The sequence below is a fragment of the Neophocaena asiaeorientalis genome, unplaced genomic scaffold, assembly GCF_003031525.2.
Source record: "Neophocaena asiaeorientalis asiaeorientalis breed wild unplaced genomic scaffold, Neophocaena_asiaeorientalis_V1.1 scaffold240, whole genome shotgun sequence".
Classification (NCBI taxonomy): domain Eukaryota; kingdom Metazoa; phylum Chordata; class Mammalia; order Artiodactyla; family Phocoenidae; genus Neophocaena; species Neophocaena asiaeorientalis.
In genome coordinates, this window is record NW_020185331.1 from 2,796,474 (window position 1) to 2,868,562 (window position 72,089).

General features: G+C 44.1%; 1 protein-coding gene, 1 non-coding gene and 1 pseudogene across 3 annotated transcripts in view; 1 reads left to right on the forward strand and 2 right to left on the reverse strand.

Moving 5' to 3' along the window:
- Positions 1–42,546: 42,546 nt before the first annotated feature.
- Positions 42,547–42,963, reverse strand: LOC112393052 (60S ribosomal protein L21 pseudogene; annotated as a pseudogene).
- Positions 42,964–46,675: 3,712 nt separating this feature from the next.
- Positions 46,676–46,748, forward strand: TRNAR-UCU (transfer RNA arginine (anticodon UCU)). Its single transcript has one exon. It is a non-coding gene; the product is annotated as a tRNA-Arg (tRNA).
- A 15,313-nt stretch (positions 46,749–62,061) lies between these two features.
- SLC25A28 (solute carrier family 25 member 28) overlaps positions 62,062–72,089 on the reverse strand; it is a 10,226-nt gene continuing 198 nt past the window's right edge. The window contains exons 1-4 of one of the 2 annotated variants that reach the window (XM_024735009.1): positions 71,967–71,996; positions 65,283–65,511; positions 64,100–64,156; positions 62,062–62,913 (exon numbers count right to left, since the gene is read on the reverse strand). In XM_024735009.1, the coding sequence (XP_024590777.1) occupies positions 62,396–62,913; positions 64,100–64,156; positions 65,283–65,511; positions 71,967–71,981 (819 nt within the window). In that variant the 5' untranslated portion in view covers positions 71,982–71,996 and the 3' untranslated portion in view covers positions 62,062–62,395. Of the gene's footprint in view, positions 62,914–64,099; positions 64,157–65,282; positions 65,512–71,966; positions 71,997–72,089 lie in introns of those variants that run through there. The other variant, XM_024735010.1, reaches the window with a different exon arrangement.

Genomic DNA, 72,089 nt, shown 5'->3' on the forward strand with positions numbered 1-72,089 from the left:
CACAGGCTCAGTAGTTGTGGCGCAGGGGCTTAGTTGCTCCGCGGCATGTGGGATCTTCCCGGACCAGGGCTCGAACCCGTGTCCCCTGCATTGGCAGGCAGATTCTTAACCACTGTGCCACTGGGGAAGCCCCTACCTACACTTTTAAGGGTTAAGAAATGAGATTTTGGGACTTCCCTGGCAGTCCAGTGGTTAAGACTCTGCTCTTCCATTGCAAGGGACACAGATTTGATCTCTGGTCGGGGAACTAAGATCCCGCATGCCTCACAGCACGGCCAAAAAAAAAGTAAAAGAAAAAGAAAGAAGATTTTGAGGATATAGACACCTTGCTCAAGGACCCTCAGCTCTTAAGTGAAAGAATCTGGAGCTCAAATCAAGGTCTGGCTGATTCTAAAACCTAAGGACTTTACTATAATGGCCTTCTTGTTTTTTTTTTTTTAGTTTAATTTTATTTATTTATTTTTGGCTGCATTGGGTCTTCATTGCTGTTCGCGGGGTCTCTCTATTTGTGGCGAGTGGGTGCATGGGCTCCTCTTTGCAGTGCATGGGTTTCTCTTTGCGGTGGCTTCTCTTGTTGTGGAACACTGGCTCTAGGCGCGTGTGCTTTAGTAGATGTGGCACGCAGGCTCAATTGCTCCGCGGTATGTGGGATCTTCCTGGACCAGGGATCAAACCTGTGCATTGGCAGGTGGATTCTTAACCACTGCGCCACCAGGGAAGTCCCTATAATGGCCTTCTAACTCGTCACCTGGCTTGGGCGTATCACTGATAAGCCCCATCCTCATACCAGCACCAGATTCATTTTCCCCAGATGCCTCTTAATCAAAGGTACATTTTCTTAACCGTACTCTGGCTCCTTGCTGTATGTAGGATCAAAACTACTCTCAAGACCACCAGTGAACCCTCATTACCATGCCTAATCAACCAAATTTCTCATTATTTTTTAGTGATCTGTACAATCTCCTTACTGTTCCTCTCCCCCAACCCCGCTGTCTACCATGCTCTTTCCTGGAGAAATATTTCAGCTCTTCCCAGTCAAGCCCCTCCTAACTTGTAAGTCTGATGCCTCCCAATTATGAAGTCTTTTCCAGCTACCGCAGCTCACAGCCGTCACATATCACATTCTCTTAATGTAGATGAAATGGCCTCACCTGCAAAATTTAGCTCTTGATCCAAGTAATGGTTTTATTTACTGTCTCGTTATTTCCATCTTCCATTTAAAAATAAGCTCCTTGGGCTTCCCTGGTGGCGCAGTGGTTGGGAGTCCGCCTGCCGATGCAGGGGATGCGGGTTCGTGCCCCGGTCTGGGAGGATCCCAATTGAGCTCCACAACAAGAGAGGCCACGACAGTGAGAGGCCCGCGCACCGTGATGAAGAGTGGCCCCCGCTCGCCGCAACTAGAGAAAGCCCTCGTACAGAAACGAAGACCCAACACAGCCAAAAATTAATTAATTAATTAAAAAGTTTAAAAATAAGCTCCTTGAGTTAAGGATCATGTCTTATGCTTCTTTTGTATTATCTAGAGATAGATACAAAAGAAATAATTTAGGAGAAAACGCTTAGAAAAGTATAAAGTGCAGTATAAACAAAGTATATTATTCTTAAAATTACTAGTGTTATAAACATTGGCAAAATGTATTGGGACCAGGTTCAACGAACAGCAGAAACTGAGGAATTCAATAAATAAGTCAGACCCAGAGTTCCTCCCCCTCTCCTCCCATTTAATCCTTAACAATGCCTTCCTGCTCTCTCAGACTGAACATACGAAAGGAGAGGCACCTACATTGCCCACTAGATGATGGACTTTTTCAGGGCAAGGAATACTTGTCTCATCTGTCCAGTTATTTTTTCAGCACCTGAGTACAGTATCCAGAATATGCTGGGTGTTTGATATGTGTTTGACGAAAGAATGAACAACTGGAGATATGACTTGGACCAGATGTTGGTGTTGTCCTACATTTCTGATTCTTTGGGATTCTTTTCCTGCTTCCCCACATGGAATGAGAGAATGTCAGAGCTGGAAGGGATCAGCCCAGCCTCGCATTTTAAAGATGGAAAAACAATCCCAGAGAGGAGACCATCTGTCCCCAGGTCACCCCTCGTGGCCTTCTGACATCCTGTCCAATCCAGCGTTTTCCCCCACTATAATTCACAGTCTCCCTCTTTTCAGTGTTCTGTCACTGAACCTATATCCAGCCCTTCTTCCTCTCTTGCAAGTGCCCTTTCCCACATCCCTTCACCCAGCTCTGTACTCTGCATGCCCCCAACTTGTGTTTAATATTGTACATAGTGCTCTTATGAATGTGTACAAAAAATTCCTCTGAGGTTGCGAGCATACACACTTTTAAAATGTGTGACTGTTTGGGAGGAGCACAACCTTCACCAGGAAGTTACAATTCAATCTCTTCAGGGCCTCTCTCCAGAAGAATTTCAGAATTTCTCTGAGTCCAGAAACATAGTAGGATTTTAATAGTAATAAACCACAGTCCAATTGCTTGAAGTGCCGGTGATGTACTAGATATTCTAGAAGGCGCATGGCAACTCTGCAACTCCGCAGCTCCAAGGCTAGTAGCTCCATTTTACAGATGAGTAAACTGAGGTGCAGAGAGGTAAAACAACTTGCTCAAGGTCACACAGTATCAGAGCAGGAGATTGATCTGATCTATTTGCCTTCTCTAGAAAAGTCTTTGAGACACACTGACCGACTATCAGCTGCTTCACTTGGATGCCCATTTCCTCCTCAACGGCTGCTCTTGGTGAGGTCTCTCATGTAGGAACTGCTGCCACACCTTGGCTCTATCACTGTTCCCATCTGTTTAGCATCTCTGGAGAGCTCAGAGGCAGTGCCCTGCCTGCACCCCCTAGTGGTCACAGGGGGATGTACAAGTCCTTCTGGCGCTGTCTCAGTACCTCTGTCAGCACCCTCTGGTGTTGGCCAGGGACGCAAAGTCATACAGACTCAGGCTTTCAGAGGTGCACTTATCTCCCAGGGTGGAGGGTAGGCTGTTCCTTGAGGAAGGACCTGGATTCTCCAAGTCCCCCCACTCCTGATAGTCCTTTAAGGGAGACACCCCCCCACCCATGCCTGACAGTGACCAAAATCAGTTAAGAGAGGGACTTGACAACAGCCTCAAGTTCCTCTTTAGCAAGTTAGCAAGCGCATCTGACTCAGAGTCCACGTAACTTGCTCTTGGCTCCACAGCCCTTTTTTCATTGACATACCTATGCTTACTATTGTGCCAGGTTCCCAAATTCGCTTATCTTACATGCCCTTGATAGGTCTCAGTCTCTCTAACCAACAGTGTCCTCATCTGAAAACAGGGAACACCTGCCTCACCTACCTATGGGGATGGGATGAGATCAAGCCAGAGCGCAAATGTAACGTGGTTGTGAGGTTTGAGATTGTCCACCTTCCTCTTCCACTGCCATCTTGGGGGCACTGGAGCCTATGTGCAGATCAAGCCTCCAGAGCTGCCCACAGTCTTGCAGCCTCCTTCAAATAAATAAGAGTCTTGCTCTGATTGAGCTCTGGGTCACATAGGCCCACTGGTGCCTTTGGGTAAACTAGGAAGGCACTGCTTTCTCCAAGTGGACGTGGCTTTGCCAGCTGCTTGGCTTAGTGGATGGATATGCGTGTCTCTTGGACAAGGCACGTGTTGAGTGAACAGCCCCCACAGCCAAACACGGAGGCTTTGGTGCCATATGCATCTGTTAATCCCTCTCCTTACTCCCTGAATAACATGACACTGAATGAATGTGCGGGCCACATTTACAGGACACCAAAACAATCACTGTTTGGGGAAAATTCAGCAATAAATAGGTGATTCTGCCTGTCACCTGGGGGAGGAAAAGCCCAGCTTTCTGTCTGGGTTTGCTTGATTTCTTAGGCCCTGGGATAAACATAGCTCTTGTCACTGGCCCTACAGCCTAAAGAATTCCTCCCGTAAATGACCCAAGTTCCTACAGTGGATTTAATCCTTAAGTCACTAAAAGTGCAGATGAAGACTTGGGTTGTGGACAGTGATGAATTACAGACTTACACTTTAGGGCAAGTGAGAACAAATAACCCTGTGATGAAAGACAACACCCCTGGGGAGGAGCAGGGCCCATGAAGGGCATTTACGTTCCATTTTCATCTTTTTCCCTGGATGCTCTTTGCTCTCTCTATCCACTTCTCTTTCCGCTCCTCTCTTGTCCCCTCTCTGTCTTTCCTCCCTCTATCCTCTTCTGCTTCTCTCCCTCTCTGCCTCTTCCTTTTTATTTTTATTTATTTATTTGCGGTACGCGGGCCTCTCACTGTTGTGGCCTCTCCCGTTGCGGAGCACAGGCTCCAGATGCGCAGGCTCAGCGGCCATGGCTCACGGGCCCAGCCGCTCCACGGCATGTAGGATCTTCCCGGACCGGGGCACGAACCCGTGTCCCCTGCATCGGCAGGCGGACTCTCAACCACTGTGCCACCAGGGAAGCCCCGGCCTCTTCCTTTTTAAACCTCTACTTAGCATTCTATCTTCCTCTCTGTCTCCTCCCTTCCTTCTTTCTCCCTCACTTTTCCTTTTCTCTACTGAATTATGGAATTAAAGAATATTTGATAGCTTGATGTATTCTATTATTCGTATTGAAAAATAAGGCAAGTCTCTCATGAAAATAGCAATTATATTAAATTGCTTTTTTATTTGTATATAAACCATAGTACTTTTTCCTGTACCTCAGTGATCTTTGATAGAGAAAAGCCCCCATCCCCCAACACACACACAATTCATGCAGTGCAAGGCAGGGGAGGGAAGCCAGCAAGGAGGCACTCGTGTGATTAGCGTTAAGGGGAAATCCTCAGGACACCGGCAGCAAGGAAGGGTTAGGATTGCAGAATGTTGAAGGTGGACCCTCTACTCCAAGCTCCTTGCTTTGTTTCCAGGCTCCTCATCCATCCATCCCACATTCCTTGAGTTTTCTGGAGAAGGCAAATAGATCGTATCAATGCCCGCAGACAGGAAATGGAAGTCCAGAGAAATTACATGATTTCTGCAAAGTCACGCAGCCGGTTCATGGGAAAACCTTGAGGAGAACCTATTTGTCAAGCACAACAAATATAACACCAGATATATCATGTGAGGACATCATAGGAGCTACAAGAATTGGAACAGCTTGATAAGACCCAGTTACCACTTAAGTGGAATCATGACCTCCAGGGAGAAGCTAGATCATTTAACCAACACTCATTTACCAGGTGGACAAAATGGGATTCGGCCCTAGAGTCTATGGATTACATGTCAAATTCACATTCACACACAATGGGTCACTCTATTGGAGGGGTCAGGGATACGGGCCATGCGCACAGAAGATGATCTTGTTTCCTTTCAGCACTCAGTACACACCCAGCGCCTCCCTTGCTGACATGTTAGACAACAGCTCCAAGCAGCTGCTCCCGTTACTGTCTGCCCCTCTGTGTCCTCTAAGTACCTTCTGCAACCTGCCATGTGACTCCTCTTCCCAGGGAGGCTGTGATCTGCAATTAGCAGGCAGTCTTGACGACTGGCTTTGAGTTTATTAAGTCCTGAATTCCCAAGTACACTTTGTTCTTTTTCTTCCTCCCTCCCTTCCTTCCTTCTTTCCTTCCTTCCTTCTTTTCTTTCCCTTCCCTCCTTCCTTCTTTCTCTTTTTCTTTCTTTCATGGCACCAGTCACTTTATGTTCAGCCAAAAGAAAATATTTATGGAGTACTTTCCTAGCCAAGCACTGTGCTGGGCACTAGGAATACAGATACAATAAACCGGGCTCCCTTCCCTTCCATTGGTTACAGTGTCATGGGAGATGGGGTGGCACATTCATGAAAAACATCTTCCTCCCTCTGAGATGGGAAGGGATAGCCTGTGGGTTGCACAGGGTGCTATTGGCCCAATGGGGGCGGGGTGGGTGGCTGATCAGGACAGCCTTTTCTGGGAGGGGGGTGACATCTGAGCCAAGTTTTGAGGCATGAATAGAAGTTGGCCAGGCCAAGTGAAGAAAACTAGTTCTGTCAAAAGAAAGGTGGAAAGTTGGTGGGAGAGCGGGTTGAGAGAGAGCTCAGGGCAGGTTGTGCTCACTGTGTCACTACAGTTTTTCCACACTGAAACCATCTCTCTGGGGGAGAAACAGGTAGAAAGGCGTAAGTTTTATTTTGACTGTAGGAACAATTTTCTTTGGCTTTAAAACTTATGTTGGAATAATGGGTGAAACTGTGCAGAGGAGAGGGGTATATGGGAACTCTCTTCTATCTGCTCAATTTCTCTGTAAACCTAAAAACATTCTAAAAATAAATTATTAATTAAAAATTTTATGTTGGATTATTTAACTTAATTAATTTTTGGAGGGGGGGGTCAGCTAATGTTATCCTTGTCATCGTTGAGAACATGGAACTCCTTGGAGGTCATGATAAGGAGTCTGGCTTCTCCGCCCATTCCTCTTTCCCCCTAGTGCCTCCCCGTCTCGTCTCGGTAAAGGGCACCGCCATCACCTGTTCAGGCCAGCCTGATTTGATCATCCTTGATCCCTTCATCTCTAGTTCTATAGATTGCACTCTAACCTGTCTCTAGAATTCATCCAGTCTGTTCCATCTCCTTTTCTTTCCCTCTGGAGCAGTCCACCATCATCTTCTCCCAGGCTGTCCTCTTCAGTGACCTCTTAAGTGGACAGCCCACTTATATTAGTCTGCTTAAGCGGTAACAACAAAGTGTCACAGAAATTAATTTTCTTACATTTCTGGAGACTGGAAGTCCAAAATCGTGGTGTCAGCGGGTTGCTTTCTTCTGAAGCCTCTCTCCTTGGCCTGTGGGTAGCTTGTCTTCTCCTTGTGTCTTCACATGGCCTTCCCAATGTGTGTGTGTATTTGTGTCCTAATCTCTTCTTTAAGGACACCAGTCATATTGGATTAGGGCCTGTCCTAATGACCTCGCATGAACTTAATTACCTCTTTAAAGACTTTATCTCGAAATACATTCAAAACCTGAGGTACTGGGACTAGGACTTCCACATGTGAATTCAGCGTATAACACCACTTCCCCTGTGTGGCCCTCTGAGCCATTTTTCATGCACCCACCAAGGTGATCTTCTGAAAACGTAAGTCAGACCAAGTTACTTCCCTGCTTCAAAGCCTTCAGTGGCTTCCCAGTGTATTTAGAATGAAATCCAAACTCTTCCCCGTGGCTTACAAAGAATGGTCTGACCCCTACAAACTGCCTCCCCCAAACTCTCCCTGCCTCTTCCCCGGCTCATCACCATGCAGCTACACAGCCTTCCTTATGTTTTTTTTTTTTGAGGTACGCGGGCCTCTCACTGTTGTGGCCTCTCCCGTTGTGGAGCACAGGCTCCAGACGCGCAGGCTCAGCGGCCATGGCTCACTGGCCCAACCGCTCTGCGGCATGTGGGATCCTCCCAGACCGGGGCACGAACCTGTGTCCCCTGCATTGGCAGGCGGACTCTCAACCACTGCGCCACCAGGGAAGCCCTTCCTTACGTTTTTAAGATACATGAAACTCTTCTATGCTCTGCCCACTCTTCACCTGGCCACCTCCTACTCATCCTTCAGTTCTCAGAGACGCCTTCCCTGAAGGCCTGGTCTCAAGTAGGCGCCCACTGTGATTCTCAATCCTAGCTTCAGGTTCCTTTGCTTTGTATCTTTTATCACAATTTGATATCACATGTTTTTTTGTTTACTTGTTTGTCTTTCTGAGGACAAAGACCTTTTCTGTTTTGTTCCTGCTGGTGTCCTTGCTCTTAGCATAATGCCTGGTACAGGGAGGCTGCTCAGCAAATATTTACTGAATGACTGACAGAATGAACTGGAAGCTTGCACTTTATTCTCCAGGCATGGGAAGCTGCTGAAGGATTTCTAGCAAGGGAGTGATGTGGTCAGATGCACGTTTGAGAGAGATCACTCTGGCTACAGTGGGGAAGGGGTGAGTTAAGGGTCCGATCCTGGAATCAGGGAAACTAGTGGGAAGACTACTGTAATAGCCCAAGTGAGAAATGATGAAATATTGAACTAGGGTCATGGAAATGAGATAGCATTTATAGGATGTGACCGTTTATCGGATGTAAGGAGAGCGGGGACTCCGAGATTCTTGGACCAGGTGAGAAGGTGAATGGGAGTATCTTTCATGGAGACTGGAAGAGAAGAGAAGGAACAGGTTGGTTGAGAGTCTTGGGGGATAACTTGGAATACTTATCTCCCCACTAGAAGGCTCCCCTTAAAGACAGGGAGTGTGTTGAAGTTCCCATTTAAAAAATACATGGCACATAGCAAGCCCCCAGTAATCCCAGTTGGGGACGGTGCATGTGGGCCCTTAGTCACAGGCACACCGTCAGTTATAGAAACCTTCACCTCTGTCCACAGCCTGAACACCCTGGGGATGTTGGTTCTCTGAATTCCCATGTCACTCACCCTCCAGCCCTGCTCAGCCTGTTCCATTCCTGATGACCCCCCACTCTTTGCTTGTTTTCGGCCCTGGCAGAAACAAAGCAAGCCCAAAATATACCATCCAACTGGCAGGTGATGAGTGATTAGCTGCCTGGCTCTAAAAGGCTGGAATGAGGCGGCCTTTCAGTACTAAGTGCAGTAACCCTAGCTCTCAGCTTGTTGTAATTCTAGATGGAGGTGGTCTGGGACTGGGCGTGGGCAGGGCAGCATGAACAGACCCTCGAGGTCCGGCGGGAGGTGGGAAGAGAGCGCATCTCTCTGCAGTCAATTGAAAGTATGAAATTAATGCTCAGATGGAGGGAAATGAGATGCACTGGATTACGTGAGAGGATGAGTGATTCTTCTCGCTAAGGGAAGGCTCGCTGCAGGGGATGGGATGGCAGGTTTGGTGGCCACACTTAATCTCTTTCTTGCTCCTCACCTAAGATAAGATACGACATTTATACAAGGAGATTCTCATTGCTTTTTTTCTTCACTTTATTTCTGCCAAATATCCTACAGCTCCGTGGCTTTGGGCAAGTAACTTAACCTCTCTGAATTTTAGTTTCCTCATCAGTAAAGTGGGAGTTGTAGCCCACACCTCAAACAGCTGTTGTGAGAATCTAAATGAGCTAAAGGATTTAAGGAATCATAGAGGCATTCCATAATTGAGGTGGTTAGTCCCTACCAAAAGCAAGTCTCTATTTCAGAAGCACCAGGGCACTGGTGAATGCAGTCAGTGCTCAGATGCCTGTGGCTTACAGTGTGATACTAGTGTTCATTTAATCTGTGCTCTAGGAAAGGCCCGGTGCCTTAATCAAGAATATACAGCACAGGAGTGATCAGTTGGCATTTAATTAAATGTTCACAGCTACTAGGAAGGTTTCAGTCTTTATCTCCCACTAGCATCAGAGTATTATAATTAGAATAATAAGGGTCTTAGATTCACTGGGGGTGGGGGGATGTGGCTTGTTAATAAACCCCATTAGAAGTGAGTCCTCATCATTAAAATCAGTGGTCTGGAAGATATGTATATTGGCTCAGACAGTTTACAGTCCCTCCCAACGCTTGCATGATCAGAAAAGAGTCTGCTGAGCCCCCCATACCATTCACCTTTCTGGAGGGTACCTGCTGCTAGATTCTAACATGGCCCTGGGTCCAGCCATAACATCAAAGGATTCGATTTGCCTGAAGCCTTAAGGTTAACCCACTCCCGCTTCTCCATTTTGGAGACCCACCTGGAGCAAACCTTTGGCGCAAGGCCTGGTTAGAGCACTTCAAAGGACAGAGCCGTGATCAGTTTTCAGAACAGGTCCTTTTGTGTCTACTCGCTGATAAAAGTGTGTCTAATAAATGTCCAAATGTGGCAGAATTTGATCTGGAACTTGTGTGAAGTGAAGTGGTTGGGGGAGCAGCTAGCCCTCCACAACCCGTAATGTTTGGGAGCTACCTACAGCTGCCGAAAACAACCTAACAGTTTGTGCGTAATTAAATTCGTGTAGGTCAGTTTGCAGCAGCTGCTGTTAATGTATGTTAGGGCCAAGCACTTTACTTACCTTATTTCATTTAATCCTCAGAACAAATCTGTGAGGTAGGCCCTATTATTATTCCAATGTTTTTAACCAGGGAAAAGGAGGCCCAGAGATCTTAATGCACTGCCCAAGGTCACACAGCTACTAATTAGTGGATCAAGTTTTGAATCCAGAGCCCTTGTGCTTAATCAGTGCACACTACTTCCTGATAGCATTTGAGGGTTTGAGATAGAAAACTGTTTCCCTCAAACAGGGTCAGGCTATAGTCTGGCTTTGCTCACAGCTATGCCTTTCTCATCTGAGCCCACCTGCTGAGAAACGGCCACCTTCAAATTGAGCGGGAGCTGCCCTACTCGGACTGTGTCACAGATTCTGATGCCTCTGTCACAGATTCTGGCAATGGCCCAATGGCCACCTCTTGACCCTCACAGTTTCTTTTCTCCTCTTTTCCTCCCTCATTCTTCATATAGACTCTTAGGACCTCAGAGTTGGAACATCCAGTCCTGGCCAGGATATATAAATATACAAGATCTCAGAGGGGGTTCTCCAGCCTTGCTGGAATGCAGCCCAGACTGGGCACTGATGCTGTATTCGAAAGGCTCTAATCCCTCGGGAGCTTGTCTTCTTATTGACCAGACTGTGCCTCCTTGTCACTTCATCCACTGGTCCTAATCCTGCCCACTGGAGTCACTCAGAAGCCCAATCCCTGTGTCACATGACAGCCCTTCAAGTACCTTAGGATGGATTCATGTGTCACTAAAAGCGCTACCTTAAAGGACCAATGGATATCACATGCCTTGAGATATAATGTGGGATTTCTCCAGTTCCTGCAGGTCTCCCTGCTGGAAGCTTTGGAACCTGAAGGACTCTGGCTTCATAGGAATCTCTCCTGTCCTCTGGGCAGAGGTGCTTCCTGACCAGCTTTCCAGAATCAAAGAGGAAGCTGCTAAAGCCCTGTCTCCTTTTACTATTATTTTTATTAAGTTATAACTTATACAATTATTTACACAGATCTTTTTTAAAAATTTATTGACATACAATTTATCTACCATAAAATTCACTATTTTAAAGTGTACAATTCACTGATTTTTAGTGTATTCCCAAAGTTATGCAACCATTACTACTACCTATTTCCAGAACATTTTCATCACCTCCAAAAGAAACCCCATGCCCATTAGCAGTCCCTCCCATTCCCCTGCCCCCATCCTCGGTAACCACCACTCTGCTTTCCGACTTTTAGGGTTCGCCTACTGTGGACATTTCATCTAAATGGAATCACACAATATGTGCTCTTTTGTGAATTCTTTCACTTCGCATAGTGTTTTCAAGGTTCATCCATGTTGTACCATGTATCAGAATTTCCTTCCTTTTTATGGCCAAATGATATTGCATTGTATGGATATACCACATTTTGTTTACCTGTTCATCAGTTGAGGGACATTTGGGTTGTTTCCACTTTGGGGCTGCTATGAATAACGATGCTGTGAACATTTGTGAACAAGCTTTTGTGTGAACATGTTTTCAGTTCTCTAGGAGTGGGACTGACCTTGCACAGCTCTTAAGTGTATGTCCATTTTAATGCATCTCGTGTGGAGCTCTTTACACACACAAAGGTTTCAGCCCAAGCTTGGTACCTGAGTGAGCAGACAGGAACCTATCTCACTAACAACATGTGGTGGGATCCAAGTCAGCTGGAAAGCCCAGCCAGAGTCCCACTAGCAATTCTTTTTCCTCTCTCCCATGCCCTGAGAGGCTCAATGGTTTCTTCAATTCAAAGATGCTGTCTATTTGATGACAATTCAGAGGGCTGGGGTAGGGGAAGTGGTGGTGGGAAAGTTTCTTTTGACATTGATTGTAAGATACCTCTTGATTTTAGAAAGTTAAATTGCAAGTGTCAGGTTTAATCCTTCAACAACCCCATCTCCATCTTCTCTATGAAGAAAGTAAGGCTTGAGATTGGAACCAAGATGGTGGAGTAGAAGGACGTGCTCTCACTCCCTCTTGTGAGAACACCAGAATCACAACTAGCTGCTGGACAATCATCGACAGGAAGACACTGGAACTCACCAAAAAAGATACCCCACGTCCAAGGACAAAGGAGAAGCCACAGTGAGACAGTAGGAGGGGCTCAAACACAGTAAAATCAAGTCCCATAACTGCTGGGTGGGTGACTCACAGACTGAAGAACACTTATACCACAGAAGTCCACCCACTGGAGTGAAGGTTCTGAGCCCCACAACAGGCTTCCCAACCTGGGGGTCCGGCAACAGGAAGAGGAATTCCTAGAGAATAAGACTTTGAAGGCTACTGGGATTTGACTGCAGGACTTCGACAGAACTGGGGGAAACAGAGACTCCACTCTTGGAGGGCACACACAAAGTGGTGTGTGCATCGGGACCCAGGGGAAGGAGCAGTGACCCCCGGGGAGACTGAACCAGACCTACCCACTAGTGTTGGAGGGTCTCCTGTGAAGGTGGGGGTTGGCTGTGGCCCACCGTGGGGACAAGGACACTGGCAGCAGGAGTTCTGGGAGGTACTCCTTGGCGTGAGCCCTCCCAGAGTCTGCCATTAGCTCCACCAAAGAGCCCAGGTAGGCTCCAGTGTTGGGTTGCCTCAGGCCAAACAACCAACAGGGAGGGAACCCAGCCCCACCCTTCAACAGTCAAGTGGATTAAAGTTTTACTGAGCTCTGCCCACCAGAGCAACAGTCAGCTCTACCCACCACCAGTCCCTCCCTTCAGGAAACTTGCACAAGCCTCTTAGATAGCCTCATCCACCAGAGGGCAGACAGCAGAAGCAAGAACTACAGTCCTGCAGCCTGTGGAACAAAAACCACATTCGCAGAAAGAGAGACAAGATGAAAAAGAAGAAAAGGAACTACAAAAACAAACCCAAAACAATTAAGAAAATGGTCATAGGAGCACACATATTGATAATTACCCTAAAGGTGAATGGATTAAATGCTCCAGACAAAAGACACAGCCTTGCTGAATGTATACAAAAACAAGACCACCAAGTGGGATTTATCCCAGGGATTCAAGGATTCTTCAGTATACGCAAATGAATCAGTGTGTACACCATATTAACAAATTGAAGAAGAAAAAGTATATGATCTTCTCAATACATGCAGAAAAATCTTTTGACAAAATTCAACACGCATTTATGATAAAAACTCTCCAGAAAGTGGGCATAGAGGGAACCTACCTCAACATAATAAAGGCCATATATGACAAACCCACAGCAAATATCATTCTCAATGGTGAAACACTGAAAGCATTTCCTCTAAGATCAGGAACAAGATAAGGATGTCCACTCTCGCCACTATTATTCAACATAATTTTGGAAGTCCTAGCTACAACAATCAGAGAAGAAAAAGAAATAAAAGGAGTACAAATTGGAAAAGAAGAAGTAAAACTGTCACTGTTTGCAGATGACATGATACTCTACATAGAGAATCCTAAAGATGCCACCAGAAAACTACTAGAACTAATCAATGAATTTGGTAAAGTTGCAGGATACAAAATTAATGCACAGAAATCTCTTGCATTCCTATACACTAACAACAAAAGATCAGAAAGAGAAATTAAGGAAACAATCCCATTCACCATTGCAACAGAAAGAATAAAATACCTAGGAATAAACCTACCTAAGGAGACAAAAGGCCGGTATGCAGAAAACTATAAGACACCGATGAAAGAAATTAAAGATGATACAAAGAGATGGAGAGATATACCATGTTCTTGGATTGGAAGAATCAATATTGTGAAAATGACTATACTACCCAAAACAATCTACAGATTCATTGCAATACCTATGAAATTACCAATGGCATTTTTTACAGAACTAGAACAAAAAATCTTAAAATTTTTATGGAGACACAAAAGACCCTGAATAGCCAAAGCAGTCTTGAGGGAAAAAAATGCAGCTGGAGGAATCAGACTCTCTGACTTCTGACTATACTACAAAGCTACAGTAATCAAGACAGTATGGTACTGGCACAAAAACAGAAACATAGATCAATGGAACAAGATAGAAAGCCCAGAGATAAACCCATGCACCTATTGTCAACTAATCTATGACAAAGGGTATCACCTCACACCAGTTAGAATGGGCATCATCAGAAAATCTACAAATAACAAATGCTGGAGAGGGTGTGGAGAAAATGCTGGAGAGTGTAAATTGATACAGCCACTATGGAGAACAGTATGCAGGTTCCTTAAAGAACTAAAAATAGAATTACCATATGACCCTATAATCCCACTATTGGGCATATACCCAGAGAAAACCATAATTCAAAAAGACACATGCACCCCAATGTTCATTGCAGCACTATTTACAATAGCCACGGAAGCAACCTAAATGCCCATCGACAGATGAATGGATAAAGAAGATGTGGTACATATATACAATGGAATATTACTCAGCCATAAAAAGGAACAAAATTAGGTCATTTGTTGAGACATGGATGGATCTAGAGACTGTCATACAGAGTGAAGTAAGTCAGAAAGAGAAAAACAAATATTGTATATTAACGCATATATGTGGAACTTAGAAAAATGGTACAGATGAACCGGTTTACAGGGCAGAAATTGAGACACAGATGTAGAGAACAAACGTATGGACACTAAGGGGGGAAAGCGGTGGGGGGTGGAGTGGTGTGATGAATTGAGAGATTGGGATTGACATGTATGCACTGATGTGTGTAAAATTGATGATAACTAATAAGAACCTGCTGTATAAAAAAAAATCAACAATGAAAAAAAAAGTTAAATTGCTTGGGGAGGGGAAAGAGATTACTGCATTTTTAGACTTGGGGAGATTACAGTCTTACATTTAAAGGTTACCCTCAGAGGCCAACCCAGTATTTTTATAGAGGAGGAAAAGGAGGGATGGCTCCATAGGTTAGACAACAGCATAGGCCAACCCTTACTGCTGAGGCTGCAGCAAGAAGGGTCATAGACACAGAAGTAGCAGGCAAGGCTGGGGCGGTGGTCCATCTCCTGAGCATCTCTGATGTGGCTTCTAGGGGCAGCCCGTGGAGAGAAAGGTTACTCTGTGCTACATCAGACACTAAGCAATAGGGATCTGCTCCTTAATTCTCCACACCATGATGTCACAGGAAAGGCTGAGGAGCTCCAAGTGGCAGAGCCCAGAGAACTCTGGACTCCAAGCCCAACCCTGTTCCTTCCATAATGCCACATATTACTTCACCTCCCTGGGCCTTGGTTTCCCGATCCGTGCAGTCAGGAGAGTGATCCCTTCCCTGTCTGAGTCACTCTGTCATTATCAGGACCAAACAAAATGAGTTAATAAGGAGGTGAGCGCTCTTTAAAATGAAGGACACATGTGGGTCATGATTTATTATGGGCCTGGATTCATTTAAGCTCGCTGATCTACTTAGGCCACAGATATTATTAATAAGTACCTGGTTATAGTTTAACCTCAACTACCTCTTAAAGTAACTACCACTACATTTTTATCACCTACTGTATACTTTGTCTAAGTCACTGTCTAATTTCAGAAGAAGATCCTTACGCTTCCCTCCTAGTACTCATGTCTCCTACCCCCTGCCCAATACTCACATCTTCCTGAAACTTGGGTCTTTACAGTGGTCTCCTTCTCAGGACTGTTTCAACTCATTTATGTTTTGGCTGAGATCTCAAGGTCAGTACCCCATGCAACATGCACCACAGTCTGCTACGGATCAACAGAGTAAACAAATCTGGTTTACTTCTAAAGCTTTTTCCAGCAGTGCGCAGCAGACACTTTCTAAGACAGGGCGAATTCTTTCAGCCTTCAGTAAAGATTTAAGAACTTGAGGTAACTTCTTCAAAGCATTCACTTAATGTTGTCTTTCCACCACCATATACCAAGCTCACAAGTGAGACACATATCACCCCTTTGATATTCTAACGACTTTGTAATTATACAACTGGCAAGAAAGGAAACTTGAAAAGTTAAAGGCACAACCCAAATGTCCCTTGGTGGATGAACGGATAAATAAAATGTGGGATATGCATACAATGGAGTACTATTCAGCCTTAAAAAGGAAGGAAATTCTGACACATGTTGTAACATGCATGAACCTTAGTGACGTTGTGCTAAGTGAAATAAGCCAATCACAAAAAAACAAATTCTGTATGATCTCACTTATATGAGGTACCCAGTGTAGTCAAATTCATAGAGAAAGAAAATAGAACAGAGATTACCAAGGCCTGGGGGGAGGGGAGAATAGGGAGTTATTGTTAAATGGGTACAGAGTTATAGTTTGGGATGATGAAAACGTCCTAGAGATGGATAGTGGTGATGAGTACACAACAGCGTGAATGTACTTAATGCCACTGAATTATATACTGAAAATGGTTACAAAGGTAAATTGTATGATGGGTATTTGGCTGTTTGGCTTCCTTCTAGTGTTTGACTATTACGAATAAAGCCACTAAAAAGAGTTAAAGGCAGCCTTTAGAATGTTGTGCTATAGTAAGGGGCAATGTAGGTCATAAAAGACTATCGTGCTCTTTCCACCATCTTTCCGTGCCACCGTAATGGTGCACGTGGACATCCTGGCCAGGGTTCTCAACATTGCTGAGAAGAGAGGCAAACACCAGGTTCTTACCAGGCAGTGCTCCAAAGCCATCATCTGGTTTCTAACTGATGATACAGCATCCATTAATGACAACAGAGTTGGGTAAATGGTTGTGAACCTCACAAGCAGCTTAAACAGTTGTAAAGTGATCAGCCCCAGATTTGGTGTGCAATTGGGTGATCTAGAATAATAACAGACTACCCGATCCCATCCCATCCGTTGTACTAGTGATCTTGGCTGGCGTCACGGACCAAATGGAAGCAAGATGAAAACACACAGGAGGGAAAATCCTGGGATTCTTTTTCTCGGGATGTAACACATACATACAATAAAATGCCTCAGTGAATAGCAACAACAAATACTATTATTTCTTTCTTAATAAAATAATGATATATACTATTATACATGCACATAGTAAAAAGTCTTAGATAATATTCACCAAAATGCAAATAGTGAATAACTCTGCATGGTGGGATTATGAATAATTTTTTAAAATAAATTTATTTATTTTTGGCTGCATTGGGTCTTTGTTGCTGTGTGGGCTTTCTGTAGTTGTGGCAATCGGGGGCTACCCTTCGTTGCGGTGCGCGGGCTTCTCATTGCAGTGGCTTCTCGTTGCGGAGCACGGGCCCTAGGCGTGTGCTTCAGCAGTGTGACATGCGGGCTCAGTAGTTGTGGCTCACGGGCTCTAGAGTATGGGCTCAGTAGTTGTGGCACACAGGCTTAGCTGCTCCGCAGCGTGTGGGATCTTCCCAGACCAGGGCTGGAACCTGTGTCCCCTGTATTGGCAGGCGGATTCTTAACCACTGTGCCACCAGGGAAGCCCAACAAATAATTCTATAATTTTTATGTTTTAACTGTTACAAAACAAAAATTCAACTGAATAAATTTGAAGAGCTAATTGGATTTATTCAATGATTCATAAATCGAGCAGCATCTCATCTAGTAAATAGAAGGGCGCTCCAAGAAGTTGTACAAAATGGAAGGTTTTTATAGGCAGAAGGAGGGTGGGGCAAGGAAGTTATTAGCAAAAGAAAAGAAAGAATTGTTTCAGGCCAGGTCGTCTTCTTTTTTGGGGGGAAGCAAATGGCAGGGGGCTTATACAGATTATCTCACTAGTGCTGATCAGATTGTCTATTTGAAAGTCGCTTTCTGGGGAGAGGTTGAAACTGCAGCAAAATCTTGGTTTGCTGACATGGGGACAAATGACTCCATTTGGGGCTTTTATTTCTTTTTAACAGTACAAAAAATACATAAAGTTATTTTCTAGTGTATATGTCTGCTTCCCCTAGTCATGGCAGAGAACTTAAGTAAGGAGGCATGGCTTTTCATTCCAGTGATCTGTTTCCTTTCCATTATGTTCTTAGGTGCTTACATGTTGTGAGGAGCTGTGGTTCAAAGGTGGAGCCGGTGGCCTTGGAAAAGTCACTGAATCCTCTGAGCCTCTGTTCCTTCACCCATTAGATGAGAATAGTAGTAATAATAACAACAATAAAACCTACCTTTTGGTGTTGTGCAGAGGTGTGTGGTACGATAAGAAAGCGCTCAAATGAAATTGATGTCACTCTTTATTACAGAAAGTACTGCTAGCATCCAGATTACCACAGGAAGTAGGGTTGAGGAGAATATTTTCAAAATTCTCTCCATTCCAGCCAACTGTAATCAATTAAGTTGAGGCTGCCACTGATCTCCACCACCAGTCCGTTCCTCACTCCACCTCCCAATCTTTGATCTTTAATGACTTGAATGTGCTAAAGAACAACCACTAGGGGGCACGATTTCATCACTTGAGAACCTGAGTCCCATTGCCCTAATTTCTTACCAGTGCATTTTACCTTCCAAAAATTCTGTGAATATGAACCTAAGTATTAAGGAAGCTTTCCAGTGGAGGGAAACCCAAGGTCACAGGCTCACAGCTCCACCCTTTTATGGGTCTCCTCCCCCCACCTCCTTTCCTCCTCTCTGTTGTAACTGGCACCAGTTCCCCTCCCCTTTGGCCGGTAGGGCCTTGTTTTGCTTACTCAGCCAGAGGTTGCCAGAAAGGAACTATTTTCCCCTTGTAGGCTGTGAGGCTAAACATTATTTGTCCTGCTCAAGGCTGCTATGGGACAATATTTGGTTTGAAGGAATTTTTTCTTTGCTTTGATTCAGCTCAAGGTGGCTACCAAGGTCAGCAGCTGTCTCCCTGTTTCTCTTCAACCTACCAACTTCTTAGCAGGTAGTTTAAGACCATTCCTTTAAAAAGTTTTTTCATTTGAGGGGTGGTCAAACTAGCCCCATTAATCTGCTATGGACAATGACACTTGTTGCCAAATCCCTGCTTTGCTTCTCAGACTTAGAAGGCTCACTGCCCCATCTCTTTCTGCTGCTAAGATTTCTTTATTTTTAAAAAATTTATTTATTTATTGTTGACTGTGTTGGGGCTTTGTTGCTGCTCAAGGGGTTTCTCTAATTGCAGTGAGCGGGGGCTGCTCTTCGTTGTGGTGCGAAGGCTTCTCATTGTGGTGGCTTCTCTTGTTGCAGAGCACAGGCTCTAGGCACGCGGGCTTCAGTAGTTGCAGCACGCAGGCTCAGTAGTTGTGGCACACGGGCTTAGTTGCTCCGCGGCATATGGGATCTTCCCGGACCAGGGCTCAAACCCGTGTCCCGTGCATTGGCAGTCAGATTCTCAACCACTGAGCCACCAGGGAAGCCCCTGCTAAGATTTCTAAAGACAGCAATTCTCAGACTTTGGTGTGAATAAGAATCATGTGGATGGACTTCCTTGGTGGCGCAGTGATTAAGAATCTGCCTGCCAATGCAGGGAACACAGGTTCGAGCCCTGGTCTGGGAAGATCCCACATGCTGTGGAGCAACTAAGCCCATGCGCCACAACTACTGAACCTGCGCTCTAGAGCTCACGAGCCACAACTACTGCACAGCTACGAAGACCCAACACAGCCAAATAATTAATTAATTAAAAAAAAAAAAGAATCGTGGAGGAGCATGTTAAAAGTGCAGATTTCACCACTTCACACCCATTAGGACAATTACTAAAAAAAAAAAGAAAAGAAGTGTTGGAGAGAATGCAGAGAAGTCGGAACCCTGTATGTTGCTGGTAGGAATGTAAAATGGTGTAGCTGCTGTGGAAAACTGTATGATGGTTCCTCAAAAAACGAAACATAAAATTACCATATGATCCAGCAAGTTCACTTCTGGGTATATACCCAAAAGCATTGAAAGAAGGAACTTCAACAAGTATTTGTATGTCTGTGTTCATAGCAGCAGTATTCACAGTAGCCATGAGAAGCAATGCCATTCCCTAACATTGGGGAGGGGGTTGTGATGCATCTCACAGAGTTCTAGCAGTTTTATTTTGTTATTCAGATATGTTTAAAAAATCCTCCTGGAAGAATTTATACTATGCTCTGTTAAAAGGACTAGAATTTGTGGCAGAAGGTGAAGGGGAACTTTCACTTTTCATTCTGTTTACTTCTGGGTTGTTTGTTTATTTTACATTAGGAGGCCCTGTATTACTTTTGCACTTAGAAAAAAAGAGTTCTTTAGTTAGTGGTGGAGGTATTAATTGTGGCTGCCCCTCCCATTTAAAGCAACACTGGCAGTACAAACACAGATACCCACTCAAAATAATATTCTTACATAATAATATGGATGATGATACCTTAGTAATTAGCAATTTACAAAGCATATCCACGTCCATTATCTCATTTAATCCATGGCGAGGCTTTGTGAAATAGGTAGTATTTTACCCATTTTACAGCCGAGAATCTAAATGCACAGTAAGTAGACATAATTGTTGTCTAAACTGCATCTTTCTCCCTCCTTATCCTCTGGGTGTTATCTTTGGTTCACTTTGCTGGAGTGTTTCTGGCACTTATTCTAGTCCTATAATAAAATATATTTATAATCCATTCATTTGAGGATAAGCATCCTTGGCTGAAACTGCCCAGATTGAAAGAACTGTTCAGACAGGCGATGCCACCCTGACCAGGTAGGAGCTAGTTCTGCTGTGTTTGTTTGCCTCCTGAGGTTATCATAACAAAATTCCTAAAAGCAAAATATCTCATGCATATATGTTTTAAAAGAAGCATCATTTTGTTTAGTCTGTGTGACAGGCAGAAACTGCATGAGATTTTTTTTTTTTTTTTTTTTTTTTTTTTTAATTTTTATTTATTTATTTTTGGCTGTGTTGGGTCTTCGTTTCTTTTCGCGGGCTTTCTCTAGTTGTGGCGAGCGGGGGCCACTCTTCATCGCGGTGCGCGGGCCTCTCACTATCGCAGCCTCTCTTGTTGTGGAGCCCAAGCTCCAGACGCGCAGGCTCAGTAGTTGTGGCTCACGGGCCCAGTCGCTCCGCGGCATGTGGGATCTTCCCGGACCAGGGCTCGAACCCGTGTCCCCTGCATCGGCAGGCAGACTCTCAACCACTGCGCCACCAGGGAAGCCCCCCTGCATGAGATTTTTATTGTGCAGACCTTCCTTTCACAGAAAACTGCAATGTCAGGTAGTTTTTGAAGAGCTGTAAATGGCTTTTCCAGTTTGGGCAAAGTGAAGCTCATCATTTGAGGGTAGATATTCCTGCTGGCAAATGTGCGGCTTTTAGTGATCATGCAAATACAGATGATTTGGGTTGTTTGCCCTGCAATTGCAAAGATTTATTTGGCTATTTATTGTTTAATGGTTGTCATTAGTGGCCACAAGCAAAAGAAAATGTCTTTGACTTCCACAAGTATCTCCTTTTAAATCAGGACTTAACCTCAGATAACATTTGTAAACCAAGAGTTTCTCCAGGATTGGCTAGATAATTTACACAGCCCTAGTGCAAGATGAAAGTGAAGGGACCCTTGTTCAGAAATTATTAAGAATTTAAAGGTGGTGACATCGGAGCATTAAACCGAGTGCAGGGCCCTTTGCAAGTATACAGGTTGTACGTCCATTAAGCCAGCCCTGGATCTCTTTTACATTTAAAAAATTTATCTTGGGCTTCCCTGGTGGTGCAGTGGTTGAGAGTCCGCCTGCCAATGCAGGGGACATGGGTTCGTGCCCCGGTCCGGGAAGATCCCACATGCCGCGGAGCGGCTGGGCCCATGGCCGCCGAGCCTGCACGTCCGGAGCCTGTGCTCCACAACGGGAGAGGCCAAAACAGTGAGAGGCCCGTGTACCACAGGAAAAAAAAAAAAATTATCTATCTATATTTATTTATAGGTACAACATTAACATATCACAAATTTTGAAAGATATAAAAGTAAGTTTATCGGGCGGGGAAGTCTCCCTTCCCTATATGGACCACTGTTACCAGATTCTTGTGTTATCTTCCCAGAGATTTTCATTCATTTATAAACATACATATACATAATATATTATCTACCCTCCTTCAGGACCCACATATGCAAATAGTAACATACTTTACACACTGTTTTGCACTTTGTCTTCTTAACAATATATCTTAGAGATCATTCCTTATCACTGCAGGCAGTCTCCTCATTCTTTTCCATGGCTGCATAATATTCCACTGTATAGATGTAGCAGTTGTTTAACCAGTTCCCTTTGATGAATATATAGGTTGCTTCCAATGACCAAAAGTGTTGTAACAAAAACCCTTGCACATCATTTTCCTATGTGTGTGTTACTGTGGAATTGTCAAATCAAAGGTAATAGACCTTGCCAGTTGCCCGCTAAAGCGATTGTACCAATTTACATTCTAACCAATACAGACTTACCAGGTTTTTGGATCTTTGCCAATGCAATAGGTAAGTGCTTCCTTATAGTCTTAATTTTCATTTCTCTTATCAGTGAAGCCCAATATCTTTTCGAATGGTTAGGGGTCAGTCTCTTCTGTGACCTGTCTATCCTCATTATTTCTTTATTGTATTGTGTTATATTACTATATTGCTCATCAATCTTTTTCTAATGATTTGTACAAATGCTTTATCCATTAAGGAAGATTGTTCTTGGTTTGTGATACTTTGAAAATATTTCCTCCAGTTGGTTTTACCTCTTTAACTTTGTTTTGCCATGCAAAGTATTTTTAAGATGTAGTGAAATTTATCAATTTTCTCTTATGGCTTTTTAAAAAATTTTTTTCAGAGTATAGTTGATTTACAATGTTGTGTTAGTTTCAGGTGTACAGTAAAGTGAATCAGTTATACATATACATATAGCCACTCTTTAAGATTCTTTTCCCATATAGGTCATTATAGAGTATTAAGTAGAGTTCCCTGTGCTATACAGTAGGTCCTTATTGGTTATCTCTTATGGCTTCTGAATTTTGTATCATACTCAGAAAGATCTTCTCCACTCCCATGCTTCCTTCTAATATTTCTTTGATTTCATTCCCTCACTAAAACCTTCTTTCCATTTGGAATTTATTTTAGTATAAAGTGTGAAATAGGGACCCAACTGTATTTTTTTTCCAGATGGCTACCTCCTTGTCCCAGCAACGTTTATTGAATAAGTCACCTTTCCCCCTGCTGATTTGAAGTCCTATCTTTATCAAATAGTATAAAGTTCCTATATATATTTGTGCCTGTTCCTAAACATTCTGTTTCATTTACAAGAATGGTTAAGCATGATGTGTCAAAAAGAAGAAGGAGGAGGAGGGAGATAATAAGAATTAGTTTTTTTAAACCTCTTTCTAGTTTGAATAATGGTCATAGAGAGATGATGATGGTTAAGAAATATAATGGATTGGGTGAATTTGAGAGTCAGACAGACCTGGGTTTCAATCCCAGCTCCACACTTACCTAGCTGTGTGACATTGGGTGAGTTACTTGCCTTATCTGATCCTTAATTTCTTTATTTGTAAAACAGAAATAAATACAGTACCTCTCTCATTGAGTCGCTTGAGAAGTAAATGAATGTAAAGTGCTTAGAATAGTGCCTGACACATAGTAAATTATTATTATTATTTACCCCTGGAGTGACCTGGTTTTATCAAAGTCCCAAGTCCTGGGAAATTGCTTGGTCCTGAGAAAACTGGGACATTTGGTCACCCTTAACCCTATTGTCATGTGCAATGTGTAGTTTTTCCTTCTATCAAAGCCATACTGCTCAGTACCTACAATGAATGCTTAGCTCAATTTTTACAGAAATATCACAAAATGCAATTTTTTTCATAAGCATAAAATCCATGCTCTTATCTCATTCCAATTGAGTGCCCCTCCCTGGGGCTGATAGACATTCTTTGGCCATCAGAGCCTAATCTAGGATTTCCTCTGGTTTCCACCTGAACCAAGATCAAAGAGACCCCCGACTCCTGCCACCAAGAAGGGGTAGGTGTTGGGATAGCAGTGGGTGTGGAGGTCAAAATAGGGGTAGACGAAAACACAAGGCAGAGTGACTCCAGGACATGGAAGACTGGGAATACTTCACTTCTAGAATAAAGCAACACAGAGCAGTCTCTCAGGGACTGATTTGCTAGAATGGAGAAGAGCAGTTGTTTTCCTCACTCACTAATCATTCTAACTTTAGCCCTGTAACAGACTAGTGGGGCGGTAGTGCAGCATGTATGTCTTAAATCCTACCACCAGAGCTGCACCTACTCTGGGGAGGTGTGTGGGAGGCTCTGAATCCACAAGGACAAACGTGCCGGGTCCTGGCTGGTTGAAGGAGACAAGAGAGAGGATTATTTGTGTTGGAAAAATCAAGTCTTGAGCTTAATCAGACTTAATTTAATGGTGCAAGGAAGAGAGGCCTGAAGGTCAGAAAACAAAGTGCTCATTCCATCTCTTTCATAAACTAACTCTAACCCCAAGCCATCCATTTCTCCCAGGGCACCCCCTGCACAACTTCAGGGGTCGTGTGTCATTCATAGAAACACGTGAATATGCCCCCTTTGGGGCTGGTGATACTGAAAGTGAGCAGGACCCTGAAGCACCTTCCCAGGTGCAAAAGCCCCTGTGTGTCCCCTGTTTCTTGTTTGTACGAAAAAAGGCTTTAGTCTCCTAGGCCTTCCCTGAGTTCCAAAGAGCAGACTCAAGCAGTTACGAATTAGGGAAGTGAGAGAATGCAGAAACAAAGGAAAAGCAGCCAAGCAAGGAAAGTAATGATAGCTAAAACAATAGTTCAGCGATAAGACAGAGTCTTAGTTCCTCCTTAAGGGATGTATGTAACATCTGATGCATATCTCTGAGCTGTTCTGAAGAAACTAAGACCTTGCTAACCACAAGCATGTAGACCCCAGACTGGTTGGAACCAGAAGGCTGATGATTAAGATTCCTGACACATCACCCTGTTACATCACCACCAACCAATCAGAAGAAAGTCCACAAACTGCAACCCTCACCCGCCAAAATGTTGCCTTTAAAAACCCTTCTCTGAAAACCATCAGGGAGTTCAGGTCTTTTGAGCATGGCTCGGCCCTGCAGTAAATGCTGCACTTTCCTTCACCACAACCTGGTGTCAGTAGATGGGTTTTTCTGCTCAGTGGGCAAGTGGACCCAAGTTTGGTTCAGCTGAAAAAACACTCTATTATAATACTAGTATGTCCTGGGTTTCTTGGACTCCTTCCCTAGAGAGTAAAGTGGTAATGAGAAACTAACCCTGATGAGGTAAATAGCTGTTGTTTCAGCTTCACCTGAATTCATTCCTCCTTCTTTGGTAACTGTCGGTAATTTTGCTTTGGGGAGTTACCTCTCCAAAATGGATAAAATCTGGCCAGTCAAGACAAGCCACTCTCCCCTGGCCAAAGAATTCTGCCAATCAGATGCTTCCTTCTTTGAATTTGAATTTTGAGCCAAAGATTCAAGAAAGATTCAAGAAGACTGAAAACAGAGTAGATCCATTGCCAAACGATATACCCTAAAGCAAAGGTTGGCAAACTGTGGCCACCAACCAAATCAGGGTCTCTGGCTATTTTTGTAAATGAAGTTTTACTGGGACACAGACATAGTCATTTGTCTATGTATTGTCTATGGCTGCTTTCATGCTGCAATGACAAAATTGAGTAGTTATGATAGAGACTGCCCCACAAAGCCTAAAATATTTACTATCTGGACCCTTAAAGAAAAAGTTTGCTAATCTCTTCACAAAAGGGATTGCCCAGTAATTCTTGCTACTTAGATCCCAGGAGCTATTCTAGTTCCTGTCCATTCCAAAGCTGGGTTCTTCAGGTTTTCCTTGGATTCTGGTTTTTTGTTTTTTTTTTGAGAAATTCCTTCTTTGCTTAAGTTAGAGTGAATTGGTTTCTGTTGCTTGCAACCAATGAAACCTGACTTTTTGGTATTTACATATACTTTGAACTTTTAAAATCACTTAGAGAAATAGATTGATGGGAGAGGATCCACATCTCTGTGGAGCAGCAAAGGTATGGCAATGAAAATGATTCCTGTTGTGGTCTATCTTTGACCTTATGAAGGATTAAAAAAATTGTGGCCAATAATCAATGTCAAAGCTTACAGTGACACCTGGTATGACCAACTGTCCTAGTTTACCAGGATGGAGGGTTCGTCCAAGGCTGAGGGGTTTGCAAACTGTAGCATTTTTAGTTTTAAAACAGGAAGTCCCAAACTGGGACAATTTGATCACACATCTAGGCTATTGTGTGATTAAAGTTAAATTCTGTTGTTTTTAAAAATCAAAATAAGAGTAGTATTTAAAAAAATAGAGTATTTCAAAAATTCCCATGTCTTTAATTTGTTTTTAGCCACAATATTTTAAGCATTTAAAGTTTTCAAATAAAAGAGATCACGAGATTTTCACGTTCAGTTAAAGGGGACACAACTTCACTATGTTTTAGGAATTCTCTGTTATAAAGGAAATAGTAATAATTGAATCTTGGCATCATGGAGCGAACATTGCATTAGGAATCCAGAGTTCCATGTCTGCATCCTGCCTCTGGGATAACAGCATTTCGTATGTGAACATTACTTCTGAGAAGCATAAGGTACCACACAAAGCAATCTGTTATAATTATTGGTGGAAGAAAAGGAGAGTACAATCATTGCAGATAATTTCTGAAACTTGGGCCAAGAACCAGAGCCTGGTTGGTGCCGGTGATGTCAGAAATGAATCCAGTGCCGATGCTTGTGTGAAGGAAGGAGACTGATCCTCTGGATTTGCAGGGTCCTGGAAAATACCTTCAGTGATGAAAAACATCTATTTGGATTAGGCAGCCTTCAATAAGTAGGCGGATTATCCAGCTTCCTTCATTCAGAACTGACTGGACTTGTTTGGCGACTTCGTAACTATTAGGAAGGAAGAAGGAGAGAGGTGCATGTTAAATCTAGTGCAGATATGAAGCACGCTGAGTTGGAAGGTGGTGAGACGAGCTTCTTTCTGTGTATGTGCAGAGGATGACCACGGAGTGGAAGTGGTTGGGGGCTGGGCAGTTGGTTAGAGATGGGTTTCTCCCATCTCTAGAAAATTAATTCTGAATGATCTCAGAGTCATGGGAGCTGGAGAGCCTGGTGGTTTGGATAAAATATGTAGAAAAAAATGAATAGGGAAGAGATATGGAAATAGTTTTCTCCCTTCATCTTTCCTAGGCTAGTAAGTATAGAAATTCTGCAGAGCAGGCATCAGTTGACCTAGAACCCATTTCCCTTATAGAATTCAGGGGGTCTATGAATTTGGGTTGGGGAAAAATGACATCTTTATTTTTGCTAACATAAAATGAGATGTAGCATTTCCTTCAATTACGAACGTGCTCAACAACCACAGCCATATTAGTGAACCTGAGACTTGTCACCAATAGAAATCGCAGATGTTTTCATATTATTGATTTGTAGATATCATGAAATATTTGTGTTCATCACGACTTTGGAATTAATGATAGAAATTAGACTCACTGCTAGACTCTGTTCCTTAATGCACAAAGAGGTACATATATTACTACAATTTTACATATTTTTGTTTTGATAATTGTACTTCAATGTAATTGTTTTCTTTTGTAATCTTATATAGCTTATTTTATACATTTGGTTTAAAAAAATATTTATTTATTTGGCTGTGCTGGGTCTTAGTTGAGGCACGCCGGACCTTCGTTGCTGCGTGCAGGGCTCTTAGTCGCAGCGTGCGAGCTCTTAGTTGCCACGTGTGGGATCTAGTTCCCTGACCAGGGATCGAAGCCGGGCCCCCTCCGTTGGGAGTGTGGAGTCTTAACCACTGGACCATCAGGGAAGTCCCTTATTTTATACATTTGAAAGTATTATTCTGGGAAGGGGTCCAGGGGTCTTACCAGACTGCTAAGCGCTCTGTCCCTGGAGCTCTGCTCTGGACACTACCCTGTGGAATAGCCCACCACCTTCTACCACCCCCATGCTCTCCACACCTTTATACAAGCCTTTACGGGGGCTCCATAGAAACGTGGGCAAATGTTTCAGATAATGTGATAAAGGAGTATTTCAGCATGGTCATAACTATTTAAAAATATTTGTTCTAGTTCTTGTATGTGGACAAGAACTGGAAAATAATTAACAAAAATGAAACTGTTTAGGACTTCCCTGGTGGCACAGTGGTTAAGAATCCGCCTGCCAATGCAGGGGACAGGGGGTCGAGCCCTGGTCCGGGAAGATCCCACATGCCACGGAGCAACTAAGCCCATGCGCCACAACTACTGAGCCTCCGCTCTAGAGCCCGCGAGCCACAACTACTGAGCCTGCACTCTAGAGCCCGCGAGCCACAACTACTGAGCCTGCGTGCTCCTAGAGCCCGTGCTCCAAAACAAGAGAAACCACTGCAATGAGAAGCCCGCGCACCACAACGAAGAGTAGCCCCCACTCGCCGCAGCTAGAGAAAGCCCACGCACAGCAGCAAAGACCAAACACAGCCAAAATAAATAAATTTATAAAAAAAGAAACTTTATTTTTAAAGTGTTGCTACATTATCTTTTCAATATTAGTTTTAAAAAAGCATTTCTATTCTCTTTTTCACTTAAGCAATATACCTTCATTGTTGAAAAGTTTAAAAATATTGAGGAGTTAAAAAGGATAAATGTTCACTCTTCCTTAACCAGTTAAAAAAAAGCATGCTGCATTTTATGTAGATTTTTAAATATAATGTAGAGCTTTATATTCTGACATGGAAAGATTTCTATCATATGTTAAATGGAAAAGCAAGAACTGTACATAAAAGAGAATTTCTTTTTTTTTTTCTTTTTTTAAGGATGTGTAGATACATATGATGATGCCTAGGAGGCCATACATCAAACAAGCGTTGGTGTTAACAGTTTGATTATGTGTTAATATTAGTCAATACCGATTTTGTTAAAGGGAAGGAAATCCTTCAAGGAAAAACATAGTGTTGATGCTAGGATTAGCAGCTTCAGGGTGTCCTGGGCATATCCTGTGGCAGCCTATAGAGGTGGCTCCAAGCATCAGATGTCTGGTGCCTGGGAGGGGCCCGCTAGGCACCCCCATGGAGCCCTCGGGGCCTGGGCTTCAGCTTTGCAGGCCCGAAGGTGCTATTTGGGTTTCTACACCCAGAAATTATTTGTCTCTGGGGAAATGATTAAATTCACAAGAGGTAAATGGATAAACCAGAATTCAAATATTCTGAATTAGGATGATAACACCTGCCTTTCAGGGTGCAGGTGAAATGAAACTAGAGGATGTACTCAAAGCTCTTAGCTGAGGGCACGTGGGAAACCCTCAGTAAAAGGGAGCCATTGTTATTATGAAGCTTCCCAAGAAGATTTACCTATAGGGGAGGTTAAGCTGGTCAGTAACAAAGAGGGCTTCCCCTGTGCCAAGAACACTGCTAAGGGCTTTGAGTACATCCTCTCATTTCATCTTCATACACCCTGCAAGACAGGTATTATTATTCCCATTTTACAGATGAGGGATTGGGGCATAAAGTGGTTAAGAAACTAAACTGTGATAAAGCCAAGATTTGAATCCCACTCTGCTGTCTTAGCCAGCATTACCTTTGAGGATAGCTTGGTGAGCATGAGCTTGGAGCATGTGTGTTACCTAGATGGTCTTAATGGCAGTATCATGCAGCTGTGAGTGCCAGGTATCTCCATGCCTACTAGCCAGATGTGGCTTTGGGTGGGTCACTTAACAGCTCTGTGCCTCAGTTTCCTCATCTTTAGAATGGGGATACTATTAGTGCCTACCTCCTAAGGTTGTCATAGGATTAAATGCTTTTAAGTGGTGACTGGCACTTAGTAAGTATCCACTTAACGTTAACCATTGATTTGACTGTGCTTGTGGTTGTTACCTGCCTCCAGAACTGATCTCCAAGTTGTGGATCTGGACACCCTGTCCCCCGTATCATACTGAAGATATAAACTGGCTCTCTGAGCAAACCTTCCTGGGTGCCTTGTATAGATTATGCCAGTTCTGAGCACATTCTTTCTTTAACCCGCGCTCCGTAAGATATAAACAGTTTAAGTGTCCTCAGTTATACCCACAATTAAGTTGGTTCTCTCTGAAGTCACTCCCCCACCCTCAGATTATTTTGATTTTGGGTGTTCACAAATTCTCTTGGAACTTTTTAAAATTTATCTTTTAAAAGCAGTTTTAGGTTCAGAGCAAAACTAAGAGGAAAGTACAGAGAATCCCTATATATTCCCTGCCCCCGCACTTGCACAGCCTACCCCATTATCAATAACCCCCACAGGAGGGGTACTTTTGTTACTAGTGATATATACATTGATATATCATAATCACCCAGAGTCCATAGTTTACATTATGGTTCACACTTGGTGGTATACATTCTATGGACTTGGACAAATGTATGATGGCATGTATCCACCATTATAGTATCATACAGAGTATTTTCACTGCCCTAAAAATCCTCTGTGCTCTGCCTTTTCACACCTCCCCCCTTCTTGGAACATCTTAAAGATGGCAACTCTTATTCCTAAAACTGGATCCAATCCTTTTTCATTCTCAGAGTGTGACTGTCAGCCCATTAAATTGAGCGCACATCCTTTTGCCATCTCAGGGTCCTAGTTCATCCATTCCCCAGGGGGGCTCTGAGGCCTCATGAAAAATAAAGGTGTGAATTGTGCATACATTGGGTTGGACCCATCAATATGGGTGTGTAATTTTTGGCAGTAACCACTCAGAGCTTAGTCCTTCCGGGCTCCAGGCAGGGGCTGGGACTGGTGAAACTGAGGAAACGCTGTGCCTGGATAGCTAGAACCAGGCTCTTTGGCTTCCACAAGGGCCTGTCCTTGGATACCGGACTCCGAGGAGCACAGCTGTCCCGGCGTGTCTGCAGCACGACTGAGATATTCAGCTGAGTGTGGTCTCCTACAGGCTTGTTGGAGCTTGAATGGGCTGGGGAATTGTCCTTTCCCTCAGCTGGACCTCACTGCAGGCCCTGGAGGGCTTGAGGCTGTGCCGTTTTCATTCCTGACCATTATTCCAAGACAATAGATTTCTTGTCAGCAACAGAAATTCTTTATTATTGAAAGACATGCTGCTGACAAGAATGTTTCCATGAAAGCCTTCCCTTCCACCTCTGACCTCCCAAACAAAGGACACAGCCCACGCCCTCTCACTACATCCTCAGGGTATACCCAGGCCACCAACCCCCCCCCACCTCCGTCACCATTTTGGCCATATCCAAGTCCCACTCGTACTGTTATTTCCTTAACATTTTGCTTTAAATGTGCTCCCTTTTTTCTTAAGTAAATTAATTTTTCCAAGAACTTTATATCAGAAATATCTGTGAGACTTAGAGAACAAACTTATGGTTACCAGAGGGGAAGGGAGGGGAGGAGGGATAGTTAAGGAGTTTGGGATTGACATGTACACACTGCTATATTTAAAATGGATAACCAACAAAGACTTACTGTATAGCCCAGGGAATTCTGCTCAATATTCTGTAACAACCTAATTGGGAAAAGAATAGATACATGTGTATGTATAACTGAATCACTTTGCTGTACACCTGAAACTAACACAACATTGTTAATCCATTGTACTCCAATATAAAATGAAAAGTAAAAAAAAAAATTTTTAAAGAAATATCTGTGAAATTGCAGATTTAAGGAGCTGCGTTTTTCTTAATATACATTTAAATAAATACATAAGTATTAAACATTTAAAAATTTTCCTGTGGATCACCTAAAACCAACCCTCCCAACTCTGCCCCAGGAAACCCTGGCAAGGTCTTTGAACTCTTCAGGAGACCCTCCCAGGTCACCTGTGTTGTCACTGTCGACTTCCCTCCCTAAGACCCCTCAATCTGTGCCCTCATGGGCAGGTGCGGCAGGAAGGAATGGGTCTGTTCCACTTGGAGGCCCCACCCTGGGAGTGGTGAGTTCCATGGCGAGGTGCCCTCGTCCACTCAAACTTGGATTTCCTTCCTGTCTGGTAGAGAGAGACCCATTCTTTTTGTGATCAGTGATGAAAACAAACGTGAGGATTCTAATCGGCTCTCCTCTCTGGGGGGTGATGAAGCCAGACAAGGCCCTGGGGAAGGGGGCATCAAAGGCAGGTGGAAGTTGGTGGCAGCTATGGAAAGAGGATGGCAGCTAGGGAGGACTGACTGACCGAAGACATTTGCCTCTTTTCACAAAGAATTTGAGGGAGAGGATGAATGTGGAAACACAAGGGCTCTGTGGGTCCTGGCTCCATCAGTTGCCAGCTATATAACCCTGTATCTTCCTGCACCTCAGTTATTCCCAGTAGAATGGGGTTGATGATATTTAGTTACACTTGTCTTTTCCGCTGTCCAGGCTGTGGCAGGAATTGAATGGAAAGTAAAGTATTGCTGCTCTGAAAACTCTTAGGGCGAGGTCCTCAACTCTGGTTGCACTTTGGAATAACCTGGGGGAGCTTTAAAACACAAGAGTAAAAACCAATTCTCTAAGACCCAAGGCAAGAGATTCTGGCATCTGTGTTTTCCAGTGTGCTTCTGGTAATTCTAATGTGCAGCCAGGATTGAGAACCACTTCCCTCGGGTTGTGCTGTCCAAATAGCTGTGCCATTTAAACTTAAATTAATTAGAATTAAGTAAAATTAAGTAAAAATTTTAATTAAGTGAAATTCCTCAGTGACACTAGCCACATTTCAAATATCCAATAACCACATGTGGCCAGTAGCTGCCATAGTGGATAGTGCAGATATAGAACATTTCCATCATCACAGAGAATTCTACTGCCTCTTAAAGCATGATCTGTGGACCAGCAGCTTCAGCATTACTGGGAGCTTGTTAGAAATACACAGTACCAGGCCCACGCCCAATCTATAGAATCAGAATCTGGATTTTAACAAAACTGAACAAAATCTCTAGGGTTTTCATGGAAGTTTGTGAAGCACTGCTCTGAAGCATACATTCTACTCATTCATTTATTCAACCAATATTTATTAAATGCCTGGCATGTGCCAGATACATTCAGGTGTTGGAGAGTGATTAGGGAAAAACATAACAACGTCTATCATTCTAGCCAGAGGAAACAGACATTAAGCAAGGAAACAAATAAGCAAACTCATTTCAGAGAGAGGTAACAGGGGAATATGCTAGAAAGGCACTATGGGGGGGAGGGCGGCTACTTTATATTGAAGGGGAGGGTCAGAGAGTGTCACTCTAAGGAGGGGACCCTTGAGTGGAACTTGAATGACATGGAGCTGGCCAAGGGAGGATGTGGCGTTAGTATGTTCTGGACAGAGATAAAAACCAAAAATGCCTTGATAGTAGGTTGCCAGATTTAGCATATAAAAATACACAATGCCCACTTAAATTTAAATTTCAGTTAAACCGTGAATAACTTTTAGTATGAGTACATCCCAAATAGTCCCTGGGACATGCTTATACTAAAAAAACAAATGTGTGGTTTTGCTGAAATTGGAATTTAACTTGCATCCTGTATTTTATGGAGGCTCTACCCGAAAGAAAGCCAAGAGGGCAGCAGAGTCGGAGGGACACGAGGAGGTGCTGTGTCACTGGGGTAGTCAGGGCGCAGGGTGCCATGAGGAGGGGTAGGACAGAGAGCAGGGCCCAAATCTTGGGCTACACAAAGACAAGTTTTAAAAAACAAAATGGTCAGTAAAGGACTGTACTAACCACTGTCGTTTCTTCCCCTCGATGACATCATTGGTTTTACCTTCCTGCAACCCTGCGGTTTCTGGGAACGGCTTCTTGGAAGATGAACAATTGTCTGGGCTGTTACACTTGGGTGGTGCCTGGGGAGACCTCGGACCATGGTTGACCTGCCTGAGCATAGCGTGCAGTATATATTGTTTGGTCTGAGCTTTTAAGTGCTCTTTCCCTGTTTGTTTGTTTAATTCCTGTGCTTTTGTATGTGATCTCCTATAAATCTCCCTCTCCTTAAGGACTGTGTTTGACAACTTCATTTCCCCCCAACTGGAGACATTTCCCCTGCTAAGGGTCAAAAAGACTAATTACCCTAAACTAAGTATTGGAGACACTCTCAGGCTCACACATGACCCAGCAGCGCATGATCGCGGCCATATTAATAGAGAATGTGATGAGAACAGAGCTGTGCACAGAGCAGTGACATCCTCCAAGCCCGACTGTATTCCTGTCTGAAAATAAACTCCTGACCCCTTTAGCCACAAATGGGTGGAACCTCATTGTAGAAGAGGCCATGCGAGATATTCTATTCAGAGAGAAGCCTAGGCCCTGGGAAGATCATGATTTGCCAAAGGATCCCAAATTGATGATGGAACTTGGACCAGAACTCACAGCTCCTAACTCCCTGTTTGGTGCTCCTTCTACCCAAGTTAGGCTCGATGTCAGAGGATGGAGGGTGGGAGTGGGAGAATTGTGGGGGGAGATGAGAAGGGCAGCAAGACATCAGCTGAGTCTCATAAAGTTCCTTAACGCTTACAAAGCACTTCCCTACATTATTTCGTTTGAGGTAGGTATAATTTCCATTTTGCAAATGAGGAACCTGGAGCTCAGAGAGATTAAGTGACTTGTTCAAGGTCACACAGCTGTTATATGGCAGAACCAGGATTCAGACCCAGATCTTCAGGCTCCTTGGTCTGTTTCCACCATAACCTGGAAAAAATAGATAAGGAGAGAGCAACATGCTGGCCACCAGTGTTATCAGAGGTGAAGGGCAGGCAGTTGGGAGGGCAAAGTGGCCTGAGAAGTCAGGAAGGAGACTGCTTTCCTGGAGCCAGGCTGGGCACTTTCCATGCGAAAGCTCCTTCCATCATCACATCAAATTCATGAAAAGGTATCATCACCTGCACTTTACAGATGAGAAACTGAGGTTCAGAGAGTTTAGTTAAGTGGCCATCCAGCTGGTTAGTGACAGAGTTGGGACTTGAATCCACACCTATCCCACTTGAGAGCCTCAGCAGGTCCCCCCTGGGGTTTTCTGGGTCAGTGGATGAAACGACATGAGGGAGGCATGGAGAACATGCAAGGAAAAAGGACCAAGAAGGCTTTACGGGTACAATGAAGGACCCTGAGGGTGAGGGTGCTCCCCACGGCTCTCCCGTCTGCTCTGTAGGCAGATATTGTCCCAGAAGCATTAGCCAAATCCCCTCATCTTTTTATGGTCTGTAGGTTTGCTTGGGGGCTAAACTGGAACTGGGGCTCTACCTGTATTGCTCTGCCCTTAAAACTGCAGTATTCTGGCCCCCTCGCTTCTCTGGCCACCTCTCACAGGGCCTGCTTCCCTCTGAGCTGCCCCCCTCCCCCAGGACCACCAGCATTAGGCAGGAAACAGAGCTGGATTGCCTTGTTATCATGTGGGAACTTGTCCCATCTTCTCTTGACTCCCTCCCCCACCCCCAGCCTCCTAATTTTGTTTCCAAAATAATTTGAGGTTTTTTCCTAACTGAGGGTCCCTGATTGAATACTAGTGGGGAAATTCCTACCAAGTCTCCCCTATCTTTTCTAGTCAACCATCTCATTTTTTCTGAGGCTGCATCACTGACAAGGTTATCATTTTCCCCAGCACTTAATTCAGTGCCTGACTCATAGTAGGTTCACAGTAAGTCTTTCTGCCCTGAACTGACAGCACAAGGGAAAAAGAGGTGGGATTATTCTGAGGGGCCGTCATTGCTAATGTTTCCCTTGTTTAGACATCTTTTGTTGCTAATGAATCTCTCAAGCCTGGTGTCTGGGACATTCCTCCGAAGCCTCCTCATTAGAGGAGTTGCTGGATGACCCTCTTGTCCTCTGGGGGAATGTTGGGAGTCGGCACATCTGTTCCAGGGCATCTGGGTTCCCATGTGGTCAGTGCAGCCCGCTGCCCACCAGCCAGCTGTCACGTTGCTTCTTCTCCTCACCTTCAGCCGGGGTCTACAATCGCTGAAAAACTGATGGAAATTTAAGTCCAACGGGACATAAAAGTACAGTGAGGAAATGTAAGCTATATTTACTCCTGGCAATAAAAGACCAACATCTGGGGCGTGTGGATGGAGGGTAGATGGGGATTATTTGTACTGTTTTTGCAAAATTTGTTTATCTGAAAATATCTCAGAATAAAATGTTAGTTAGATAGGTAAACAAAATGTTTTGCAACCAGGTTAAGTGAGATAGAACATGGAGCCAATAGAGGCAGGGAGTGGAGTAGTTAAGATGAGGGCTTTGGGGTCAGGGAGAGGTGGGTTGGTATCTTGCTTTCCCACTTAAGAACTCTCATTCCTTGAACAGGAATACTTAACAGGTTACTTAACCTCTTCAAGTTCCAGTTCCTTCATCTGGAAAATGGGAATTGTTAATGTCGACCTCCCTGGAGATTAAATGAGGTAACGCATGTACAGCATTTAGGATGATACCTGAGACTTGGTAGGAAGAGGGCAAAAAGAGACAGAAAGGACAAAGTCCTCCCCTTATCCAGCCTCAGAGAGATTTCTCAGTCACTGCCGTTTAAGGTCCTAGATCCCACACCAGAGACCCACTGTGCGGTTGAAACCAGCCCCTGGCTTCAACCCGAAGTTGCCCATGTGCTGAAATAGGCCAGGGCTGCCTCCCATAGAATGTTTCCTGACATTCCCAGCTGGTCACCTTAAAGGGCCAGCAGGAAGGTGCTTATAGATCCTTCTTAGCTTGTGACCTCAGGGCCACAGTCTTTCATTTGTTCATTTAACAAAACTTCATTGGGTAAGGGTGGAGGGAACCATGGACTAGATAGTGTACTTGGTGTAGTGATATAGCATGGAACAAAACTGACCTGGTCCTTGCCTTCTAGCTGCTTACATTCTAGGAACTAGCCTTTCCCTCTGATTTTCTCTGGCTCCCCTCTCTTGGCAACGCCCAGCCTTGGTCATTCGTTTGGAATGCAACCCCTCCTTTACTGCCGCCTGCAGGCAACTCAGGCTTACGGGTCACAGAAGGCAGGGACGTTGACAAAAGCTGGCAGCTACTGGGCCTGACCATTCCTTGACTGCAGTCCTAGAGTATAATTCGGCCTTGGGAGCTTGGGAGGAACCAAGGGTAGCCGGTGGTGTAAAGCTAAAACGGCCTATCTGTGAGTATTTAAACTCCAATTGGCCTCCCCAACCCCATTCCATGTTCACAGTATTTTTTAAACTAGTCTCTGCCCTATACGCTCTCTTCCTTCTCTGTCTGCAGTCCCTATCAGTCTGAAAAACTTTTTCCAAACAGCTTTCCTTCTATGATCAAATATGCCCTCTGACCCCTACCATCCTACCTCACCCTCACCCTGCCTCTTGGCCTGGGGCTGTGATACCTATCCAACTCCATCAAGAGTTCATGCTTCCTAGCATCTTAGATACCGAGCAGTCACAAAATTAGTATTAGCAAACCTGGCCACCCTCCCTATGTGGCAATTTTCCCACTCATTTCTTTTATAGGAAAACTGGAGTGATAATTCAAAACACAATACAAATTGAAGGAGGAAGAATTTTACCTTTCTTACCCTCTTTCACATTCACAACTATCTCAGTAGACCTCTCACTTGTGAAAACTGTTTACCTTGAATGTTCTCAAAAATTAATTTCTATTTTTTCTCTTTAGAACATTATCTCAGTATTATTTATTGAGAACTGTGTATGTTTTACAACCTGTAGAGAAAGTCTTATATATTCTTCACAAATACGACCTACAGTATACAAAAAAATGTAACTAAACATATACTGAAGGAGGGGCTCCAGTCAGTTCTGTATGGTGAGATGCAGCTTCAGAGACTATAAGACTCAATCTCTGAAAGGTGAAGTGTGTGTGTGTGTGTGTGTGTGTGTGTGTGTGTTTCGTCAAGAAAAAAAAGTTTATCAATTATTTTGTGATTTTTATATCATGAAATATGTTTCCACAAAGCCTAAAAACTTTTTTTCAAAAAGAGTCCAGGCTCTGGACTCAGAGACAGTCCAGGTCTTACTCTCCTTTCCATTATGTAATTGCTTATAGAATTGGTATAAAAATTAGAAGAGATAATTGATATAAATTGATTACCACAGTGCCTCAATAGGTGGTAGCACAGGCTGCTAGCTGTGTGCCCCCACATCTGTTCTTCTCTTTGTTTTAATAATATAACCCTGATTTTTATCTGGGCATATAGTCTCCCTTACCTAGGTACAGCCATGTGACTAGGCCAATGGGTTCTGAGCAGAAACATTGCCTGTGATTTCTAGGAACTCTCCCTAAACAGAGACACTCTTTGTCATCCTTATGCCTGTTATTGGTCTGGACTCTAGATGTGATGACTGGTGCCCCAACTGCCGTATTGGAGCATGAGGAGGAGGGCCACGCCCTGGGGATGGCATTGCAGAGAGCCAAAGAGTCCTTGATGAGCAGGGAGCTGCCATTCCAGCACTGGACTTCCTAAGGATTTCTTTTTGTAAAATATAAATTAATTTTTCTCATATTTAAAGCATTATTTTTCAAAGTGAAGCTAAACCTAACTATACTATAATTATTATTGTCATCATTATTTTATTAGTCCTAGCCCGCAATCAGTCTCTCTCACAGATCCTCTCTTTAGGCCATTAAAAACAGCCTAAATGTTATCAATAGTGCAAAGAATTTTGCCTTCGTTCTGATCTCTGTTGCCAACCCAATCACGTCTTTAATGAAGGGGTGCCTGGGTCCTCCCGGCCCCGGATGGCATGCATGGCATCACCACTGTTTTCCCTCCTTTGATTCCCTCTCTTTCTGCATTCCTGATTCTAGGTTTTCCCCACTTTCCATGGCTCTTCTTGCAGAATTCTCAACGGACTCACTGAGACTGAATCACCCTGAAAGAGGAGAAGGATTTGGACTAGGTAGAAAGGACAGGGAAGCATTCCAGGTGGGAGAAAACATAAGCAAAAGGGGAAAGCAGATGGAGCATAATTTAGGGATTAGAAGGGGAGTGGCTGAAGGTTTCTGCTGAGGGTGGTAGGAGATCAGATTGAATCGGGAAGGCCGGTGGGACCTATGGAGGGTCTTCAAGGCCCGGTAGAGGAGTTTGGACTTGATCCTGGAGGAAACAGAGAGTTACTACAAGTTACTGAGCAGGACAGTGACACAAGGCAAGTGATGTTTCCAAAGGAATTAATCTGGCTGCAGTGTGCAAAACAGATTGAAGGCAGGAAGAGCCTGGAGATGGGGGGGCCGGTATAAATCTTCCACCCGTTAATCAGTTGGTCAGACATTGTCAATGGACTTTGAAAGGCCATATGAAACAGCAAAATTAAAGTGTAATGATTTCAGTTAAGAAGAATAAGAAGTCTTAAACAAAGTCTTTCCCCAGAACTTCCCACACAGAGAAAGTAGCCAGCTTCCAAATAGCAAAAACGGGTTCAATCCTTCTGGAAAACAATTAGGCGCTATGGATCAAGAGCCTTAAGAATGTTCACATGCTTTGACCCAGTAATTCTACTTCTGGGAATGCTAGGGAAATAATCCAAACTAGAGAAAGGGGAGAAAAATGCCTGGAGATCTTCAACACAGAACACTTGATAATAGCAAATCATTAGAAACAATCTAAATGTTCAGCAATAGGGGGATGGTTTAGCAAACTATGTATGGCAAACATACATACATAATACAATACAATTGTATGTTTCTAGGAATTTATAATTTCTTCTAGGTTGTCCATTTTATTGGTGTAAAGTTGTAAAATTGTATGTAATACAATTGTATTAGCAAACAATTGTATGGCTCTCAGGCTTCCCTGGTGGCGCAGTGGTTGAGAGTCCGCCTGACGATGCAGGGGATACAGGTTCGTGCCCCGGTCTGGGAAGATCCCACATGCCACGGAGTGGCTGGGCCCGTGAGCCATGGCCGCTGAGCCTGCGCGTCTGGAGCCTGTGCTCTGCAACGGGAGAGGCCACAACAGTGAGAGGCCTGCGTACCGAAAAACAAAACAAAACAAAATAAAACAAACAACGATGGCTCTCAATTAAATGTTACCCAGGCATGAACTCCAAAGGATAAGAGGACCAGGTAGATGACACAGAAAATGCCCATGACATTAATTTGAGGAAAGCAGGATACAAAATATGAGTGTGTATCACACAACAGTTACCCCCAGTATAGAAAAAAATCAGACTGAAAAGTAATATTCTAATCACGCCCATTTGTTTCATTAAAGTGGAGGGACTGTAGATTTTGTTTCTTTTCTCTTCAAAAAAATTTTTCCCCCAGTATGCTTTTGTTATAGCTAGACCTTTAATTATAGGGAATGTCAGGAGAAGTCTTACTTTTCTATTCATTCTGAATTGTTTGGCTTTTATACGACTGTGTTAAATATGTATGACTTGTATTTTTTTAATAAGTGGTTTTTCAAAAAATATATATTAGTAAATGTGGGGAAACCATAAGAAGGGCTCATGTCATCACAGGCAAATACTTATATTCATCTTCTCTATGATGTGGTTTTTAAAAACTTAATAGGCTTTAGAGTGTGTGGGGGGCCTGAGTTTAAATCCTCCTTTAGCTGGATGACCATGGCTAGGTTATGTGTGAAGTAGGGAATAGCGCCTTCCTTGCAAAATTATTGGAGAAATCAGTGAGAAAATGTACAGAAATCTCTGAGCACAGTGCTTTGCATTTAGGAGACACAGAGCAACGGTGGCTGTGAATCTCGGAAGCTGTTATTTTCTCCCTTCTGTGGTCTTCTGCCTCTCGCAGGCAGGCAGCTGAGAGTTTAAGGGGTGACCTCTGAGGAGGGAGACAGGAACCCTGAGCAGTTCCCCCAGCCACCTCCTGCCTTTGTGCTGCAGCCACCCTGGCTCTTCCCCACTCTGAGCCCACTGGGCAATCTCTTCTTTCTCTGCCTTTGCAATGCTTTTCCCTCTGCCGGGACCGCACTTTTATGATGGTGTGTAATGAACCGCTTATAGAAGACAAAGTTTATTTTCAAAAGGAAGTTTTTTTCTCCATATACTCAGCCAGCATGTATTTAAGAATGGTTTTATGTTTTTCAACATTTAGGTTGGAACATAAAGCGGCCTTTGTTTGCTTAAATCATTCTGTTATAGCTCCCTTGACCCCTGGTTTTATGCAAGTCCCAGTTTACAACCCTGTTCAAAGCTGCACAGGTCCCTTTGAACGGTCACTGGGATTAGGAGAGAGACCGAGGGGGAGGAAGAAAAGGATGGCTTGGAGACCACCTAGGGCAAAGCAAATTGATGCCAAAAATGAATTTGGGGGATGCTGAATGACACCACTAATTTTCCCAACATCCTGCTTAATAAAACTTTCACACCGAGCCATATTTTCCAAGTTTCTCAAGGACTACTTAAGTGGGAACCCATTCAAAACCTTATTAAAGTCCAAGGAGATGATGTTTATTGGCTCTGCATGGACTGCTAAGCCTCCTGGTCTGTCAGGGGAGGCCTTGCTATGACTTCGGTGTCCCCAGCACACTGGGCACTGAGGCTGTGGGAGGAGAAAGAGCCTCCTTCCTTCCCCGTCCTGGATTCTGTTCTTGAACCCAGGATGCGGTCAGTCTGGGACTAGAAACACTGGATGTGACTCTTTTTTTTGGGGGGGGGGCAATTAATAACCACCATTTATTGAGTTAGGTTAGGAATCCAAGATTCAAAGCCAGGGTTTGCTGGATTCCAAAGCAGCCCTATTACCATCACACTTCACTAGATGAAACTCAAGGCCACTAACATTGGGTTTTTACCTATTCACAGCATCTACTAAAATTATAAATAGGTTCTTGTCCTCAAGTCTAATAGCAAGGAGAGAATACTAAGTAGGTAGTCAAGGTTTTCATTTTAAATAAGCTTGCTACAGGTATTATCATAGAATACTGAAGGCAGGGCGATGGGATGGGATCAGTTCCCTACTGGATGTTTACCACATCCAATTAAAAATATCCAGGAAGTAACAAAACCTAAAATGTACTCCAGGGCTTCCCTGGTGGCGCAGTGGTTGAGAGTCCGCCTGCCGCTGCAGGGGACACGGGTTCGTGCCCCGGTCCGGGAGGATCCCACATGCTGCGGAGCGGCTAGGCCCGTGAGCCATGGCCGCTGAGCCTGCGCGTCCGGAGCCCGGGCTCCGCAGCGGGAGAGGCCACACCAGTGAGAGGCCCGCGTACCGCAAAAAAAAAAAAAAAAAAAAAATTTTAATTTTTAAAAACCGAACAACAAAAAAAAAAAAAAAAAAGTATTCTAGTTTTTAACACTTTTCTGAGCCCTGCTGCATGAAAGGTCTAAACAACTGAGAACTAGCATGTAACTAGTTTAACAATGTATTTTTAAGTAGTAGGCTTCAAAGTTAAGTTCGTGATCCTCAAACCCAGCTACTTAATTTATGATGCAATTATGAGTAATCAACTTTTCCTGAGTGTAACTATAATGCAACAGATAACCTTTCATTTATTTATTTTAAGTCCTTTTTTCATAGGAGTTTAGAGACTATTTTCAAACTAGTACAAATATTTTATACACACTAGCCGGCAGTTTATTAACCAGTGGAATAATTGCAGAACAAACTGCCTCACATCTTTCAGGAAGAAAACCCACTAAATTTGAAAAGTAAAGACGTCACCCTCTGAATTCGGACACAAAATGTGCTTTAAATATTTGTTTGGGGGAAGGGACACACACTTCTACTCAATTAAGAGAAACATTTATACAGTCTAGTTCTTCTCTTTTCTTTCCACCCATCATGCCACGAATTCATAGGGAATGGGCTCCAACAGTTCAGGCTCCTTTCCATTGGTTCTCACGAAGTGTGCTTCTCTGGGTGGTACCCAGAGAAAGGTACCCAAGTCCCTTTCTCTTTGGCTTCCTTCTTTTTCTGATCATTTTCCTTCACCCGTTTCAGGAAGTTATCTCGGCTCTTAGGGTGCTTAATATGCTCGATACGCACATGAATTCTCTTGGCAAGAATCTTGCCCTTAACTTGTTTGTTTACAATGATGCCAACAGCATGCTGGGTAACATTGTAGACTCTCCCAGTTTTGCCGTGGTAACATTTGTGGGGCATTCCTTTTTGAACAGTGCCCATTCCCTTGATATCTACAATATCACCTTTCTTGTAGATTCGCATGTTTGTGACCAAAGGAACAACTCCATGTTTTCTAAAAGGCCTAGAGAACATGTAGCGGGTGCCCCTCCTCTTTCCTTTTGTGTTGGTCATTTTATGTGTTGGTCATTTTGGCGAATTACTGGAAGATGGTGGTTCCAGCTGAAAGTGTATGTGACTCTTGCGCCACAGATTCTGCCCCTCCAAGAAGAGGGAAGCTAAAGGGGATGGTCACAGGAGAGAACAAAGCTGGGCTGGGACCGTGTTCTTTCTCCTTTGGGGCTACTACTGGCCCCTTTTGCCCCAACGCTTGCTCATAAGTCATCCGGTTTCATTTTCTAGTCTGAGTGACACTGTGATGTGAACTGACTTAGAACAAAGGCAGGGGCCCTGTCTTAGGTGCCGTTGTAGTCCCAGCACCAGTCACCTATTGGATGGTCAGTGACTGTTTGATGAATAAAGGAAGGTATGCATGTGTGAACAAATGGTTAAGACTGCTTTTCATTCACTCCCACTCTAAGTCTTAGCCTCCTTGGCAGATGAAAAATTATGGCTACTCATTGCTATGTGTCAAACCATCTTTCGTTATTACTGACTTTTAAAAGAATTAGGACTTTAAAAGAAAAAAACCCCTAGACATTATTTAAGCACACAAGAACTCTGAATTCTATAGCCCTGTGGAGCAGAGCTGCCCAGTGAACTGGAGCCTCTCTGCTGACCTGTATATGGTGAGAGAGAAAAAGTCTATGTTCTTGAAATAAAGAGAGGAAAGAAGGAATGGAGGGAGTGAGGGAGGGAAAAAAGAAGGAGAGAGAGATTGAGAAATAAATTTGCGTTCTGGTCCTATGGCCCTGACTGAGCCACTCGTGGCTTTGTAACCATAAGCCTCAGTTTTCCCATCTATAAAATGGGATGTTGGACTGGATGAGTTCTCAGACTTTGTGAGGACATCAGAATCACTTGGGGCATGGGGAGAGGGGCAGTGGACACTGTTAAACATGCAGATTCCTGAGCCCCACCCCCAAAGACTCTGACTGGGGCCCTGGGAATGTGCATGGTTAACAAGCGCAGCTGCAGTTGTTTCAAGAGCTCACTTGGAGAAAACAAGACCCAACTGGCCTCAGAGAGGATGTGGCTCTGACCCCTCAAGGTGGACAGTGGAACTGGGAGGTGTACAGTATTCCTCATCCCTTGCAGAAACAGTCAACCACTCTGGGGCATGGTTTAGCTCTGGTTTAGATGGGAATGAATCATGAGGAAGTGGTGGAGGCAAAGGGAATGGTATGTTAGCATCTTAGAAACCAGCAGACTCTCTCAAGGTGGCCTTTGCCTTGGTTGTTAGGACTTGTTAAATGGGACCGGAATTAATGCAGGTGTACTGTCTCCCTGACTTTACCTACCGGGTGGAGATGGATCAGTACCTCCCATCAGCACCTCCCATACACTGCTCTTTATTGGCAGACTCAGGGAAAGAGCTCAGATCTCCTGATTCCCAGTGTAATGGTTCTCCCAATGTACATGTTGTAGGTAACTGCATATTTAGTAAACTAAAGGACTGAGGGATTATTAACAGTAAGTTTCTAAAACTTCTTACTTAGCCAGAGCAATGGTAAAGTTCCGTTATAGACTGAGATTCCTACTCTAACGAAGTTAATGATAAAAGTTCTAAAAGCCCTGGTGGTAAAGTCCATGTAATCCAGTCTTGTGGTGAGTGGGCATATGCATATAAAAAATATATTTGCATATGTGTGCTTTGGATAAAAGACTGAAAGAGATATACAAAATGGTAACAGTGATTGTAAGTAGTAGAATTATAGGTGATTTTTATTTTCTTCTTTATACTTTATGTATATTCATTATATTTTCCATAATGAGTCATTTTCCTTTTTTAATCAGAAAACAATGTATGCAACACATCTCTGTGTTTATGGATACTTTAGAGTTTCTAAGATGCTTTCACATATTTGTTACTGAATTTTATTCTTACTCTGTAGGAAGCACTCTGAGCAGGTATTATTTTATTATCCCTATTTGACAAAGGAGGTAATTTCCCTATGTCACACCACACAGCTTGTAAGAGATGGACTGTGACAAACACCCAGATCTCCCAGCTACTTGTAACATTTCTTTTCACTCTGAGACCCTGTGTGTGTTCTTTTTGTGTGTGAGTGACTTAGCTCTGGGGCATTGCTGGCCCCTCACACACACGCTTGCAGTCCTGCCCTCACATCCCCTCCCTATGGGTTGTCTCTGCCAGGAACCCAAAGATGGGTCTTCACCCAGGTTTCCGCCCTCACAGTGCTGGGAGCAGCCTGCTGCCCACGGCAGGGTAGACGTCCACAGGTTGGTGACGTGGACTCTTTCACTCAACATGGGGCCTGTTGTGAGTGGTGCCTGGCTGCAGGGCTCCCAGTGAAAGGCCAGGAGGGAGAGAGGCAGGTGTTTCTTGCATCACCAGTGAGGTTGAGCGGCTCTTGCTGTCTGGAGGATGATCTGGGTTCGGCCCACTGCACGGCGGCTGGATGCTCGGTGGCAACCGGAAGGGAGATGGTGACACCGATGCTGTGCTGTGCTTCTCGGAGGATGCCACTCTGCCCTGCCCAGGGGCTGTAAATGGCTCTCCCGGGTGTTGCTGGGTTTCTTTCCTTTCCACAATCAGCCAACAGTCCCTGGACTACAGAACTGTGGACTGAGTCAAAGGAGGAGAGGAAGACAATGTTGGGCTAAGAGGGCGGTGTGGGAATGAGAGGGGCCCGGGCACACATCCAGACTGACGGGGTGCCCTGCGTGACCTGACTTGCCGTATGACTTCTCTATGCCTGTTCCCTTATTTTTAAAATGATGATGAGGTTCGTGATGTTAATGATACCTTCCTTGCAGGATTGTTGTAAGGTTTAAATTGATTTACTTGCTCAATAAATTACTTATTATTGATTGTGTTCCAGATCCTGTTCTAGGTACTGGGGGTAGAGCAGCAACTGAGACAGGAAAAGGCCTGTCTTCATTTGGGGGGACGGACAATATGCAGATAAGTGTATAATGAAACTTCAGATGGTGATGAATGCGGTAAGAGAAGTAAAGCAGGTGCAAGGCACAGAGGAGTGGGGTAGGCTATTTAGGTAAGGAATTCGAGGAAGATGTCCCTGGGGAGGTGAGACCAGAGCAGAGACCAGGAAGAAGTGAGAGAGTGAACAAGACAGTGGGTGACAGTCCTGGCTGTCAAATGCGAACAGAAGGACCCTCCAGGGTGGCCATTCCTCATAGGCCTCTGGACCCTCTGACAACTAGCAAAGAAGTGGGCAGCCACAGAAAGACAGTGTTCAACTTGACATTTCCAAAGGTCTGGGTCCCACCCTTGAGCACCACTGCAGGAAGAGGCAGAGAGAAAAAGAGAACACTTTCTTCCTGCTTCTGTCAGAGCCAGGAAAACCTTATTTTCACGATCTGTTTACAAGCCCATCTCTCCCCTGGGTTGTGGCTTTGTAGGTAGGACTGCCTCTCACTTCTCAGGTGCCCCAAGGGGCCGTGGTGAGCCACACAGCCATTGGAATCCTGATTCTGTCATGTACTTGCTGTGTGAATTCAGGCATGCTGCTTACCTTTCTGAGCCTCAGTCTCCTCATCTGTGAAATGGGGCATTTTTATAGCTAACCCACAGGGCTGTGGTGAGAATGAACAGGTCCTACATAATAAGTGCAAAATTATAAATTGCTCATTGTCAATGCCGGCACATAGTAAGTGCTCAATACATCTTGTGGAACGAAAGCTCTAAAGTAAGAAAATGCTGCGTGAAGAATTTCATATTAAGAATTGTGCCTTGGGGACTTCCCTGGTGGTCCAGTGGTTAAGACTCTGCGCTTCTACTGCAGGAGGCACAGGTTCGATCCCTGGTCAGGGAACTAAGATCCCGCATGCCCGTGCAGTGCAGCAAAAAAAGAAAAAAAGAAGAATTGTGCATTGCCCCCAGGAGGGACACAGCCATCATCTTGGAGCACCTGTGAGACAGGCAAGTGAGCTAAACCCTGAATCTGACTCCTTGCTTCCGAGCCTCTTTTAATGTCTTGTTCTCAGATGGCAAACATGTCAAGCCATTAACTTGATAAGAACAGGTATAGCACCTGACCTTGGCCTGAAGCTAAAAAGTGGCCCGTTTGCTTCCCGTCCTAGGCGTTGACTGTCTTCCAGCTCCTGCACATGGGGTCTCCCCCATCCCTCTCTGGAGCCATGTGTGGGCCCTGTGCTCCCCCCACCTCCACTGCTGGTGCTTGGTTGTAGTTGTTGCTGTGATTTATGGAAAGTGGTCTGAGAATCAGGTGAGCCAGGTAGAAGATAAAGCAGAGATCTGAGGATTTAGCCAGATGCAAAATGTACCTTAAGTTCACGTGTTGCAAAGGTGAGACCAGCAAGAACCATCTTGGTTCACAATTACCCATGTAATTGTATAGGTTAGAAACAAGCAGCTCATGGTCCTGGCAGAGAGAGAATTTGAGGGGACAAGGGGAGAACACCTTAAGTGGCAGAACTTGTTGCTTGTGTGGGCTAGGCATGTGGCTGGGGAGTGGGAGTGGATTTTGAGGGGCTGGCAGGAGTATCTGGTGGCCGAGGCCTAGGAAAGTGCCTCCCAGGGATCTCCTCCTTGCCTCCTCTAATTCCAAGCAAGCAACAGCATTTTATTTGCTTTCCTAAGACTCGACCCTGGCATGAAGAAATAATGGTGACCTTGAGACCCTGCGCTCACTCTGTCCGCCTTTATCTTGCTGTGCAAGCTGATGTAATGCAGATCGAATGTGTTGTCCACCTTCTGGCAACCCAGGCCCTCTCTGAGTCAGGGGGTGGGGGAAGCAGAGAGTGTTTAATGTCTTCTAAAAGATGGGGAGGTGACGGGAGGGCTGGTCCCCTCTACTTCTGCTCCTTGGGCACCTTGTCCAGGCAGTCCAGACTCAACTGAGTGACCCTGAGCAAGCTGAATTACTAATAAATCAGTGTCAGGAATTGGTGTGTTTAGCTGAAGTGGGCAGCAGATCCAGGCCAAAGTGGTGTTTTACACTGGAGGTCTCTTTTAAATTTAACACCGTGTCTGTGGAATCAGAGTAAAAGTAAGGTGTCAGGATCCAAAGAGCTGGCCGACACTCCTTGGCTGTGTGGCTATGAGCAAGTGCCTTAACCTTTCTCAGCATCCGTTTTCTTATCTGCAAAACGGAGATCATAATTCCTGCCACACCTAACACACAGGGTTCTTACGAGACTTACGTTTGGGCAAATCCACAACACATGATACCAAGTTAGAAAGTACACGGCTTCTCGTGTATTTCCCTCAGACAGTGGTTGTGAGGTTCACCTGAGCTGTTAATGCAATGAGCAGCACATAGTAGACACTCGATAAATCATTATAAATAATTCTCATTGTTGTTTGGAAGAATTCTGTATGTGCAAATGTGATCTTGCACAGATGAGACCACAGAGCCATATAAAATATAAATTATTATTTTCATATTTTATTGATCTGCTAGGAGGTAGGGTGAACAGATGGGCACACTGCCATCTGTCTCAGCCCAGGCAAATATCTCCCATCCAGGTGAATTTAGAAATCCCCCTGCCATCCTCCTTGCATTTGGTGGGTCCCTAATTCAGACCTACACAGAGTCTCTTCCTCAAATATCATTTTCATCGCATTGTCCCTCTTGAAGCACAAGTGTCTTTTATGGGATATGACCTCAGCACCTTCCCATGTGGTATTTGAAGAAACCTCCCTTCTCTGCGCTCAGGATCAGCCACCTCTTCTCCATACCTCTGCTTATTCCTTGAGCCATCTCTGCTGGGTGGAACACCCTTGTCTCTTGTCTCTTTTTTCTTCAGACTCAATCCTTCTTCAACGTCCATATCAACTCCTTCCTTTAAGGAAACTTCCTCTAACTTCCCCACCCCACAGATCACTCAGCTCGTACGGGGGACTCAGCTTGTGTTCTGTGACTTTGCCTTTGCCTAAACATTCTTTGAACCACGTGGCAGGGACCAGGTTTTCCATTTCTTTTGGATTCCTGGCCAGCGCTTAGTGGGATGTGCCGTACAGAGGAGACCCACACTTCATTATCTACCTCCTTAGGCTCCTCTTTAGCAGCAGAAGCTCCCTGAGGAGCGGTGCTGTCCTTCAGTGAAACATCCTGTGTCAGATGCCAAAGTAGGTTCCTACACCTCCCGCCACACCCAGGTGGGGAGCCTGACAGGGACAAACCCTGCATGACACACAGCTTCCCTACGCAGGTATAATAGCTCTGGTTCTCCAATTTGGCAGAGACCTTGCAGCCAAAAGAAACCCATGCAAGGAGTACATTGGACTCTTGGGTCAGTGTCTCTGCAGCAAACTAAAATTGTTCCCCTAGTTTATGTTTCTGGTGTACCTGTAGACAAATGCGCAGGCTGTGTATCCCCTGCACACACATCTCCAGTTCTGCTTTGTTTCTAGGCCTCCCTGGGAGTCCTAGAATCTAAGACATCTGACAGGATGCTATGTTGTCACTGGTGGGCAGGCCCTTAGGAAGAAAGAGCAGTCCTGAGCTTGCTTCAATGTGCACATTTGCTCCCAAGTTTCTCTTCTCTCCTTTGGGTCTGTTCACTCAGCATCTGTGTGTGTGCTTGGCAACTGGGGATATAAGATAAATAAGATCCTATCTCCCCTGGAAAGTCTCACGATCTAGTGGAACCTCCTACCCCACTGGTAGGAGGCCTCTAAGAGGGCCCCTGGGTTCCTGTTCTCTCTTGCTCCTCTAAATATTTGGGGTTAAAGACCATTTCGAGGATTTTCTTTTTTGGCCATGCCATGCGGCATGCAGGATCTTAGTTCCCCGACTAGGGGTCAAACCTGTGCCCCCTGCAGTGGAAGCGCGGAGTCCTAACCACTGGACCGCCAGGGAAGTCCCCAGAATATTTTTAAAGCTATGGATTCTGTCCCCAGAAAAAAGTGCACACATAATTTGCATAAAACTCCAGTGGCTTTACAGACCTCACGATGCCATCCATAAACCCTACAGGCCCTAGGCGAGGAATACTTCTACTAGTATTCCTAGTGAGGAATACTTCTACTCTTTAAAAAAAAAAATCAACAAGCATGAGGAGAGGAGAAACAACCTAAAAACTGAATACAAATAGGAACAGATGAACCTAACTCTATTTCAAATAATTAATATTGCCACACTGAAAGAGTAAATAAACAAACAGAAATTAACAAATATTGAATTCTAGTTAGAAGGAATTTTTCCTGTAGTGTTATGGGTTAGCAGTCCTGAAATACTTTTTGTGTGTTATAGAGCTGAGCAAATGAATAATATACTGGAGCTAATGAGAGCCACTCCTTGCTGTTAGAGAAGAGAGTTACAAACATGGAGAAAGGGAAGATTAAAATGAGTCCTGTGGTACTGAATTGGAATGGAGGTATCTGTATGAGTTCATGATTATGTGCGTGTGTGTGTGTGTGTGTACAGATAGAGAAATAAATTAAGACATAAACTTATTATTTATATTTCTTAGTTCTGTATACTAAAGGGCTTAGAAGAATACCCAGTAGCATTGAGCACACCTGGCACCCGGATCTTGGTTTCTAAATACCATTCTCCACTAAAAGGAACCAGGGCTCCTTGGATAAATGGCTGGTTTTAGAGCTGAGAGAGGGAAGGTGCAGATGAGCCTAGAATACCAGAAGACAAGGAAGTGCTAAAAATATAATGGCGATATGTCAAAAAGAACAGAGGAGTCAGAAGGGGCCCTCATTGATCAAATCTGGGGCCATCTGAACATCAACATAAATAAGAATGGCACTGGGAATTCCCTGGTAGGCCAGTGGCTAGGACTTCATGCTTGCACAGCAGGGAGCACAGGTTCGATCCCTGGTTGGGAACTAAGATCCCTCAAGCTGCATGGTGTGGCCAAAAGAAAAAAAACATTTTTTAAAAATAAGAATGGTACTATTAAAGTAGAATATTCATAGAATAAAATAAAAACCTATGAGCTCATACTAATGTAAATAACTAAATAGGGAAGAAGGGATAGCTCTCCCTTATAGCAGAATAGCAACTAATAAATGTAGAGACAATGATGAAGTTAGGATATTATCATTGTGCAACCATTAGTAGTAAGAATTGATTCAAAGAAGAATTATCAATGGATCATAAAACTTGGAAGTTTGGTGAAGAATAGGATACCTACATAAACTAAAAGCACCTCCCTGCAAATTACTTATTAACTACAAAGGGAAAATTAGTAATTCTACAGTGGTTTAGCCTGGTGAACACAACCATAGACATTTAATTAAAGTTAACAATACCAATAAAGACACAAACTGACCTCATGTGCCTCCTGCTATATTACTCTGAGGACTCGGCGTCATTTCCATGGTACACCTGCCAAAACAGCACAGCCTGAATCTAATTGTGAGGAACCATCAAGAAAACCAAACTGAAGGGTGTTCTACAAAATAACTAGCCTGTAATATCCACACACACAAAATCAGGTTCATAAAAGATAAAGGAAGGCTAAGGACCTAATCTGGATTAATGAAGACTAAAAAGATATGGACAGTAAATGCAATGTGTGATCCTGGATTGGATGCTGGATCAGAAAAGGAAATAGCTCTAAAATAGGACATTGTCAGAGCAGTTGGTGAAATTGAACATGAACTGTGGATCAGGATAATAATTTTGTGTCAATGTTACATTACCTGATTTTGATAAATGTGCTGTGGTTAACATAAGAGAAATTTCTTGTTCTTATGAAATATACACTGAAGTATTTATGAATAAAGGGGACATAAACAGTTCAGGAAAAAATGTATGTGTGTGAGTAGATTAAATAGATACATAGATATAGCTAGATAGATGATATATAGATAGATGAATAGATAAAATGATAAACCCCATGGGACAAAATGTTAGCAACTAGAGCATCTGGGTAAAGAATATATGGGAGTTCTTAATACTTTTTTTGGCCAACATTTCTAAAATTGTGAAATTATATACAAATTAAAAGTAGAAAAATATTTGCACTAAACTGGAACTCTCATGCATTGCTGGTAGCAGCATAAATTGATACAACTTTGGAACGAAAACTAAACATATACATTCCTAGGACCCAGCAAGTCCACTTTTATGTTTTACAGAAAAGAGTGCTTATGTCCACTAAAAGACAGGTACCAGAATGTTTATAGTAGTAAAAATGAGCAATGGAAAAAAATTAGAAGCAAGCTAAACATCCGTCAACAAGAGAATGGATAAATCCATTGTGGTGTATTCAAAGTCCACAGCAATGGAAGAACCAACAGCTGACTGCAGCAACCCGGATGAATCTTCAAGACATCACGTTAAGCCAAAGAAACCAGACACAAAAGAGTATATACCATGAATCTGTTTTCATGAAGTTCAGGCACAGGCAAAACTAATCTATAGTAACAGAAGTAAGAATAGTGGTTACCTTTGGGAGATGGTACTGGGAGAGGACACGATGGAAACTTCTGGATTTTTGGAAACATTCTCAGTGTAGTAGTTACACAGGTGCATACATATGTAAAAATTCATCAAGATATGCACTTTATGTGTATTATTTAAGCATTTTACATATGCTATTTTGAAAGGGTTTTAAAAAAGAAAGAACTAAGTGAAGTCAGAAAAAGACAAATACCATATGATATCACTTATATGTGGAATCTAAAATATGACACAGGGACTTCCCTGCTGGTCCAGTGGTAAAGAATCCGCCTTCCAATGCAGGGGATGTGGGTTCGATCCCTGGTCGGGGAATTAAGATCCCACATGCCTTGGGGCAACTAAGCCTGTGTGCCACAACTACTGAGCTCCCACCCCTCAGTGAGACAGCCCGCATGCTGCAAACTACAGAGCCCACGCGCCCTGGAGCTTGCGTGCCACAACTAGAGAGAAGCCCGCGCCACAACAAAGACCCCGCGTGCTGCGAGTAAGACCCAACGCAGCCAAAAAAATAAAAAACAAAAACAGACACAAATGAACACATCTATGAAACAAAAACAGACTTACAGACATAGAGAACAGACCTGTGGTTGCCAAGGGGGGAGCATCGGGGGAGGCAAGGACTAGGAGTTTGGGATTAGAAAAGAAAAAATAAGAAAGAGTACTTACTCTAACTCTCACTTTCTCCACCCAGTCTATGGCTTTAGCTATAACCTCTGTGCAGTTAACTCATGAATCCATATTGCAGATCCCCAAATCTACTCAGGCCGCAAATACATGTTCGTAACTATATTATTCCTCCCCAGAAAATTTGCCTTCCTTTCCAGAAATGTGCAAGCTGTTCAAGACGACTCCTGTCTGTGACCCTAAGCACCATTGATCTCCAGGTTCAGTCCATTCAGCCCCCTATCTGTCCCTCCAGTTTGTCTCTTCCTCTCCTCACCGTCAGTGCCTTTGCTTAGGCTTAGGCTCCCATAATTTCCACTTGGGCCCCATCATCAGCCTCCTCACTGGTCTCCTTGCCTCCTTTCCTACAATCTCTGTGTTAACTCCTCAAGGCTGCTGTAACAAAGTACCACAAACAGGGTGGCTTCAGAAATGTACTCTTTCACAGTTCTGGAGGCTAGAAGTCTGAAAACTAAGGTGTCTGCAAGGCCACGCTCCCTCTGAAAGCTCTGGGGAAGAATCTACCAGCCACTTCTGGATTGCGGCAGTCCATGGCTTCCTTGGCTTGTAGCTGTACTACTCCACTCTCTGCCTTCGTCTTCACATGCCTTCTCCTCCCCGTGTCTCTGTTTCCTTTGCTTAAAAGGACACGAGCAATTTAATTTAGGGCCCTCCCTAATCCAGTATGATCTCATCTGAATCCTAACTAATTACATCTGCAAAGACCCTATTTCCAAATAAGGTCACATTCTGAGGTTTTAGGTAGACACAAATTTTAGGGAGGACACTGTTCAACCCACTACACTCCCCCTTCATAAAGCTATTCTCTGGCTGCCCAAATAACCTTTTAAAAACCCAAAGCTGACCATGGTCCTCCCTGCATTAAATCTCTTGGTGACTTACCATTAGGCCAGATGACAAAATAAAACCCAGATTCCTTAATATTCGGGAACAAGCTCAAAAAGACTTTGGCTTCTGTCCTCAAGAAGTTTATAACCTGGGGCTTCCTTGGCGGCACAGTGGTTAAGAATCTGCCTGCCAGTGCAGGGGACATAGGTTCAATCCCTGGTCCGGGAAGATCCCACGTGCCACGGAGCACCTAAGCCCGTGTGCTATGGCTACTGAGCCTGCGCTCTAGAGCCTGTGTGCCACAACTACTGAAACCCGCGTGCCTAGAGCCCGTGCTCTGCTACAAGAGAAGCCACTGCAATGAGAAGCCTGCGTACCGCAACGAAGAGTAGCACCCGCTCGCAGCAACTAGAGAAAGCCCGCGTGCGGCAACAAAGACCCAATGTAGCCAAAAATAAATAAATTAAAAAAAAAGAAGTTTATAACCTAACTGGTAGACAATCGTTAACATACAATGGAGTGAATAGTGAGTCTAACATCTAGTTATATGGGACACTAGTAATAATAGCACATGCTTACACAGTGCCTGCTGTGTGTCAGGCCTGGTTTTAAACACTCACTACCTACATTTTAGCCCCATTAATCTTCAAAAACAGTATTATAAGATAATACAGCTATTATAAGATAGCTACTGTTGTTACTTCCAGTTCACAGATGAGGAAATGGAGGCAAGAGGGGCCAGGACCTGTCCAGAGTTACACACTCATGAGTAAAGGGTGTGCCGGGAGTTGAACCCAGAGAACACCAGAGAGTGTGCTCTTAACCACAATATTACACAGCCCCAAGGGCGTCACGCCTGATTCAAGGTGCGCATTCCGACTTCTGTGAGCAGCACGACTTCTATCAGATCTCAATTTCCCACTGCACAGTTTCCACGTTGCTATTTATTTCTCTCCATTATCCAGTGGACTTTGAGTTCTTTGGCAGCAGGAGTTGAGTCCAGTTAAGGAATTAAATCATTTATTTAACGGTTTTTCAGTGCTAGCCTACTAAGTGTGCAGCACTGTTCCAGGCCCCAGTGAAGTCATGAAGAATAAGACCAGAGTAAAGAAATCACCTGCTCTCATGAAACTGACATCCTGCTTGGGAAGGGGGCTGGTGCTGAAACAAGGAACGGTTAGAATGACCGTCATATAGTCAAATACCCTGTTTTATTTTATTTTTCATACACGTTATTACTATTTGATAACGTGTATGAAAAATAAAACAGGGTGACATGAGAGTGACTGAGGACATTGCTTTAGATTGGGTGGCCAGGGAAGACCGTTTGAGGAGGTGACATCTGAGCACAGACTCAAACGCTCAGAAGCACCCCACCATCCAAAGGTCCAGGCAAAAATGTTGTAAATAGAGGAAACAGTATGTGGGAAGAACGTGGGACGGGCAAATTACCAAACTCCTTCAAGTCTCAGTATTCCCATCTGAAAAATGGGAACAATAGTGCCCGCCTCTTAGTACCGTTAGGAGGATTGTGTGAGGACTGAGTGAGCCAGAGGAAGTGCGGGGTCTGGCCAGCAGTAAGTGATGGTTTCTTCTTGTGTGTGTACACAGTTACACACTGCATCAGTCAGGGCTCTACCAGAGAAACAGAACCAGTAGGAGATGTGTGTGTGTGTGTGTGTGTGTGTGTGTGTACACACTCCTGAGCACAAGCTGAAGCTACAGCCCACACGTGGAACTTCTTCTTCAAGGAAACTTCAGTTCTGCTCTTAAGGCCTTTCAACTACTTAAAGCAGCGCCCCCCCCCCCCGATTATCTAGGATAATCTTTCTTACTTCAAATAAACTGATTATAGACTTTAATCATATCGTCATATCCACAGAATACCTTCACAGCAACGTCTAGATTAGTGTTTGATTGAAAACCTGGGGACTGTAGCTGTACCATGTTGACACCAAAAGCTGACCATCCCATTGGGCCAGCATCTACCCCAGTGCCTCCACCTGCTCAATACATGTTTGTGAAGTGAAGTGGCTCATTCCTAACCCCGGTACCATCATTCTCCCAGACAGACCTCAGTGTGTGACCACAACCATTCCATTGTCAGCAGGTAGTTATCAAGCACCTGTTATGAGTACTGGGGTGCAGGGGGTGATAGCAAAAAGGCACAATTCTGGGCCCCAGTCTAACGAAGGAGATGAAACAGCCAGATGAGTGCAAACAACCTATAGGTAAGTTCCCACGTGAATGTCTAAACCATCATCAAGTCCCTTTCATCTTCCAGTAATGATATTTCTCAGGGTCCTCTTTTTCTTTTTAAAAAATTATTATTATTATTACTATTTTTTGGCCACGCCACACAGCATGTGGGATCTTAGTTCCCTGACCAGGGATCAAACCCGTGCCCCCTGCAGTGGAAGCACAGACTCTTAACCACTGGACCTCCAGGGAAGTCCCGAGGGTCCTCTTTTTCTAAATGGGGACAGTAGCCCCTCAGCTAGAGTCCCTGTCTCCAGTGTCCTACCCTCCAGGTTGTCCTATATCCAGGCTGTTGCTTGAATCATCCTCAGACATTGCTTTAGTCATGTCCCTCCCTGCTTAAGAACCACGAGAGCCCCTCATTAGCTGCCAAGTCTAAACTCCTCTGCCTCGCTTTCAGGCTCTCCACAATATGACCCTCCTGAGTGACATGATAGCCATCTTAATATTTTTGAAGGGCTGTCAGAGAGAAGAAGGATTAGTGTGATTCTTTGCTGCTCCAGCAGGCAGAAGGAGATCACAGGTGGAAATTACAGGGAGACCTATGTGCCTCAGTAGAAAGAATTGTTCTTTCTTTTCAGTGTGTGAGTGTGGGCAGCGGGAGCGGTGGCGGTGAAAAAAGCTTGCGTTTACGGAACCCTGATAATGCAGGGAGTATTGTGTGCGGCGCTCATAGCATTGCTCTCTGCTCACCAATCTAAGGTAGCAGGAGGTAACAGGTATTGCACATCCAGTCTGAACAGCGATCGTGTGAGGTTTCTGATAGTTTAGACAGAATATTGTTTATCAAGCCTCCTATATCAGTGACCGAAGGCAACAGAAGGAATATTTTAGATTTTCACGAAAATATGTGTTTGTTTTTAATGCCTCATGTTCATGTTGTAGGTTTGGGTTGGAAAGACAGGCAGGGGCCAAATTATGTAAAGCCCTGTGGCCGTAAGTGAGGAATTTGGCCGCAGAAGCAGAGGAGTGACATGATTCTAGAATGGAAGCAGAGGACTAAAGAATGAACTTTCTAACCAGTGAACTTTGCAGCAATGACACAGATGGCTTTGGGCAGCAGTGTGCTCCCAGACCCAGGAGTGGGTCTGTCAGGGATGCTGTAGAGTGAAGTGGAGCTCAAGGAGGGATGACTTCTAAGAACCCTCCTACCTCTGACATTCTCGCTGGCTAGCCTTACCCCTTCCATCCCTTAACTTGCACCCTGGTCTCCAGTCAGGATCTCTTCAGCTCCTGCTGGGAGGTGGCACCAAGCTGTCTCCCCACTCTGAACCTTCTCTCTGTAACTACCCTGCTCTCCTTTTTGTCATTCATATTCTACCTCCCATGGCAATGCTCTTGAGAATAACTTAGTATGAAGGCACACCAAGGGACTGACTGAATAAGCTACTGTACATTTGTACAATGGAATGTTGTGTGGCCATTTACATTGAGGTGATGGAAGAAAATTTAATAATGTGGAAAGATGGGCATCACATACTGTTACGTAGAAGAAGCTGTTTACAGTGTGGTCCGATTTTTGAAAATTAACAAAAAATAATTCATAGAAAAAGTACTAGATGATGTGCACATCAAAATGTCATATTCTCTGGGTAATAGGATTGGAGGTATTTTCTTTTACTCTATGTTTTCTAAATTTTATAAAATTAGCATGACCTTTGATTGGATTTTATAAAAGTTTTTTTTTTTTTCATTTTACTATTCATCAAAGCCACCTCTTCCTCATTAACTCTGACCTACACTAATCTCATCTTTTCTGTCTCTCAATCTCATTGTTGGTTCCATGTAGTCTAGTATTGGGTTGGCCAAAAGGTTCCTTCAGTTTTTAAAGTAAAAATAAAAGACACATTTTTCATTTTCACCAAGAACTTTATTGAACAACATATTCACCGTTTTGTTCCCCTACCTTCCGCCATTTTTCAGGCAGCTTCATAATCCCATCTTCCCAAAACTTTTTATCTTTTTGAGCAAAGAACTGTTCCAGGTACCTTTTACAGTCTTCCAGGGAATTGAATTTTTTTCCATTAAGAGAATTTTGTAAAGACAGAAGTAAATGGAAATCCAGAGGTGCAATGTCTGGTGACTATGGCGGATGAATCAGAACTTCCCAGCCAAGCTGTAACAGTTTTTGCCTGGTCATCAAAGAAACATGCAGTCTTGCGTTATCCTGATGGAAGATTATGTGTTTTCTGTTAACTAATTCCACGTGCTTCTCGTCAAGTGCTGCTTTCAGTTGGTCTAATTGGGAGCAGTACTTGTTGGAATTAATCGTTTGGTTTTCCATAAAAAGCTCATAATAGAAGACTCCTGGGACTTCCCTGGTGGTGAAGTGGTTAAGAGTCCGCCTGCCAATGCAGGGGACATGGGTTCGATCCCTGGTCCGGGAAGATCCCACATGCTGCGGAGCAACTAAGCCCGTGCTCTAGAGCCCACGAGCCACAACTACTGAAGCCCACGTGCCTAGAGCCTGTGCTCTGCAAGAAGAGAAGCCACTGTGATGAGAAGCCCGCTTGCTGCAATGAAGAGTAGCCCCCACTTGATGCAACTAGAGAAAGCCCACGCACAGCAACGAAGACCCAACGCAACCAAAAATAAATAAATAAAATCGATTCTTAAAAAAAAAAAGACTCCCTTCCAACTCCACCATATATACAACATCACCTTCTTTGGATGAAAACCGGCCTTTGGTGTGGTTGGTGGTGGTTCATTTCGCTTGCCCCACGATCTCTTCTGTTCCACATTGTTGTACAGTATCCACTTTTCATTGCCCGTCACAATTTGTTTTAAAAACAGAACGTTTTCCTTCCGTTTAAGTAGAGAATTGCATGTGGAAATACGGTCAAGAAGGTTTTTTTCACTTAAGTGGAACCCAAACACCAAAGCGATTAGCATAACTAAGCTGGTGCAAATGATTTTCAAAGCTTGATTTGGATACTTTGAGTATGTCGTCTGTTTCCCGTGTGGTGTAACGTTGATTATTCTCAATTATGTCTCGATTTAATTGCTATCAACTTCACCTGGTCTACCCAACTCTGGAGCATCGTCCAGCAGGAAATCTCCAGCACGAAACTTCACAAACCACTTTTGACACGTTCGATCAGTCACAGCACCTTCCCCATACACTGCACAAATCTTTTTTTGCACTTCAGTTGCATTTTTACCTTGCTTGGAATAATAAAGCATAGTATGCCAAAAATGTTGCTTTCTTTATCCCCTCTTCAATATTAAAATGGCTACACAAAAATTCACCAATTTTGATAATTTTTTTTTAAATGCACACTGATATGACAGCTGTCACAATACAGTCTAACAAAATTGTTTCGAATGAAGTTAAAGACAACTAAGCGCTACTGGAGTCATCTTATGGAAAAAACCAAATGAACTTTTTGGCCAACCCAGTACATGACTACATGCTGCTTTGTGTTGATACAAGACTGTTTCATTCACATTGGTCTTGTATGTCAGATTAAGAAAAGTTTTCTCTGGCCAAATTGTGACTTATTGTCTCACTTTCTGCTTCGGATAGCACTGTGCAGGAATTGACCCCTTGATGGTGGTCCTCCTGGTGCCACAACAACCTACCTGGCTTTCCAGGAAGACTCTGAGCTTGGAGATACCCCCAAAGCCCACAGTTCTCATGGGTGTGGTGAGCCCATGAAAGTGAGGCTTGGTTCCTGACCCAGGTACCCATTCACTGGCATCCAGACTCTCGACCCCATCACGGTGTTCTGCCTCTGTCTTCTCGAGTGATTGGGCCCAGAGACCTACAGAATCTAATGCCCTGTCCAAATTCCAAACTCATCCAGCAGCTAGAACACAGTTGGAGACTGGAAGGTCACTTTGCACTCTTTTCTCATTATTTGTTATTAAAGCATTAGAGCTGAGGGGGTCTTTAGTGACTTCCATTCTTTCTGAAAATACCCCGTGTCCTTTTCTTGAAGAGTGGGCCTTATTGTCACAGTGTCTGCTGTGGTCCAGGTACCACGCCAGGCAGTAACTCTGGACAGCTCACCACAGGGCTAAGGTTTGGGGAGGCATCCCTTTGTTCTCATGCTTACTCCATGCTGGGAGGCAGCTGTTCTCTTAAACTTTACAAGCAAACCCTCTGAAATGACCTCTGCAATGACTTCATCATGCTCTTTTTACTCCACGGGCGATTCAAACTCCAGTGGCCACCGTTTGGCACTGTTAACATCTCTTCAGCGCTAAATCAGAGGGCCAGGAGAGCTTACTTAAGGCTTAGAAATGGAGACCCTGCTGTTTTCTTGACAGTTTGTGTCAAGTGCATTCAGACATGATCCTCCATAGATACTTGAAGGGCTGTCAGGTGGAAGGAGAACAAGATTTACTCTGTAACCGAACCCTGCTGATCTGCAACCCTAACCTCGCTCCAGTCAGGCACTTTTCTCTGTCTCCCTCACCACCATCCCTGCACAGACCACCATGCAGCCTTGCCTGGATGCAGACTGCAACAGCCTCCTCCCCAGGTCTGCCTGCCTGTCCAGTCTTGCTCCTCTAATCCTTTCTCAGAGAGCCTAAGTGAGGTTTCAGTTGTAAATCTCATCACACCACACCTCTGCTCAAAGCCCTGTAATGCCTCTGCACTGCCTTCAGGATAAAGGCTAAGCTCCTTAGCAATGCTTTTAACACCCAGCCCCCACTTGGCTTTCCAGCTGCATGCGTTGCCCAGGCTGTCAGCCCCACTGAACCCCTTGCACACTGAACCCCAAATGCTTCTCATTCTCTTACCTCCAGGTCTTTGCCTAGAACATTTCCCCGCCCTCCTTCACAGTTAGCTCATTTGCCTTCCAGGTGTCACCTCAGATGTCACTTTCTTCCAAAAGCCTACCCCATCACCCACGGCCAGGCTGGGTATTCTTCTGTCCTCCAAACGACTGTCTAGTTTTACCCTATCACATTTCTTGTCATTTTATCTTGTAATTGCCTGTTTATATGTATCTTCCACGCTCCTTGAGGGCTGGAATGTTGTTTTTTGGATTTAAAAAAAAATTTTTTTTGGGGGGCGGTTATCTATCACCGTGTGCCCAACACCAGCGCCTGACACAGACACTCAGTAGTTACTGAATGAATGACAGATGCAAAGATGATAGAAGTTTCAGGGGGGTAACTTCCACTCTATGTACTGAAGAACTTGCCAATAACTGGTTCAGTTACACAAAAAGGAACAGACTGACCCCCAAAGCACAGTGAAAGCCCCGTCCCTGTAAGTACCCAGAGCCCAAGTGGCCGTCGGCAGGGAGCTCCTTCAGATGGCAGGTGGAGTACATGCCCTCCGCTCATTTCCTATCTGCAGGAAGGCACAATTAGATTCACTTCTGGGGACAAAAGATCTGGGTCGGGGTCCCAGTTCTGTATTTACTGTGAGACCTTGAGCCAGTCACGGCCTCTCTGAGCTTTCCTTACCTGTAAAATAGAGATGACACCTGCACTGCCTACTTCGGATTTTGTGAGAACCAAAGGAGATCACGTATATGAAAGTACTTTGTAAAAGCCTTAAAATAAAATGAGAGGCACTGTTATTATTTACCACAGCATCGTCAGGACTTGCAGCTGCGCTAATCTTAGCTTTACAACTGCATTAGAAAACCAAGTGCCATGTGGGAAGTTTTACTGCTGCAGGCAGAGCTGAGAATTAGAGCAGAGAGATCTCCCTCTTCTGTGCCACGCCACTGCCCTAGGGAAAAGGCAAAAGTGGGGGTCAAGAGCACCTGTTTAGCTGGGATCTGCCAAAGGTCCATCGTTCCTGCCATCAGGGAGACTCCTTGGAGCCTATTACTAAATAAGGGGGAGTAGGGCCCCAAAGTCTTAAATCACCATGAAAACAGCAGAAACAAAAACTACAGACATACGCAATAAACCTTCCCCGTGGGCCCCTTGATTTACGCTTAGTCAAGAACAGTTGACAGCATTTCACTTCCCCTTTGGCAAGACAAACCCAATGAAACCGTTTAATTTAAAGGCTTTTATTAGGAACCAGGGGAATGAGCTGCTTATCCCTCTGTAACAGTCTAGAGCAGGTCACGAGGCCCAGGAAGGAGAGAGTGTCAGAGATGCTGTGCTGTGACTTGCTGCACTTGCTTAGGGCCCGGAAGGAAAGGCGGCGACGACGACGGAGGGCGGCAGGAACTGGTGTCAGCCAAAACACCAAGAGCCTGGGGGAGAGAGCCCTCTGCCTTCCTTCCCACCCCGCTCGAGGCTGGAGTGTGCCGGGAGACAGAGAACATGGCTGGAGTGGGCAGAGCAGCAGTGCTGGCCGAACCCTGGCTCCACTGAGTGCCGCTTCACTTGGCTGCCCTCCACTCTTCTTGCCGTTTAGTGATTAGGTATTTGAAGAACTCATACACAGACCATGCGATGGCTGTGGAGGGGATCTGGTAAATTACTCTCGCCTGCACCCCTCGGAAGTAGGCAGTCACCCCGCCGACTTGATACACCGTCCTGAAGGCACTAGCCATGCCTGTGATGTGTCCTGTAATGTTTGAGTTCAAAGCCAGGGATTCCTGGGTGTTGAGCAGTGTTTTGCAAACGTCCAGTGGGGTTGTGGCAGCGGCAGCTACAGCTCCTGCACAGGCTCCGGAGAGGACATGGGAGCTGGGGTTGTACCGTCTCTGGGGGTTAAAGTGCTCCTGCAGGAATTCATAGGTCATGAAATGAATGGCTTGGAAGGGAACGTTCATGGTTAGCTGCGTGGTGTAGCTGCGGTAAAAGGCCCCGGCCCCTTCATTTTGCCACACTGCCCGTACACAGTCTGTCACCCGGTGGTATGGTGAGTTGTACATTTGCATCCTCTGCTTCACCACTGGCGGTGCCATCAATGAGAAGAAGGGAACGGTGACAGCAATCAACCGGTGAGCAGGAGTGTCCAGATTCGGAGTCCCAAGTCAGTAGATCAGCCAATGGATTGGAGAGAGAAAAAAGTATGAGTGAATTGTCAGTCTGATTAGTGAAGGTTTCCCTTTTTTGAGAGGAGGGGATAGGAGAGGGTGATAAAGGGCTAAAAAATAATGGACCGAATTCTAGTAGGATTTCTTTAATACCAGCCAATTAACATATAGGATATATCTACAGTTTAGACTCCAGAGGGTTTCCTTGAAATAAGTACCTACCTATTATTGTTACCATCGTACCCTTTTGTAACTCTTAAGACAAGAAGTGATTCAGTGGCAGTGAACATAATAATGAACACATAGCCCTAACAATCCCAGTCCTCAGGTACACAGAACACTGAACTCTTACAACATGAGGATCTCATCCTTCCACAGGAAGAGGAGAAGGGCTACCAAAAACAAAATTCTTAGTCAAGAAGCGTACGGCTTTAGTTTCCAGACATCTCCTACCCCCTCAAGTAGATACATGTATAAGCTCAGGTATAATCTTCAGTTTAGCTTTGGCTCTTTCCTTGCCATGGCCTTGCCCAGACAGGTAAAGAACTGGAACTTTAAGGAACCTGGCAACTGTGCTATCCTTTCATATTTGTTTGGGTACCTCATTCTCCAACTGAAAAGCCAAGATCCAAGCAGCAGTAATAATAATAATCTGGCAGGGACTGAGCTCTACCAATGTACCTTTCATTCCTATCTCAACCATTCTTCATTCCAACAAGATAGGCAGTATTTTCAAATGTCAGAATCCATCTTCACCTTTTTGAAGAAAAGTAAAATAATCTGCTAAATTTTTTACATCAAATCCACTATAAAGCGGACTTCCAGGAAGGCCCAGGAATAGGCCACACAGAGCCATACCTTTTTCCAGGGAAACCCCAGGTGAATAAATCTCACTGAATATGCTTCCTGTCTAAGGGAATCCTCCTAAGCACGGACAACATGGAGGGAGTGCCCTCTAGTGGTAAGACAATGTAACACGCCAGGATTTCCCACCAAAACTGATGGGGTGCTCCCTGGCTTTCTCCTGCAAACCAAAAATAAAGAAAAAGCCCAGAGATGTAGTGCAGCTGCCCATAGAGGGAAAGGGTGAGGAATCATTACCTTCTGCTGGATTCATGGCTGCATCATGAAGTAATGTTGCCACACACCCGGCCGCTCCTGCAAAGGAAAAAACAACTGCCACATGTAAGGCCAGGAAAGGGTGACTGACTCATGGAGGACCCAGAGTGAAGGGGCGTAGCTGTGATAAACCACAGCAGGGAGAGGGAATGTTAAGAGCCAGTTTAAAAGATGGAACCCACTGCTTCTAAATGCCTGTTCAGAGAAATGAAGATACTTGTTCCCTCTAACTTAGTAACGCCATCAATCTACCTTCCACAGCTACGACAGGAAGGCCAGGAAGAGTCTGAGAAACAGCTCAGACTTTTTTCAACAAAGATGGCTCTGAGAATAAATGCAGTTCATGCTCCAGACAGGAAGCAGGTACACTGTGGCCAAGGGATGCCAGCACATCGCCTGCTTCCAGTGGCGGGAGAGCACGAGGGGCAGGTGGTTAGATCTCCACCACAGAATCTCACCTTCTATCCTGCTGCCGTATGCTGCCCAACCTCAGTCTCCAAATCCTAACATCTGTCCGTCTAGACCTTTCCCTCAGGTCCTGAACTACCGTATCCCTCACCCTCTCCTCTCCACTTTCACTTTGGTTTTTTCCAGGCTGCCATCCCTTCCATTACTTCCACACAACCTCCAACCCTCTGGTTTCTTTGTACAGAAGCCCCCCGGCCCCAGCACCATTCACTTGTTGAGGGCTTGTCATGTCCTCCATGATACAAACTGCCTGTGGGCAGCTGGGATCCTGAAAAGGTGAGGCGAAGAGCTGAAGCTCCACTGATGTCTTCCTTGGGTGGCTGGGTTACCTCCAACCCTGCCCCGAGGAGCAGGATACCACCCAACTACCAAGAAATACACAACGGGGGCAGTTCAGTGTGTGTCTCCACATTACCAGGGCATCAGAAGCTGATACCAGGGAGAGAATGAGAGGAAAGGGTCAAGCTGGTACTTAAGGGAGGATATTGTAACCCTTTGTTGAGATGCCCCAAAGAAGAGGTGGGGTTGACGCAGCCCACTGTCTGAGAACATCAGGTTTGGAAGTCCCTCCCCTATAATCTGGCCTACTCCAGCCCAAAGCTTCAGCTTCAAATCATGCTGAGACTGGAAAGCACTGACAACAGCAAAGCCCAAAGAGTTGGGAAAGTGGGAGAACCAGCACAGGAAGGCTCAATACCATTGGCAATATGGCTATTGCCCCCAGGGTGGATTACATCACTCAGTGTCTTTTTTAACTTTTCATAGCAGGCAAAATAGAGCGCGTGGGCGGGCCCTGCGCCAGTTGCTGTGACGTTCAGGCCTCGCATGGGCCTCCACAGCCCCTCCGTTCTTATAATCCTCCAGAGGGCCTCCAACACGTTGCGATAGCGGGCAGCTGGATCAGGCTGTAGGCTCTGCATCCGAGTCTGAAAGTACAGAAGGGAGAAGTGCAATGTCAGTGATGCTGACTGCGCACCCAATCTCAATACTCAGGCTTGAGCACTGGGCAGACCTACGTGAAATCACGCCAATAGGTAGAAGTGATACCTGGCATCCAGTTTTACTGCCTTCCAAATCTATGTGCAGTCTTTCCAAGCCTCGGCTGGACCTTTCTTTTTCTGGTCACCTATGACCCTACGAGTGGAACACCATTATGTTCCCTCAAAAAATCGCCCCTTGGTAAGCGTTCTTGAACCCAGCAACAAATATTAAGCCTGTGTTTCAGGAGAAGTTGCTTTTGTGTCTTAATAAACTCAGGCTAAGAGTTCTTTACAAGTGGATTCTAAAGTCAACTATTTACTGTCTACAACATACTTTATTATTTCTGAAGACTGATCCTGGGCCTGCTTCCTGGCCACATACTACACTGACTAATGAGATGACAGCTAATCCTTCGATATAACCTTGATGATAATCTGGCTTCTTCAGACTATTTGGCATTGGCAGCTGGGCCTGTAAGTTAAAATTTTGGCAGAAGTAGTATTCCTAATAGATGCTGCTCTAATTTCCTGGAAAAGAAAGTTTACCCTCAAACTATGAAGGTGGAAACCAATCTATTCTCTAAAACTGAGGGAGATTCCAGATTTCTCATCTAAACTGACTGAATCCCCAAACTGGCATCAATGAATAAAATTAGTCTCAGTGAAACATAACCCTTGGAATCTCTAGAGGATTCAGTGACTGGAATGAATGTATATGGTAGATACTGAAATTTGGGAAATTAATCTCACTTGAAATACTTCCCAAATCACAGACCTTCTCTGAAGGATGAGTCTCCAATGCAGATCTCTTGTCTGTTGATCTATTTCAAGGTTAGGGTGGCATGGAGACTACCAGATAGTATAAAATCAATGTCCAGGGACTTCCCTGGTGGTCCAGTGGTAAAGAATCCGCCTTCCAATGCAGGGGATGCAGGTTTGATCCCTGGTCAAGGAACTAAGATCCCACATGCCGCAGGGCAACTGAGCCCACGCGCCTCAACTAGAGCACCCGTGTGCCACAAACTAAAGAGCCCATGTGCTCTGGACCCCGCGCACCACAACTATAGAGCCCACGTGCCCTGGAGCCCGCGCACCACAACTAGAGAGAGAAAACCCGCACGCCACAACTAGAGAGAAGCCTGCGCATGGCAACAAAGAGTTGTGCTGCAACAAAAAGATCCCATGTGCCACAACTAAGACCCGATGCAGCCAAAATAATTAATTAATTAATTGATTAAATACTAAAAAAAAAAAATCAATGTCCAGTGCCTGGACCACAGTAGGCACTCAAGATTTGTTTGTTGAATGAATGAATGAATGAATGAATGAATCTTAGCTTAGCTCTGCACCAGTTCAAAAAGGCCATTAGTGAGCCAACAGGGGCAACTAACGCCCAAGTACAGTTTAAATTCCTACTTCATTCCTGTCACTGATTCAATCTGGATTTAAAAGCTTGAACCTTCCTGTTGGCCATCTGAAATCCAAGAGTAATGCCTTTTCTCCAAAGCATGGGAAAAAACGAACTAACCAGATTAACAAATCCTGGTTAGCTGCAAGCAATCCACATTCCTCTAGTTATTTTCTCCTTCCTGCTACCAACAAAGAACTGGTAGCCTAAAAGATTACTGAAGTTCAATCAGAAATATACAATATCATTTATCACAATGTGACACATTCTTTTCTACTTCTCAATTAAAAAAAAAAAGGGACTTCCCTGGTAGTGCAGTGGTTAAGAATCTGCCTGCCAATCAGGAGACGCGGGTTCGAGCCCTGGTCCGGGAAGATCCCACATGCTGTGGAGCAACTAAGCCCGTGCACCACAACTACTGAGCCTGCGCTCTAGAGCCCATGTGCCACAGCTACTGAAGCCCGCACACCTAGAGCCCGTGCTCTGCAACGAGAAGCCACCGCAATGAGAAGCCTGCACACCACAATGAAGAGTAGCCCCTGCTCACCGCAACTAGAGAAAGCCCGCGCACAGCAATGAAGACCCAACACAGCCAAAAATAAATAATTGAATTTTTAAAAAAACAACTAACTAATCTTGTATTGGGGGAATGTTTAGAAAATGCACTGTTCTGCTGGAGTCAATAGCATATTTGGGTAACTAGTCTTAAAGGTCTGGCCTCAGAGTCCTGGAACCGTTTACCCACAAGAGAAACCTGGACTGTGTGTAAGTTACAATGAAAATTTTACACACACGTCTAAATCTAACTCACAATTCTAACTCAATGAAAATACACCCTCATGGAGAGGACCCAGGCATAAGCCACACCAAATATACAAATATGGCTCCCCAAATTTGTGGGCCAATAAATCTCTCTCACAGAAAGATGAAAACCTCTTAAAGATGAAATCTCTAAGTAAGAATTAGTGAATAGTCTTCAACATAAAAAAAAACCACTGCCCAACTTTGAAGAAAAGCCAAACGGGGCTTCCCTGGTGGCGCAGTGGTTGAGAGTCCGCCTGCCGATGCAGGGGACGCGGGTTCGTGCCCCGGTCTGGGAAGATCCTACATGCCGCAGAGCGGCTGGGCCCGTGAGCCATGGCCGCTGAGCCTGTGCGTCCGGAGCCTGTGCTCTGCAACGGGAGAGGCCACAATAGTGAGAGGCCCGTGTACCGCAAAAAAAAAAAAAAAAAAGCCAAACAGGTAAGTAGTTTGGTAAGACAAGTCACATTTGAGTCAGAAAGGCTGAGTGGGAGACCCAGATTTGCTAGCTATGTGGTCTTGGGTATGTCACTTAACCTCTGAGCTTTAGCAATGTCATCTGTAACATGAGACTAAGAATGGCTGACTCAGAGTGCTGTTGTGGAGATTCAGAGTTAAGGCAAGTAAAAGCCATTGCTAATTTATGTGGTGCTAGAAATATAAGGCTTTTTATTGTATTCAACTATGTTTCTGAGAAATATTAGTTCATATCTCAGAATTTACAGATCACGGCAGTGTTGTCTCGTGTATAAGTCATTTTGCAAATATGCATGGGCAACTAACTGGTCTTTAACCACTAACAAATCAGGATTGATTTTGTATTTTTTGTTTTCATTTTAAAGTTCCTCTGTGTCTATGATTTATATGTCCAGCTGTTCATCTAAAGGTCATGTTTAGGAAGGAGCACAATTGTGAAATTCTGTGCCGTGCTTGGTTCTGGAAATCTGCTTTTGGGAGCCTGTATGGAAGGCTTGGGAGTCAGACTGGGTTTAAATCATGACTCTGCCACTAACTATGTGACCTTGCGCAAGTTACTTGCCTGTTTTCTTCATCTATAAAATAATGAAAATGGTATCTACTTCATGAAGTTGTTCCAGTGATTAAATCAGTAAATGTTAAGGCACATCACATAGTGCTTGACAAACATGAGCAATTGCCATTTACTGAATACTCATTATTAGATATAAGAAAATCAGATAAGCCAATGTTTCCATTTCCCAGCTGTCCACTGGTGAATGTATATAGATAACCATTTACATCTGGAGTTTGGAAAAGATTTACTTCCCTTTGTTCTTTCCCTCCTTAACTTATTATATAAGTAGATTATTTGCTTCACGACTACAAAGCCAAAAAGCAGCACCTTGGTGACAGGTGCTTAGCCAGATGATTTTGTGAAGAGTTTTGACTGCTTTACGCTGTAGAACCTATCCCTTTAGATAGTCTGGTGCTTGTCTCTGAAGCCCAGAAAAGGAATACTGGGATTCACTTGGGCTCCCAAACCTCCCTATTATGACCATGAAAATCACTGGTTGACTAACTATAGCCTAGCAAGGCTATGCTGACTTCCCATGGTCCTTCCCAAGGATATTTTAAGTCGACTTGACCCTGATAAGCGGTTTGGGGGTGCACAGGCTTGCATGCCAAGAGTCACTATCAGCTTTCACTTGCAAACACTGTGGTTGACCTTTAGGCTCCAACACAGATACCTGCCTCTAGTCTTAGGGTATGTTGGGCTGCTCTTCCTCTCCACCACCTATTTATGGTGGAAGAGGAAGAACAGCTACGCAAGGACAAGTGAACTGCAAAGCCCTTTCTGAATGAAGAAATTTGAATTTTACTTTCATGCCTGCACACAGTGTCTACTGTAAACAGTGTTTACTGACACTAAATCTTGATAGGCTCACCTACTTTTTCCCTCTAATCATTTAAATCCCAGCATTAATGGCAAATGAAAATGATTCTTCTAAAACACGCTTTTGTGTTTTTGAAGATTCCTGAGCATTTTTTCCTCCAGATGAAATAATTATTTCTTTAATGTAGTGCTTTGAGGCATGACTGTAATGTTGTATTAGTAATCTTTTAAAAACAAAAATTCCAAAGCTTATGCAAATGAATAAGAACTGTTCTTCAAAACAGTTATCTTGGAAGGCTACAAGCGACTTATTCCAGCAATGCTGCTGCAGTTATGCAAAACATTTCTGGAACTCCTCTTTCCAAAATGTTCCCTCAGTGGGTTTATCAACCTCAGGAGTAAATCAGTCTCCTTGCTTTTTCCAGTCCTACCTTATCTTTGACCCCAATCATCATTACCCATTTTGATCTCCCACCTGAACTGCCATATTTGATTCTGAATGGTCTCAACTGCTAAAACATCAACTCTGTCTTGTCACAGGACAAACACTTGCCCCATTTAAGGATATGTAGCCAAGTATTCTAGAGGCATTTCTAACAGAGTAAGTTATAAAATGTTCACAACAACATTAGCATTATGTAAATATATGGAGTAAGGAGATAGTCTCCTAAGGTAGTGGGACAACATTTAAATTGATAAGCTGAGGTAATATTTCTGAGGTAATATTTCTAAGTCAGTCACATTATTACATTGTACTTTTCAAGCCATTCAATAATTTTCATTACTCTCCTTGATCTAGTTTTCATTTGATACCCATCCTGAAAGACAGCACCCTAGACTATCTTGGACTTTACTCACAGTCCAAGTATAGTGAGGTTACTTTGCAGTTAGATCATGTTAACTTTTGGATATACAGCATTAACGACTCAGTCATTCAACCTAGACTCTGTTACATCCATGTCTGAATCTTTTTTATTTGTACTTATATGTATGACATTTCAATATTGTTAGAGCATTAGCCATCCTCTTACTTCTCTCTCATGGATTTTTACTATTTATTTCTATTCCTCACAATTGACATGCGTATTTAAAATTCTAGGGACTTCCCTGGCGGTCCAGTGGTTAAGACTTGGCCTTCCAATGCAGGGGGTGCAGGTTCAATCCCTGGTCGGCGAGCTAAGATCCCACATGCCTCGGGGCCAAAAAACCAAAACATAAAACAGGTGCGATATTGTAACAAATTCAGTAAGGAATTTAAAAACGGTCTACATCAAAAAAAAAATCTTAAAAAAATAAAATAAAATTCTAATATCCATTTTAGCCAAGTGCATTTACCACAGTTTCAAGGGTATGAACCTTGGTAGGAGTTACCTTGCAATGTGCTAGGATACTCCTACCAACTCGGTGTCATTCACAAAGCTTAAGGAGCACTTTCTCCATTTCCTCATCCACCTTACTAATGAAAACATGAAACGGTACTGGAACCAGGGAGCAGAAAAGAAAGACTTTGCATCTTCCAAGTAGATATTCTCCTCCTGAATATGTAACTTTTTCCTAATTTGAGAAGAAAGCATACATCCAAGAGCTGTGAGGATATTGTTTAACTATATTACCCTTAACATGTAAAGGAGGAACCAGTCTGTCATTATATTTATTTCAACAGTCTCCTTGGTTGTTCCTTTGCTAATGCACAAGAATAAGAACTGTAAAGAACAATGTGTTCCCCTCGTCACCCAGCTTTCTTCAGAAACATGACTTCTTGTACCCACTCATCAGCCTGCTTGGTGTGGCTGAAATTAGTTTTACTTTCACACGAATCATGCCCTCTTGTTGATCCCATTTTATTTTCTTCACAGTAACATCTACTTTCCAGTATTGTCATGCTTCCCTTCTAGACAACTTTTCCCTTTTTGTCAACTTCAAGTGGCTAAAGAAATACACTATGAGGTCCATCTCTCCTTGGAGGGCTGATGTGCTCCCTGCATATACACAATCCCAATCCCAGCTCAATTTTCATGTTCAGGAAATAGGTGGAGTATCACGCTTGCTGCACAGAGAAACCGAAACTTTTTCCTGAACATGGTCTTTCCCATATTATTTCCAGTCAGGAACTCTGAATTCTGACTGCACAATGATTTCCAATCACTCATGGGTTAAGATTTAATAAGTAAATACTTCCTCTAGCTGAGAGATCCCAGATTCTGGTTCCTGCCCCATCACTTTTAAGGGAAAACACAGCAAGGAGCTTGTGAAAGCACTGGCCAGAGGACATCTCTAGCCATTAAGATCCTATTGAGGATGTTCAGTAAGCTTTATCTTAATCAAGTTAGTAGCACTTACCTGTTCCCTTCCCATCCCACCCTATTCCTATTTAGTCCCAGTTGGGATCCAGGGTTCCGGCTGAAAGATTTTCTTTCCAGAGTCCCAATTTAGATCTCACTGACGGTGAGAAATTGGTCCTGG